At 33.1% G+C, this 72,089-nt stretch overlaps 6 protein-coding genes and 1 long non-coding RNA gene across 10 annotated transcripts in view; 6 read left to right on the plus strand and 1 right to left on the minus strand.

Annotated features, from left to right (window-relative positions):
• Positions 1-8,304: 8,304 nt before the first annotated feature.
• On the plus strand, positions 8,305-9,280 carry LOC108341663 (oil body-associated protein 2A). Of its 4 annotated transcripts, none has more exons than XM_052879370.1 (4): positions 8,305-8,490; positions 8,613-8,695; positions 8,787-8,887; positions 9,029-9,280. In XM_052879370.1, the coding sequence occupies exons 1-4, from the start codon at positions 8,445-8,447 to the stop codon at positions 9,114-9,116; spliced, it is 318 nt and encodes a 105-aa protein (XP_052735330.1). In that variant the 5' UTR covers positions 8,305-8,444; the 3' UTR covers positions 9,117-9,280. The 4 variants fall into 4 exon arrangements, 2 of the variants coding, with proteins under 2 accessions (XP_052735330.1, XP_052735331.1); XR_008250042.1 differs by having other exon boundaries at positions 8,306-8,524; positions 8,787-8,901; positions 9,007-9,280; XM_052879371.1 differs by having other exon boundaries at positions 8,306-8,524.
• A 776-nt stretch (positions 9,281-10,056) lies between these two features.
• LOC108343334 (protein NRT1/ PTR FAMILY 4.6) lies at positions 10,057-16,078 on the minus strand. Its single transcript, XM_017581552.2, has 6 exons — positions 15,946-16,078; positions 15,741-15,858; positions 15,382-15,599; positions 13,442-13,885; positions 13,187-13,314; positions 10,057-12,974 (listed from the first exon to the last, which is right to left on the minus strand). Exons 1-6 carry the CDS (start codon positions 15,946-15,948, stop codon positions 12,110-12,112), a joined length of 1,776 nt encoding a protein of 591 aa, XP_017437041.1. The 5' UTR covers positions 15,949-16,078; the 3' UTR covers positions 10,057-12,109.
• A 4,866-nt stretch (positions 16,079-20,944) lies between these two features.
• LOC108343473 (heat shock 70 kDa protein) lies at positions 20,945-23,019 on the plus strand. Its single transcript, XM_017581789.2, has one exon. It carries the CDS (start codon positions 21,051-21,053, stop codon positions 22,857-22,859), a length of 1,809 nt encoding a protein of 602 aa, XP_017437278.1. The 5' UTR covers positions 20,945-21,050; the 3' UTR covers positions 22,860-23,019.
• A 6,559-nt stretch (positions 23,020-29,578) lies between these two features.
• LOC108343597 (heat shock 70 kDa protein) lies at positions 29,579-32,843 on the plus strand. The gene has a single exon (XM_017581971.2). It carries the CDS (start codon positions 30,325-30,327, stop codon positions 32,704-32,706), a length of 2,382 nt encoding a protein of 793 aa, XP_017437460.1. The 5' UTR covers positions 29,579-30,324; the 3' UTR covers positions 32,707-32,843.
• Positions 32,844-33,612: 769 nt separating this feature from the next.
• Positions 33,613-35,845, plus strand: LOC128197323 (uncharacterized). Its single transcript, XR_008249715.1, has 3 exons — positions 33,613-33,679; positions 33,793-33,876; positions 35,659-35,845. It is a non-coding gene; the product is annotated as an uncharacterized LOC128197323 (long non-coding RNA).
• Positions 35,846-48,539: 12,694 nt separating this feature from the next.
• Positions 48,540-50,822, plus strand: LOC108342292 (dynamin-related protein 4C). The gene is made up of 2 exons (XM_017580049.2): positions 48,540-50,292; positions 50,383-50,822. The coding sequence occupies exons 1-2, from the start codon at positions 48,634-48,636 to the stop codon at positions 50,632-50,634; spliced, it is 1,911 nt and encodes a 636-aa protein (XP_017435538.1). The 5' UTR covers positions 48,540-48,633; the 3' UTR covers positions 50,635-50,822.
• A 20,543-nt stretch (positions 50,823-71,365) lies between these two features.
• LOC108341664 (dynamin-related protein 4C) overlaps positions 71,366-72,089 on the plus strand; it is a 2,049-nt gene continuing 1,325 nt past the window's right edge. The window contains exon 1 of the mRNA XM_017579319.2: positions 71,366-72,089. This exon is cut by the window's right edge and continues 1,325 nt beyond it. Coding sequence (XP_017434808.2) covers positions 71,366-72,089 — 724 coding nt within the window.

Here is a 72,089-nt window from a genome sequence, read left to right on the forward strand (position 1 = left end):
GAGACCAAATGAGGTTGGCAAGCAGGATATAGAGGGCACGTTCAAGGTGCCACTGTCTTAGTGACTGGAAATTATGCAGGTAACGCTTGCGGACGCGACGACTACGGCACCGACCGTGCCATCTGCTGCGTCGTCCGGTCCAACTTTTGCGCTGTCCTTCGCCACCACAGCATCAGACGCCGATTCGGTATTCTCCCCCAGCGGCCATCACTCCGTTGCGCCCAGCCTCTACGAAAGTCATAGCAGTCGCCGGTGGTGGTTCGGTTTCTCGAACTACGACGGTAGCGGAGTGATCTTCGTCACGATAGCCAAGATGTTGCTTCTGAACTCCTTGGAATTCCCCGTGGTGGCCTATGTCTCCTAAAGAGAGCCGCGAGCGGCGATGGAGTTTAGCTCGCTAAGCGCGTCGAGGCACATATCCTGGGATGTGTACCAGTACGAGTTTATTGGAAGAATTGTCGAACGGGTTTCTAGGGTGATTAATCTTGCTCCTTTACATGTTACAGATTGCCCAGCTGGCCTACGGACACAAATGCTAGCATCAAAGAAGATGCCTACGAGGCGTTCATCGAAACTACAGGGGTCACAGTAATCACGATTAATGACTTTAGCTCTTTTGCAGGCCACAAAGTGTTAGACATTGATGTCTCTGACACATCTTAATATGGGTTTCCCCATTCTGTTCATCCAATCGACAGCAGAACGATTTTCTTGTCTGGCCGTTTCGCCTTATAACTTTAACTAGCTTAATTTTATTACTTTGGACATAAAATCAGATTTTTTATTGTCACTTGTCTCTTGTTATGCTGATTAGTGGAATCTGGAACTGATAAAACCTAGAGCACGGAACTCGAGGACTTGGCATCATGTTATCTCTTCCACTGTCCTTGGATTTCAGGCAAAGGTTGGAGCATATAATCATTCCCCGTGGAGTTATGCTGTTACTGAGGCAGCGTTGCGTAAGTGATTATGTATCTAATGAGCCTTTGGTGAAGTTTCCACAACGACTATAATTATCGCCAGGTTTGAAGATGCATATAATTTTCTCACCGTTCGAAATTCTAGTGTTGTTTTTCTTCGGTGTAGATAATAGGACCTTGTATACAAACTACTTGGCCAACTTTGAGCAACCGATCGACAGGGAGCATTTTTCAACTGGGTGAGGCATATTTCTGTTGTGAACTCTCACCTTGGTCTTAGGGCACGCTTCTAGAGAACTCCTAAGACCTAAACCGAGCGGGTGAGGCAGATTTCTTTTGTGAACTCTCACCTTGGTCTTAGGACACGCTTCTAGAGAGCTCCTAAGACCTAAATCGAGCGGGTGAGGCAAATTTCTTTTGTGAACTCTCACCTTGGTCTTAGGGCACGCTTCTAGAGAGCTCCTAAGACCTAAACCGAGCGGGTGAGGCAGATTTCTTTTGTGAACTCTCACCTTGGTCTTAGGGCACGCTTCTAGAGAGCTCCTAAGACCTAAACCGAGCGGGTGAGGCAGATTTCTTTTGTGAACTCTCACCTTGGTCTTAGGGCACGCTCCTAGTGAACTCCTAAGACCTAAATCAAGCGGCAAAACAAGATCTTTCACGAACTCTCGCCTTGGTCTGGGAACACTTCAAAGGAACTCCCGCTCGGACGATAAAGAACGCATACTAGTACGAATTGAAACTCAGGTAAAAATCCTCCATCGATCGATATAACTTTATAAACCCAACGCAACATCAAAATTTTTGCTAGGGCTTGGGAGACTTATGTTACTATGGGCTCATAGCCGACCGAACGGTAAAAGTGCAGAAGAGTCAGCCCGACCGATGATACCTCTCAGGTCAGTGAACCGATCGGTAAAAAGAGCCGTTAAGGTAATCAATAGTAATAATTGTCATAGAGTTAATGAAAATAATTGTCATTTATTTACAATTAATATTTTCATTCATTGGTAGTTAATGAGTCAGATCTAACGGTAAGCTCATTAGAATTTAAAATATATTTCTGGTAAAGAAGACAGGTAACTTGAACTTGAACTGAAATTTAGAGCTCTGATAACTAAATCTTGATTACAAGATTATTACGCGAAGTCACTGACTTGAGCGTCGGAGTGTCTTTTGCAGGCACCCTCCCCCGCGGCTTGGACAAGGAGAAGAGAGAAGACAACACAATTGGACATCGGAGCAGATAACTCTGAATGTTTTGGATTAGGATTCTAAATCCTACCGAAACACCAAGCAATCTTAGAAGCCACAGAAGGTGTTGAGAATGTCCACATCATTGATTTTGACATCATGGAGGGAATCCAGTAGCCACCCTTGATGGTTGATCTTGCAATGAGGAAAAACAGTACTACTTCCCTTAGAGTATCAGCGATCATAGTGGACCAGAGAGGTGCTGCTTCTGCTGAATAAACAGGAAGAAGGCTGAAAGAGTTTGCAGCTTCTATAAACTTTCCATTTACGTTTGATCAAATGATGATGGAAAGAGAAGAAGATATTGAAGGAATTGAAGTTGGTGAAACAGTGATAGTGAACTGTATGATAGACCAATGGATGCCTAATAGGAGCTTCTCACTGGTGAAAACGTTTTTGGATGGTGTGACGAAACTGTGGTCGAGGCTTGTGGTTTCGGTGGAAGAAGAACTGTTTAATTTTTCAAGGCTGAAATCTATGTCCTTTGTGGAGTTCTTCTGTGAGGCTTTGCATCACTACAGTGCAGTTTGTGATTCACTTGGTAGTAGTGTGTGGGGTAGTCACAAGATGGCGTCGAGGCTGATAGAGAAAGAGATTTTGGGGCTCAGAATATTGGATAGTGTGAGGCAGTTTCCTTGTGAGAGAAATGAGAGAGGTTTGGGAAGAAGGGTTTTATTCATTAAAAGGGTTTAAATGTGTTCCTATGAGTACTTGTAATATTTCACAGGCTAAGTTCTTGGTGAGCCTCTTTGGTGGAGGGTATTGGGTCCAATTCGAGAAGGGTAGGTTGGCCTTGTGTTGGAATTCACGACCTTTGACTGTGGCTTCAATATGGGTCTCGTTGTTCGTCTTCTCTTGTGGGATTCATTTAGTTTCTTCTCAGTGGTGGAGTCACCTTCTGTGGAAGATGCAAAAGCAGAGTCTCCTGTAGGGTCTGGGAGAGGGAGAGAAGCCGGAGACGGAGGAAGAGGAAGAGAAGTCGGGAAAGATTCACTCTGTTAGAAAAAGAAAAATAACGTGACATACATTGTTAGCCACATCAGCTTTTTTTAATGCTGTTAGTGTAGGAAGATCAAAAAATTAAGGTTTCTTAAAAAAAAGGACTAAAATGTACCTTACTTTAAAAGAGGGATTAAAAACAAATTCGCTTGATAGTTTAGGGACTAAAATCATATTTAACCCAATTTTATTATTATAATTATATAAATATATTTCACTTACTATAATATAATAATTTAATGTTATAATTATTAATATTATTTATATTATGAATCATATATTTAATAGAAATAGAAAAATAGTTATATTTAAATTTCAATTATTATTAGTCTAATATTTTTTTGTTTTGTTTAATGAGATTTCATTATAATTTATAAAAAGAAAATATAGAGATATTTTAAATATTTTCAAACTTAAGTATTTTTAAAATATTTTAAAAATAATTTTAACTTTATTAATTTTGTTTCGTTAAATGTATATAAAATTAATATATTTTTTTATCAGTAAAAGTTTTATTAATCTGAATTTAAGATCTCATTTATTTCAATACCTTTAAATTTTTTACTAATGTAATTAACTCGTGTCATTTTTTTAGTACGGTTAAAATAAGTTACTCGATCTAATTCATTTTCGTTTATCACGAATTAATTATTTAGTTTGACTTACTTGTTAAGAAGCTCAAAAAATTTAAATTCAATTTAACCTATTACGGATTTTTAGTTAACGGATTTTTAGTTAAATAAATTGATTCGCCAATTCCCTTAATTATAAATTTTTTTTTCAATTTAAAAAAAAAAAGTAACAAAAAGTAAGGTACAAGTGTAAACAATGATCCGTCCCCATGAAGAAGAAGGCCTAGTAAAACTGTAGAAATAAAGATAGAACAGTAGTTTCTTTCCTGTCTGAAAAGTCGATTTGAAATACTTTTGCTTTATTGAGATTCCAAGTTGATGCAATAAAGATATAATGCTCATTATCATACTAACCCTGATAATCTGATGAGACTGTGGTAGAATAATCAAAATATATAGGAATCTTCCTGATTATGCAGCTATATAATAAGAAGTAAGAGAATGACCATATCTCCCTCCACCAGGATGTTCAGGTAATAGAACAACGTTTTTCTTAATTTTATTTATTTCTTAACTTCGTTATCCTTACAAGTTACAATCACTATTAGTCACCAATCCAATTACTTTTAACACGTTAAACATACAATGTCTCAAAGCCAAAAATTTCATATATTAAAACAATTCACTAAATTATTATAAATTAGCACCAATTAAGAATGCTAAAATCACAAACCAGTCCATGCAGCTACACACCCAGCAAGTGCACTAAGAGTGAAATCGCTCACAAATCTAGTTTTCCATGAATGAAGAATAATGTTTCCGTTTCAACTACTGAAATAGAACTATTTACTTATCTAACATTTTTTATGCTACTGCTCTAGTCTTAAACTTGATTTTTGCATGTATATTTTCTTGATTGCAATGTTTTTGTTTTATTTCATTATTAAAAAATTATGTGAGTTGATAAATCAATCTGACTTATTATAGATTCAATCTAGATAAGTCGAATTTTTAGTGAATCAAATTTAAAATTAATTTGTATTAAAATTTTAATTTTTTTTAATCTAATCTGATCCGAATCTGTAATGAGTTAGGTTAACTTACAAATTTTAACTTGTTTTAATAACACTAATTCTTCATCTCGTTAAATATGTTTTTAGTCTTTGAATTTTGTAACAAAATTAGAAACTTTGATATTTTTTGTTTTTAAACTTTAAAAATGAATTAATATAATCATTCAACCTAATTACATTAAATTTTGTTGATCTATTAAATGTATTTTCCAACATATATTAAAGCTGGAACGCCTCAAACAAACAAGTAAACAATTCAATTAATTAGATTAAAATGACAATATAAATTAATATTTTAAAATTTAATAACCAAAATATATCAAAATTTTGAATATAAATAAAAAATTTTATTTTAAAATTATAGACTAAAAATATATTTATTCTTAAATCAATTCATAGTAAATCATATTTATTCTTAAATCAATTCATAGTAAATCATTTTTTAATATATAAATATGTTGCATATCATAACTCCCAATCCAAGATAAAAAATATTTGCATACATCATATTCCTTGCAGCAAAATCCTCCGAAACAAGAAATGGCAAAAGCTTCAGTTCATCAATTGGCATTCTTTATGTTTCTATTTCTGGTTGCATCTGGTATTTCCCTACCTTCTTCCGTGGCACTTGTTTGAATGCACACCTTATTTTCAAACTGCAGAGATCAATATATATTTTTCTTGGGTATTCCTTTATTTTTATTTTTATTTTTATTTTATTTACAGGTTTTATGCAACAAGCTTTTGCTGTTAAGCACAGCCCAAATTGCTCTACGGTGTGTCTTGTGGGATATTGCCTTTGCAACTGCGATTCTACAACAATGGATGTACAACACAACGTTAGCAAACCCTTCTAGTCCATGCTTGGTTTGGCTTACAAGGGAAATTATGCATAATACTTTATAAACTAATAATATTAATAACTTTTTGTGTTCAATTTCCTCATGCCTCCTTCTTTCTGTCATGTTTCAATTATACATGTTTGTTTGTTTATAAAAAATAAAAAGAAAACGCACATTCAAAAACACCAAGTGCGTATATAATTACATTATCGCATTAAAAACCTTTTAAACAAGGTTTAATATCTATTTTGGTTCCTCGATTTGTGTTCAAAGTTAAGTTCACAAATATCCTATATTTTGCAAAAACAGTTTAAATTGATCCTTTTTGCTTACGGCGTTAAAAGACTAACGACAAAGTTACTCTGCTGGCTAAAATTAAATGACATGTCCAATTAGTTGGCAAGCTCAACCAATAAGAGACTGCCACGTGACAGTCCCTTTTCCACTCAAAAGCTTTATCACACTTCTTCATCTTCTTCAATCACTGTAGTCATCGTCACCGTTAACCAATCACACTGTAATTTAGTTGTCAAGAAACAAAAAATTAAAGTGAGGGAGAAAAACCTTCAGAGGGTAAAGACCAACTTTGAGTTCATGAGATTGTTGTTCTTTGGTTTCTTTATTGCTTGAATCAAGTGTCGACACTAATTGAGAAGAAGAATATAAAGTTTGATGAGCATTTTCGGGGTTATTGGCACTGTTGTTCTCTGATTCCTTCTTCTCTGTTGTGAAATCCATAATCGCATGCTGCTTCCCAAACCCTAATCCCCTTTTCCCAAACCCTATTCCCCTTTTCCCAAACTCTAATCCCTAATCGGACGCTGCTTCAAACATAATTTATTTATGTTTATTCAATTTTGTTTGACTGGAATAAAAAACCTCACTATCTTCCAATCCTAGTGTCTCACCCTTGCTGTAAACCAACATCGCCACCGCCCCGTGCGCCTCCGCTCTCTCCACTACTGCACCGCGCCCCATCTCTCCGCCCTTCCACACAATTTTTATTTGCAGCTCCTGGCTTATTGGAGAAAAAGGTTCTCAACATTTTCGGTTAGTGATATGTAGAGACCCTACAGTTTACCGACTTCCGGTGTTCTAAACTATTTCATAAATATTTTGGTCAAGAATATATGAATGAAGTTGTATTTGGTAATCTTTTAGTGCTATCAGCATTAGGTTTTATCCATGTTTTCATGGATGTTGCAACTTTGAATTGTTTAAAGATAGGGCATAAATTTAACCTTAGTATATTTTAAAACAAAAATTTGGAATTTGATTTGTTCCGACAAGGTGAGGGTGTAGGGTGAGGGTGTGGAGGTAGGAAGAAATGGTGGAGTTTGAGGAAGTGGAGAGAAAAAGTTTTTCCACTGGAGAGAAGAGGAGGAGAAGGAAGGTGTAGAAGAGTAAGAGAAATGTAGAGCGAAGAAACCGAGAATGCCACGTAATGAATAAACTGTACAACTCATTCAGGTTTCGTCAGGTAAGCAACTTTGCTATTAATTTTCTAAACCCTGAACAAAAAAGACTAACGTGAATCGTTTTTGCAAAATATAGGACGATTGTAAACTTTAAAAAAAACAACTTTAAATACACCATACAAACTGGAGAAACAAAATAGGTATTAAATCTTTAAACAATTATTGAAGAAGCAAAAGTTAATGAAGTAATGCTAAATTTGTAAAGTTTACGCACTGACTTTTAATTCATATTTAATAAAGTAATGATAAACTTACATTGAATATTGAAAATAAAGACTTTGTCTTTAACAAAAATTTGGTGAATTCCATAAACTCTTAACTTATAATTTGTTAAAAATTAAAAAATTAGCTTTTTAGATTAAAAATGTTTTACTAATAAACTTTTATATATATATATATATATATATATATATATATATATATATATATATATATATATATATATATATATATATATATATATATATATATATATATATATATATATATATATATATATCAGCAATTATCTAATTTGTATGCAAGTTTATTACATCAATTTTAAATGTTATTTAATACTCAAACAAATAAAAGTATATAAATAATGTGATCTCCATACAGGCTAATTTAATCCAAGATTTGATCATGACGGACAAAAATAATCAATAACCATAAAATAAATATTATCTTTGGTATTTTTCACATTAAATTAGTATAATTATGGAGACTATAATTGATTACAAATTAGAATATATTTTAAAGTTAAATAAAGATATTTTACATTTAATTCATTCATTAGTGAAAAGTGTGTTTAACTATATCACTAAGTTGATTGTAAAAAAATTTAAGATAAAAAGGTGCATGGAAAACTTGAATTTTCTGTCATTTTTTCAAGTCATATGTATGACATCTAAGGTTAAAGAGTCAGGTAATTATATGAACGTAAATATGACCATTTTATGGGACAGGTAACATAAAAATCATGTTTTTTTATTGCACTTATGATACATGAATGACGAACTAAGTGATGGTTTGTCGTTGTAGGTGTCCTTCCATCTATCTATTTGTCTCATTTATTGTGATAGACGTTTCACTACAATCAGCCACGTTAACATCGCTGCATGTCCGCGTGGAACCAAAGCCTCAGCCCACGTTCACCATCTTCGGCTTATATATACGAGTCAGGAGGAGGGTAAGATATTCCACACGCTCTAGAGAGAGACTGATCAGTTGCAAGAGTTAATGACCTCCACGGACAGGTCACCGGAACCGACTCCGGCGAAGGGTCCAGAACTAACTCCGGGAAAGGCGATGGAGTTGGCAGCACATGATCGATAAGGGTGCGATGATGATACTGGAGCCCATAAAGACGCGTGTTCTTTCTCAAAACTCAATATCTGATTCTTGGTCTTCTTGTTTTTTCTCTCTTTTTGTTTCAAATTTCTCAAAAACTTAATATCTGATTTGTTTAATGTTTTGGTTGTGTGCTTGATAGGTGTGGAGTATATTGTTTCTGATGATATCTTTGAAACTATGCCACCGGAGGAACAGAAACTTTGGCATTCTCATGCTTATGAGGTTTTTATTCTGATCTTTTGCTTTGCCTGTCGTGTTTTTTTTTATTCTATTTGGAATTGAAAATTTCTGAATGATGATTTGGATCGTGCAGGTCAAATCGGGTCTCTGGGTGAACCCCAGAGTTCCAGAGCTTATTGGGAAACCGGAACTCGAAAACCTAGCCAAAACTTACGGCAAATTCTGGTGTACGTGGTAGGCTGACAGAGGTGAAAATTTATTTCAAAGACCTTTAGTTTAAATTTAAGTAAACCGATCCAATTTCTGATTGACCCCATCGATTAGTCTAAAAGTAATGGTGTGATCTTGGTTAGTTGGTGAAAATTATAAATGCAGGGGACAGGCTTCCTATGGGTGCACCTGCGCTGATGATGTCTCCACAAGCAGTAAGTCCTGGTTTGGTGAGGGCAGAGCTGGTGCATGAGAGGGATGCCAAGTATTTCCTCAGAGAGCCTGAAAAGCTCAAGGGTGGAGATTCCTGATCCAGAGATGACCAATTTCTTGATTCTTTCTTGTTCTTTTTTTTGGGCAATTAATTTTTGTTGTTCTTTTTTTGGGCAATTAATTTTTGTTGTTCTTTCTTGATTTTTTTTGGGTTTTGGGTTTTGGGTTTTGGGTTTTGGGTTTTGGGTTTTGGGTTTTGGGTTTTGGGTTTTGGGTTTTGGGTTTTGGGTTTTGGGTTTTGGGTTTTGGGTTTTGGGTTTTGGGTTTTGGGTTTTGGGTTTTGGGTTTTGGGTTTTGGGTTTTGGGTTTTGGGTTTTGGGTTTTGGGTTTTGGGTTTTGGGTTTTGGGTTTTGGGTTTTGGGTTTTGGGTTTTGGGTTTTGGGTTTTGGGTTTTGGGTTTTGGGTTTTGGGTTTTGGGTTTTGGGTTTTGGGTTTTGGGTTTTGGGTTTTGGGTTTTGGGTTTTGGGTTTTGGGTTTTGGGTTTTGGGTTTTGGGTTTTGGGTTTTGGGTTTTGGGTTTTGGGTTTTGGGTTTTGGGTTTTGGGTTTTGGGTTTTGGGTTTTGGGTTTTGGGTTTTGGGTTTTGGGTTTTGGGTTTTGGGTTTTGGGTTTTGGGTTTTGGGTTTTGGGTTTTGGGTTTTGGGTTTTGGGTTTTGGGTTTTGGGTTTTGGGTTTTGGGTTTTGGGTTTTGGGTTTTGGGTTTTGGGTTTTGGGTTTTGGGTTTTGGGTTTTGGGTTTTGGGTTTTGGGTTTTGGGTTTTGGGTTTTGGGTTTTGGGTTTTGGGTTTTGGGTTTTGGGTTTTGGGTTTTGGGTTTTGGGTTTTGGGTTTTGGGTTTTGGGTTTTGGGTTTTGGGTTTATTTTCAGTTAATAATATTGAAAATTTTTTGAAATGTGAATATTATGAATTTATTTTAATTAAACTAATTTTAATAATTTAATACTTATTTGTCAGGATGGCTTGTGACGATTTCTCCCAGTGAACCATTTCTCATTTAGGTCTCTCTAACCTTGAACGTACAAACTCCTTATCCCACACAAATTAATTTATTTGTATTCATATTAAGTTATTTTTCAAAAATATTATTATTTTTACTTTTAAATTATTTAATTATTTTTACTTTTAAATTATTTAATTATTTTTACTTTTAAATTATTTAATTATTTTTACTTTTAATTCTTATTTAAGTGACAAGAAATCACTTTACGTATCACTTTATTTCTTTGTTTATTTTTATTTTAAATATAAATGTAATTTTTCACTTAATGTCCTTGAAGTTTTGAAATATATTGTACATTTTTTAAATTCTTCTGCCTCTTAAGTAAGTCCTCAATTATAGTAGGAGTTGATGATAATTGTATGCTTTATCAAAAAGTTAATAAAAATTATTACTCCTTTGATATGGATTTTGTGGATCAAAAAGTTAATAAAAATTATTACTCCTTTGATATGGATTTTGTGGATTAGATCTCAATTATAGTAGGACTGGATGATACTAGGACTGGATGATACTGCTTTATCAAAAAGTTAGTAAAAATTATTATTCCTTTTTTATATGGAATTTGTGGATTAGAGAAATTTGATTTAGTTAGATGTTATGTCATCAAATATAACATCGTGCTCAAGAAATTGTTGTATGATAGTTTTGTGCTTTTATGTGTTCTTGGGATGGATATAATGTTGAATTTTTTTTAATTTGTTCTTTTTATTGTTATGCAGTCATGAAAATGATAGAAAGAAATTTGTTTTCATTATTTTTTAGTTATTCAAACAGGTGAACATTTCCTCAATTGCAATTGTTTTTTAAGATATATTCACTATAATTACTCATGTTTAAAATCATGAAAAAATGTCATTTTTACTTTTTAATTTTGTATATTAGAAGCAAATTACTACTATAAGAAGCAAATTACTATATTAGAATGAGCGCTTCAAGGAATTGCACAAGAATTATTGTATCTTCACAAAGTAACATACTTCAGTAACATACTTCTTGATTTGTGAACATGAATCCAATAATTTTAGACTTTGGAATGACTATAATTATCCAACAAGACTCCGTATCAAATAGAACAGAATTCTTGGAACATAGTGAATTTACTAAACTTTGTTACATTTTTATATCAATGTGTTAAATTTTACTAAATTTTGGTGCATTTTTGTTTGAAATAGTTAGTTAATGGACAGAAAAACACTAGCTTTTCATGATGCTGAATACCCAACAAATCTAATTGGACATGTATGAACAATAAATTATGGTAAATTGACTTTTAGCATATGACATTATGTGTCTAATTTTTAAGTGAATTACAGGTATGGCATCATTCCATAGTGAATTCACAATCCTAACTGGCATGTTCTGTTTCAAAATTAATAATAGATGTCATTTTATGTAATGTTTGGGACTTCTAGTAAATTACAAGTGAGGAATGACAACACCAAATCATAATAGAGAAATTGAGCCAACAACCTGCTTAGTCAAACATTGGGGAAGTGTAAATCGCCAAACTTAGTCCAAGTTGAATTGACATAGCTGCGAGGTCCATAACTCAGTCAAAGTTGTGTCAATCTAATATATTTTACTTTCAGTTATGCAAGCGTACTTTGTTTGAAGCAGTTATTGTAACCATATATTTGTTGGTTTGTCAAATAATTATATTTTAGTATCTTGTAAATATGAGTCTCCAAGTTTAGAAACTCATTATCAATGTATTGACTTTTCAGATCAGATAAATATCTCTCTCAAATTTTTCTGCAAATTGTGCAATTATGTCAGCCATGAGGTAAGATTTAAAGAAAGAAAAGAAGCCGTGAAAAAGCAAACTAGAAATAGAAATCAACTCTGCCTAAAGGCATGGGGAAGTAATTTCATATCACCTTTCAAATTATGAAGAAAAGAAACGAGTGGTTCTCTCTTGTATACCATAAAACTTGTATTACAGTTGCGGCACCTCTATACATAGTTACTTATTTGAATTAATTGCCAGCAGGGACTGAAGGGCCTTGAGACCTGTACTTGTACCTCATTGAAACTACCAAATAGATAAAGAAGTTGATCAGACTCACTATGGAAAGGAACAAGTAGAACAAATTTAGATGGTTTCTATTAATATTATTCCCCGCTAACCAGCCTCCACTCCTAGTGATATGTTTGGTGGCTCCATTCACACTTTTTACCACGATGGTACTTGCAAAATAACCAAGTGCCATAGAGGTCCAAAGGAAGCAGGTTGATGTAGACTTAAGCCCTTTTGGTGCCTCTGAATAGAAAAACTGAAGCAGCCCCACATAAGTAAACATGTCAGCTATGCCAAATATAAAGTACTGAAAAGAGAGCCAAAATGTGCTTATTGGCAATGGTGGCATGAGTATTGGCACAGCATCAAGCATGTTGTGGTCTCTGGCCACTCTTTTCCTTTTCACCTCTACAATTGAAGCCACAGCCATTGAAATGCAAGAGAGTACAAGACCAACTCCTATGCGCTGCAAGTGAGTAACCCCAGTAGGAACGCCAGTGACTTTTCGCATAACAGGCACAAAAATGCGGTCATAGATAGGAACAATGATGATTAGAAAACAAATTGGGATGATTGGGAGGGATGCAGGTGGGATTTGAAAATTCTTAGTGAAAGTGGTGTCCATGGTGTAGCCTTGTTGGATTGAAAAAGTTTGCAGCTGAGCTAGACAAAGGGTCATTATAATGGTGCAGCCGAATATGGGGATCATGCTAACAACAATTTTGGCATTTTCTACTTGGGTTACCCTACAAAGTTTCCATGGGCTTGGTGGTTTCTCAGATTCCACATCATGTTTTACTTGAATGGCTGCTCTGTCTAAGAACCTGTGAGAAGGTCGAACATCAGTTTAGAACCAAAATAAATTGAAATTGGAGTGATATTCCATGAACTTTTAGCAGATATACACTTTATATTTGCAAAAGATCAATCTAACACCTTTTAAACCAACCTATCACTTTTACTACCGAGTTATTATAAGTAATGAGTTGTGACCAAGTGACATGCAATTATGTTAGACTCAAGAGAGGAATTGAACCTGAGAATGTTTCTATGAGGTAGAAACTCTATTTCCTCAGCAGCTTCCTTGTCCTGTTTAATCTCATATAGTTTTGCTGGATCTTCAGGAAGAAGAAGATTCCTATTGCGGATTGCTGCAACGTAAACCTGGAAAATGCATGAGCATATGTTAAAACAAACAGCTTGGTCAATGCAATACTAAAACTTCAAACTATTTAAATCGTTTAAAATTCAAGTCTCTTTAACAAGAAATGAAGCATGGATTACGTGATACCTGTATGATCTGAACGAAATCATTTGTTCCTTGACGAAGACGAAATCTGTAAAGTGGCAATCCAGCTGCAAAGATAAGGATACCCAAAAGTATGGCTATGGTGCCAATACCAAAGCCCGAAGCCCAGCCCTTGTGGAGTTGCATCCATACGATGAAGGTTAAGCTGACTGCACCACCCAAACAAACAGCCAACAAGAGAGTGTTAAAGAAGGTGGACATTTCCCCTGCTTCTTCGGGATCCGTTTCATCAAACTGGTCTGCACCATGTGATGGCACGGAAGCTTTCACTCCCGCACTTCCAAAAGCCAACAGGTATAGGCCAATGTACAGAAGAGCTTCTTGGCCACCACTGGGTGTTTTGCAGTGAGCAGTTCTATCGTAGATGTTACAAGAGGGTGGCTTAAGGCTGGAATAGTGTGCTTGCGCTGTAAGCAATGCAAGTCCCTACAACCTCATCATAAATGCATATTATAACAATAGTCATAGATTTCTCAGTTACAAACCTATCTTCAACAGTAGAAATTATCATCTATTAATTAACGTTGGGTTTCTGAATTTGGATTCATGGTGAATGTCGTCAACATGGAATTTGGATTGCAAAAGATCAATCTAACAGAACTATCTCCGTTCTATATCTATTTAAGATATTTCACCGAAATTAACTTTTATCGTATATTTTAACACAACATAACATAGTTTTCGTGGAAAAAAACTGCAAGAAAAGAATGGGTGGATAAAGGTTTAAAAGAATGGTGAAAATAGCATAGGCCCATATGAAACCCAACCTTTACATCGAATACTTGAAGAGTTTCTTTCAGATTTTATATTTGCATTTTCGTAAATGTTTGAGATAAGTGTATAACAACAATATGTTTGCCTAAATAATTTAAATCATTTAGATAATCTTTTAAAATAATTATTTCAAAAATTAACAAAAAAACTTATATTAAAGACCAGGAAAATTAATTTCCAAGAAGAATCAAATTATTCTAAGGGTAATTTTAATCTTCATTTTTTAATTCAATTATTGAAAGTCAGTTATGCATTACCATCATTAGATTAAAAGAAAATGAAATGTAAAAAAGTAAGGAATAACTCTCTACTCTTGAAAGACTCGATTCATACTCTTGTTAACGTATTTAAATAAAATATTTTTAATTGATTTCAAAATATTGTTGCATATCACAATGTACTTATACTATATTTTGGTAATATGATTAGATAAATCCTTATTTTAAATTTTAAATAATTAGAAAGTTGGTTTGATTAAAATGGCTTAGTAAAAGATGAATACTTTAATGTCCATTGGCAATTATATTTGGGTGATTTAGTCGATGAAGTTGACTTTATCTATACTAGCCTATCATTATCACGAGTCCTTAAAATTACTAATGTTCTTTTTATTATTATTATTTTAGTGTGCTTAATCCAGTAGTATGTATACAGATCACTTTGATTTTTATTTTAGAGGAAATAAATTTGAACCGATTGAAATAAGTTTAAGTTGGATTTAAAGAAAAAAATGAACTAAACTAACGAGACAAGAAAAATTGGCTGACTGAATATATTATTAAAATGTGCATAAAATATATGAAAAGTTGAAAATCGCATAAAAATATATAAACTCATCTTTAAAAGTTTATATAAAAATATTGAATCCATAATTTCTGTTGAAGTAAATTTTCTAAGGGTGGACAAATTTATCAAATTTTATCACTTTATAATTAAAGTTTGTTTCCTTGCAAATAATATGAATATGATGATATTCACATATATGAATTTGGTTGAGTCGGTTCAATTTATTGAATGATTCGTCAATTCAGCGATGAACGATGGAAATTTATTAGAGAAGGTTGATAAAGGATAAATTGTGTTTGATGAATAAGTGGAAGTGTTGTTGTTGTGAATAGAAATAGGTAGATGTTGAATTAGGAGCTTACGATAAACTCGAAGATGCCAGAAACTAAAACAGATGTGTATCTGCCAATCCATGTGTCAGCAAGGATTGCGACTGGAATAGCGAGTATGTAACCGGTTCCCATGTAGTTGGTCAGCATGTTAGCCGAATCTGGTACACTATAATGCATCATCCCACTGAAGTACGGCACCGAGTTCACTGCCAGAGAAAATGTTCCCAAATTCTCGAAACCAAGCATAGCTGCACCCAAATTCAAATAACTTCATCTCACTGCGCCATTCTTACACACAAAATGAATAAGTAAACCCTTTTTTTGCTTCAGTACTGTAATGACATAATGCACCTTAACTTTACTGAGTTATTAATACCACTATTCATTACCTAATATCAGCACAGCAGCTCTCATCCCCCCATATTTTAATTTATCAGCTCTTCTTCCTTTCCAATCCACTTTATTTTCATCAACCAGCTTTTCGATATCAACAGCCTCCAACTTTTCCTGCATGATCAAAAATGAAAAAAAGAAAAGAAAAGATAACTATAGAGCCGAGATGCAGAGGTACGAGAACACAGAAAAAATAGGTACCATGGTTCTGCAGAGAACTTTTTAGTGAGCGGTTCTGTAGAAAGAGCAGAGCTGGTGAAGAAGATATGGAATGGTGGTTGGAAGATCAGTCTCTCTCTCTATATATATATACACTCAATTCTATTAATACAAATAAAACAAAATAAAAGTTTCTTAGTGTATCGAAGATAAATGAAGACAGGTGACTCCTATAGTGCTCCACCTCAAGATACGTAAAGAAGTTTTTCTAGGACTTCTGCCAGCTGGATACTTAACACTTATAAAACTATATTTTTGCTTTAGAATATAAAATACTTCAAGAAAAATTAAATAAAAGATAAAACTATTAATTTTTTTCTGTGTTGAATAGGCGTGGTTTACATGTAACATTTTTCAATTAAAAATGTCCAGATACCATACTTTCAAAAAACTTAAACGAAATAAAAATATGATAAATGATGTTGTAATAACACAGTTGTAACAGTGACTTGTTTATCATTATTCACGCTAGGAAAAATATTTTTTAAGACCAAACAAAAAATAATCATGTGGCAATTGATAAAATTATCATAAAAAAAAATTATATTTATATAAAAAAAATTGTGAAAGATAATATTAAATAGGTGTAAAACTATTTTAGATGTCAAAATATCGTTGCTTTCAAAATAAAAATAAATATGTACAAAAGTTAACACTATATATCTTTCAAAACTGTGGATAAGCAGTCCTCTAATGTTCACATATTATTATCTTCTTTCAACAGTTTCCAAATTGCGTGGCTGTAAGGTAGCTCTGCCCACCTTTTTAACTTTTCTTGGCTTATAATTTAAAATATAGTAAACAAATTAATACATAATACAAGTATTATCTCAAAAATTTGAATAGATTTGTGATATGATATAAAAAGACAAAGATTGGCTTAAAGAAAATAATAGAGAAATATGTTATAAAAAAGTAAAAAATATTTAAGATTTGATGATGAGGGATGACTGATAAACCTATTTATTCAGACAGAATTGAGTGTCTTTGATTGGCAGCAACATGCTTTGAAGACAAAATTCGCCGATTTTAGAAGTGGAAATTTCGAGGTTTACGGTGTACTTAACTCGCAACAAAGAATCAAAAGGGCGGGTCTTAGGTCGTTATATCCAAAGAATACTAAATAATATCTTACCAATAGTAAGTAATAAATAACTATAACTGATAAATGGACTAGTTCACAACAAATGAGATACATTTTTTTAATTAAAAAACTATATGATATGGAATATACATCGGAATATTATTATATTATTTTTCCAATTATAATATAATTTTGAGTGATAATATACGAGTGCCTTGACAGACATATCATAAAACATAGTTAATATATAATGTTATGTCGATCCCATTTAGATGGTTTCTAAAAAATTTGTAATGGAAAACAATCTGTAGCCTCTTTGGAATATGCTGATATATGAGGTATTGGGCTATTAGCCTTTAAACATTAATTTCCATTTCGGCTGCGTAAGCTTACCTAATTCTCACACTGTTTAGCTAAGGAATGAAATTAGGACGAACAGAAATAAGAGAATATAAGAAATATATATCATTTTTTTTAAATTAAAAATTGTATATTTACTTTACTATATGTGTAGAAGAATAAATGAATTATGTATGAAGACTCTCTTTTTTTCTCGTTATAGTAAATGTCTTAAATTGGCAAGGTAAAATGGAAGAGGAGTAATAAAAGAAGATGGACCACTTCGAACACGGTGTTCAGGTCTTACACAGCTGCAGAAATGTTGAGAATTGAATACGATAGCACAAGCTTATAAATGAGATAAAAAGAAGTTATCCCAAACTAAGATATTCAAAACTGTAATATTTGTAACTATGTACTGTAATATGAATTTGTTTTCAAAATTTTGGGAGTGTATGGAGAAAATGTGGTGGTACATTATGAAAGAGTCACATTTACTCTCGTTTCTTTTAGTTTAGGTCGTGGGTCCTCCATGGAATTTTTTTTTAAAAAAAAAGGCTAGTTGCATCAAAGAACCAGTTTTCTTCTTTTTCTCTACGGATAAGCATAAATAATTAATTGAAAAATAAATAAATAAGAGTTAATTTAAATTAAAATGATTTTAGTATTCCGTATGATAATTTCAAAACAGCGTATTAAATTGTTAAAATTTTCTATTTTTAATTTTTAAAGGATTGTTATATTACTTTTTGTCTTTATTCATTTACTCAATAATATCTTATTAGTTTAATGTCTTAATAGGTTCCTATTTATCTCGAATTTCAAATAGGTCCCTTTATTTTTTGACATCTTATTAGTTTAATGCTGGCAGTGTAGTTTTTTATTACGTGGCATTAAAAATGTGATTGAATTATATTTTTTTAATTTTTGAATTAAAAAATAAAGCATACAGAGTGGAAACTGATGTTTAAATAAGGGCAAAGTTGAAAATTAAACCTAAAATTAAGTGTTACCACATCACCACTTTGACACATCATCATCTTCTTTAACAATCTGAAATCCTAATTCCCAAACCAAACCCTAGGGCGTCGTCAGCCACCGTCGCACCACCTTGTCGTCGCACCATCGCATCAGGCCAACACCCATCTTCCACGCGCAAGCATCTTGATCGTCTTCATCACGCCATCAACGGCGCCGCAAGGCCACCAACTATCAAAGCATATTCTCCTTCAAGCGTCAGCTATGCCGCGCCACAACCATCAATCCCATCTGCAGCCGCGAAAGACTACCATCGCACCGCCACCTTCTTCTTTGTCCTCACCATCTTCCTCGCGTCCCTGCAGTTTGCACCATCACGAAACCTCACGCTGCGATTAATGCTGTCATCGCAGATTGCGTTTCTTCCACAGAACAATCCCAAATCGTCGTTGAACCTCCACTGCAAGCCTCTTCGCCAAAGCGTCGCTGCCTTCGTTCTCATCCAAACTCCATGGACGCCGCACCTCCGTCATCAATCTCGCACAACCATGGAAGCTTGCTCCTTCGCACAACCTGCAAACAGAGAACCCAGAATTGCACTACCCAGAAAAACCCCTAAATCGGGCTACAATAGAAATTTTTTTGCCAATTCCTGCAGTCCACACCACGAACAGAAAATTTTTTGTTTTCTCCCACGAACCCTAAAGCTTAACTTTCCCCAGTTTCATTTAGATTTGGATTTCAATTGCAAAGAAGATCTAACATTTAATTTTAGATTTAATTTCCAACTTTGCCCTTACTTAAACATCAGTTTCCACTCTGTATGCTTTATTTTTAAATTCAAAAATTAAAAAAATATAATTCTTAATATCACGCAATAAAAAACTACACTGCCAACATACCCTTCTTAACGGCGTCATTTCAATTTGACGGAAACCTATTTAATTCAATTTTACAAAAATAAACACTCAATTGAGACGCCGAAAAAGAAGAAGACCTATTTAAGATTTTGGACGAAAATAAAAACTTATTGAGACATTAAACCTATCTAATTTGAATGGGTAAATAGTTATACAATATCGTTCAAAACAGTTATACAACTATCGTTTAAAACCTAATCATAACTAATTTAACTAATTTAAAGAAGAAGTCGTTCAAAACAGTTATAGAAGAAGAAGATCTTTATTTTCTTAAAAACTTTAATAACTTTTAAAAAATAACTTTTAAAAAAAATATCTCAATTAAGTATTATTATTTATAAAAAAAATTGTCTGCTATTATGATACGTGATACTATTTTTAAAAACAAAGATAATCTTAAACTTTTTTACTAATTAAGTTTTTTTAATATGAAATAATAACGATCAATTATACTTAGACAAGGCAAACAAAATAGATACTAAAACTTATATTAAGATAAAAATCAAAATTTAAAGTAAGAATCAATTCCAATTCTGAGTTATAGTTAAAAGATAAAAATATATATTTAATTTTATTTTAATATCTTTAAAGACATGCTTTTCTTGTCTAAAGTATTTATATCAATATCTAATTTTATTTTTACAACCACATTACCTAAAATTCAGAGTAGTGGTATAAAATAATTTTATTATAACTATCTCGTTAACACTTTTCTATTTATTTTTGCATCATTTAATACCATTTATCACATTTACATTTTTTTTCTAATTTAAAATTAAAAGTTAGATATTGATGAATGACTTTTTCTTGCTTTTAATTAAGTAGCCAATGAAACGAATCCCTTCGGGGAGAAGGCGTCAGATGCGTCAACTCAGTAACATTAGCGAATCGGGAATATGAGATCCTTTTCCAACAGCTAGTCTATTTAACCCATACACTACTCACACAAATGTATTTCCGTACCTAATATATTCACATCTTCAAATTTAATTTAATTTAATTAATTATTACTGCAGCACAGAACCAATGACCCGTGATTCCCCTACCGTTTTTACGGTCGAGTCATTATTAAGGATTAGTTTGAACCCAAGGATAAAATGGTAAAAAATAAAAGAAAAGAAACAATAGTAGAAAAAAAAATGAGGTTTTCTGAGTTTAGAAAAAATATGAAAGAAATAATAAATAATTTATTAATAATTTAATTGCTGTAATAAATTAAAAAATATAAAATTATACATAAAGCCTTAATAAAAATATATTAAAAATTATCCAATAAATCATCAATATTGAAATAATTTATTTTTGTTTTTTAATATAGAAATATATGTGAAAAAAATATTAAATTAAATTTCACTGATTTTTTTAATGTTTTTATGTTTGTTAGTCATTTTGTTATGATATATTTAATCACTATTTATTATTTTAGAATAAAAAATATTTTATTATATTTTATTTAACTCTTGTCCATTAACTTCCTTGTTTAATTGAATATATGATTCTTATTTATAAGTAAAAATTAATAAAATTAAAATATTTATAATAGGTGGCTTTTTTGCTTCAGAAGTTTCAACTTTCTTCATGCTTTTTTTCCACACACCTGCCCTTAAGTACGGAAAAAGTGTTTCTAAAACCATAACTTTATTTTTTATGCCTTTAAATAGAGTGAGTGTTTCACTTCTCCTTCATCGACCACTGCATTCCTCCTCTGTTCGCTTCAATTCCCCTGCTCGTCCCTCTCACAAATTGAAAATAAGTTCTTCTTTTCCATGGCAACCAGAAAAGACAAAGCCATAGGCATTGACTTGGGAACCACCTATAGCTGCGTGGCAGTGTGGCAACACAACCGCGTCGAGGTGATTCCCAACGACCAAGGCAACCGCACCACCCCTTCCTATGTTGCCTTCAACGACACTCAAAGGTTGTTGGGTGATGCTGCCATGAACCAGCGTTGCATGAATCCGCAAAACACTGTCTTCGACACCAAACGTTTGATCGGACGCAGATTCTCCGAGCAGTCCGTTCAGCAAGACATGAAGCTCTGGCCCTTCAAGGTTGTCCCTGGTTCCAGGGACAAGCCCATGATTTCTGTCACATACAGGGATGAAGAGAAGAACCTTGCAGCAGAAGAAATATCTTCCATGGTGCTGTTTAAGATGAAGGAGGTTGCCGAAGCCTATCTGGGTCACGCGGTGAATCATGCGGTGATCACTGTCCCTGCTTATTTCAGCAACGCGCAGAGACAAGCCACTAAGGATGCTGGGAAAATCGCGGGTTTGAACGTGTTGAGGATCATCAACGAGCCAACCGCAGCAGCTATAGCATACGGGTTAGACAAGAAAGGATGGAGAGAGGGTGAGCAGAACGTGCTTGTGTTTGATCTCGGCGGTGGTACTTTTGACGTTTCATTGGTGACAATTGATGAAGGGATGTTTAAGGTTAAGGCCACGGTGGGAGATACTCATTTGGGTGGTGTGGATTTTGATAACAATTTGGTGGACTATCTTGTGAGCATCTTCAAGAGAAGGTACAAAAAGGATATTGCTGAAAACCCCAAATCTCTTGGAAGGTTGAGGTTAGCGTGCGAGAAGGCCAAGAGGATACTCTCTTCGAGCTCTCAAACAACGATAGAGCTTGATTCTTTATGTGGAGGGGTTGATCTACATGCAATTCTAACAAGGGCGTTGTTCGAGGAATTGAACAAGGAGTTGTTTATGAAGTGTATGGAGACAGTGGAGAAGTGCCTTGTTGAGGCAAGGGTTGACAAAAGCAGAGTCCACGAGTTAGTTCTCGTAGGTGGGTCTACTAGAATTCCAAAAGTACAACAACTTCTGAAGGACATGTTCAGCGTAAATGGCAAAGTTAAAGAGCTTTGCAAAAGCATTAACCCTGATGAGGCAGTGGCGTACGGTGCGGCGGTGCAGGCCGCAATTTTGGGAGGCGAAGGGGACAAGAAGATTGAGGACTTATTGTTACTCGATGTTATGCCTCTTAGTCTTGGAATTGAAACCGGTGGTGGTGACATGTCGGTGTTGATTCCGAAGAACACCATGATCCCCACCAAGAAAGAGAGCGTTTTCTCCACGTTTTCTGATAATCAAACGAGCGTTCTGATTAAAGTTTACGAGGGGGAGGAAGCTAAGACAGAGGATAACTTCCTTCTTGGGAAGTTTGAGCTATCTGGGTTCGCTCCATCGCCCAGGGGGGGTCCACAGATAAATGTTGGGTTTGACGTGGATGTTGATGGCATTGTGGAGGTCACTGCTAAGGATAGGAGCACGGGGTTGAAAAAAAAGATCACGATCACTAACAAGCATGGGAGGTTGAGTTCAGAAGAGATGAGGAGGATGGTGAGAGAAGCAGAGAGGTATAAGGCAGAGGATGAGGAAGCAAAGAAGAAAGTGAAGGCGAAGAACTTGCTGGAGAATTATGCTTTTGAAATGAGGGATCGAGTGAAGAATCTCGAGAAGGTGGTGGGGGCGACCATAGAATGGCTCGACACAAACTCTTTGGCTGAAGCCGATGAGTTTGAGTACAAGATGAAGGAGTTGGAAGAAAGGGTTTTGAAGTTTATGTAATGGTTCTTCTTGGTTTAACCATTTTACTATTGATCGAGTCCGAAGCCATGTAAAATAGTTCTAGCTTTGTTAACTCGATCTAGCAGTTTGTCTAAAATCTAGTTTATGCTTTTAAATTAGTAATTTGTATGGATCAAATGAATGGAATGTTGTTTGTTAATTATTGTCCTTTTGCGATGGTTCTTACGGAATGCGCTGCTCATAATCCATAATTCATTGTTTCACTTTTTTCATAAGCATATGTGGTCATGGCATGTTGCTAAGCTGAGGTCATTAACTATTTCTCATAATACACAAAATGTAAATTTTTGAATTTTTTTAATAAAGAAGAAAACAAACAAAAAAGTATGTAAGAAAATAAAAAAGTATGTAAGAATAATGTCAATGAAAATTATAGGATAATTATAGTTTCATACTCCAAACCTAGTTATAAATCCCGAACCAGTAGTAAATCAAGTTAGATTGATGTTAAGATAAATATACATTTCATTTGGATTGATTTGATTTGACTTTATTTATAAAGTTGTATGGTTTAATTTTTATTTATGAGATTCGTATATTAATATTTACTATGATAAAAAATTAAATTTAAGTTAGATTTATGAAATTATGCTGTATATATAATATAATTTTACTTTTTTAATATATAATGGTCTAGCGGATCAATCAATTATCCAATAATAATCACTGACCAATTAACCTAATTTCTCAGCTAATCCGTGCTCCAAAGTGTAGTTTAGTAACACTCATGAGTCAGTTTGAATAAAAGGGGAATAAAATAATTTAGATTTGTGGAAAATAGGGCTTTAAAATTAATTTTGACTAAATATATTTTTTTATTACTTCGAATAGGAAAACCTAACGTTCCAGTTAAGTTAATAAAAAATCTTTAACATGCTCTCATGGCTCTTGTTGATGTCAAATAGGGATGTGTATGATCGAAGATGTTTGGATTAAAGTAAAATCTCAGTCATGTAAAAACAAAACAAAAAGAAATGTCCTTTTCTTGAATCAGTGAAATTTTTTGGTTGTACATCCAATCGATAAAATATTAACTCCTTAGCTAACAAGTAGACAAAGTGGAAAACGGAACCTAAATTTCTAACCTCTTTTCAGTTGTAATACACTAGTAGGCTTGTACTTCACTGGTTGTATTTTAGCGAGGACTTTGACGTGAGAAATGCTTTAATTCGAACAAAACTTTTTACACAAAAAGTGGAACAATTTGTACAGGACAAAAAAACCAAGATATCTTTTAGGAAAATTATTAAAAAAATCCAAAATTAGTATGCAATGTATTTTTTATTTTACTATTTTAGTTTAGAATTCGATAAAATTTAATAACTACAATATTAAACGAGTATTTTATGTTAATGAAAAATAGTGGACAAAGACATTTTGTTGCTTAAAATTATTTTTTTAATTAATATAGAATGTGTATATGTAGTTTTTTGTTTGTTCAAACAACCAGTAGAAATTTATTTACTTTTATTCTTATTTATAGGACCAAAGTAATTTCTTTTACTTCTATATATATAATAATTCATGAATAAGTTTCACATATATTTTATTATTTACTTATATACAGTAATATACTATTGTTATAAATACATAAAACATGAGTAAATAAAGTAGGTTCACATAGATAAATATACTTATTAACTAACAAAAATTTCAGAAAAATAAATTTATTCCATGGTAATTTTAATTTGAAATAATATAAAAAAATCAAAGTTAATTAATAGAATTTACAAGGACAAACCTAATTTTATAAATTGATTTTGTAACAATATATTTAAACTTTACCTTATTTACAGTATATTTAAACTTCACCTTATTAACGGTATATAGTAAGGATGAGTTTTGAAAGAGGACAAATTTATGTAACTGGTAAAAAATTTATTGTTTTCTTAACTTCCGTAATTAAGTCTCTAAATACGAGATTTGGACTTTATTTAGTTATGTCATCATACACTTCGTATTGTGTCAAATATTTTTCTCCTTACTTTTATATTTTCTAAAACTTGGAAGAGATGGAGTACGTGAATTTGAAGGAATTTGATAGTAAATTTTTTGTTGTTATTTTTAAAGGATCCTGATATTTTAACAACAAATTTTAACAATTTTTTGACAATGGGCCACATGTCATTGCTTTATTGGTCTGTTTGAATTTGTTTTCAGAAAAATATTTGAAACCAACCCATCATAAGCCACCACCTCAGTGTTGTCAAAAAATTGTTAAAAAAGAGTTGTTAAAAAAGACATTTCCATTTTTAAATGGATTTGAAAGTAATTGATAGTTGATTTGGAAGTAAAGTTTGTGAGAATTAGTATATGATTTGATTGATATAACAGATAAAAAACTTTTGTTTAATTGATATAAATTATAAATTACTAAAATGCCCTAGTTATTAAAGTAATATAAAATGATAATTGTTAATTTTATATTTAATTCTAAAAGTATTTATAAAGAGAAATTTTTTCTTTCAAATGTAAAAAAATGGTAATTTAGTAAATTAAAATAATAATAATTATTATTATTATTAATTTTTTTAATTAATATTATTTTTTTATTTTATTGATATTATTATTATTCTTCTTATTATTATTAATATTACTCTGGTTAATATATTTAATACTGTTATTATATTTATTATTATCATATTTATTAGTATTATTATTTTCTAATAAATCCCTCTAAATCACATCTCATGCGATGATTGAAGAAAAAAGAATCTCGCATTTCCTCGCACTTATTATCAAAGGTGAGAATTCGACTTACTGGAAACTAAATTCCCAATCTACAAACATGCCCATTTTATAAATTATTTTGTAACGGATGTATATGGAAAATTTATTTTTATAAGGCATTATTTGGAGAAAATAGTTATAAGCAATATATACGAACAACATATATTCATATACAAGTTGAAAGTTGACAACTTTTTTTTCTTCAAATAAATAATATATTTTTAAAATGAAACAAATAAACACTTCCAACCTTTAGATTTATTTACTGTTTATATGACTCGATTTATGTGGAGCCAAATTTTAATATGGAAATGGTGTTTATTTGTATTGAAAAACTATACTATAATAATTGTTCACGAAAAATCACTATTCACATGTTAGAATTTGTCTATCCGATGATTGAATTTGAAGTAGAAATAATTGAATTCGTGAAAAATTATTCATATGAATAATTTTGGAGGAGTTTATTTTTGTACTTAAAAAAAAGGTTTGAAAAAAAAAAGCCCAAGAGTAAACAAATGAGAGTATGAGGTGCTTAGGTTGTAATAAAAAGAAAATAATATGAAAAAGTAGATGGATTTTGTAAATATAAAACACATCAAACAATTAAGAAAAAAGAAAAAATATATAACAAAAAAAAACACGAAAATAAAGATTAAAAGAATAATATATATATATATATAAAAAATTAACCTAATAAATTATGAAAACTTTAATAATTTAAACAAAATGAAAACAATATAAGTATTAGATGAATATATATATATATATATATATATATATATATATATATATATATATATATATATATATATATATATATATATATATATATATATATATATATATATATATATATATATATATATATATATATGGGATTTGCTAACATGCGTATGTCTGTTTTTTAGTTGGTATATTTTAGCAATGTGTACCGAGTTTTACTAGACAAAAATACCCTTATATAACATGATTATAAGTTTTAAGGTTAAGCTCATTTTAATAATTTTCATTCCCAAAACAAAAAAAGAAACCCCCAAACCCTTGTTCACCAAAAAAAACACAAAAAAAACAGAAACACTGGTTGTTGAACAATCTTACAAAAATTGATTTTATAATGAGTTTTCATTTTATAATTTTTGTCTTATCTAATTTTATCCAATTTTCACAAGCATAAAGGAATTGGTAATTGATCTGGAAAAAAAATCAGAAATACTCGCTTTTAAACAATTTCTTACAAAAAATGATTTTATAATGAGTTTTCATTTTATGATTTTTGTCTTATCTAATTTTATCTAATTTTCACAAGCATAATGAAATCCGAAGGAATTGGTTGGCCTGGAGGGTTTTTTTAGAAATGATGATTCAACCTATGCAGATGATGAAATTAGAGAGGTTAATGAAGATGGTGAAATTGAAGAGATCTTGAATGAACCTTTGTCTCAAGGTGAATATTTCAATGCTCAACTCTTTACAAAGGCAAATTGTTTAAAGACAAGTGTTACTGATTTTCAACTGGGACTACAATAACGATGACAGAGAAAAGGTTGGAGTGTGAGAGATGAAAGAGAAAGGGTTAAGAGGAATGAGAGGGGTGAGCAAGAGTTTGGGGTTTTTGTTTTTTTTAGTTTTGAGAATGAAAATTATTAAAATACCCTTAACCTTAAAACTTAGAATTCATGATATGTAAAGGTATTTTTGTCTACTAAAACCCGGTACCAACTGAAAAACAGACATACGCACATTAACAAACCCATATATATATATATATATATATATATATATATATATATATATATATATATATATATATATATATATATATATATTCTTCATATCAATTTAAAAAACTAAATATTATTCATACCTATACTTATATCTAGTTATTATTAAATTTTTTTAATAAAGATACTCACTTGAGTTCGAAATTCGGAGTTCGGACAATATAGATATATTATATCAAATTATTACCATTTGAATTGTATTCGTACAAGAGAGTGAAATCTAAAAGAAAAAGTATAATATTTGATAACAATATTATTATTTATAATATTTTATTACAATATAATTATTCATAGTATTATTTTTAAAGTTATTTAAAAAACGAAGTATGAAATCTATAATAAGTTAAAACATAAATTTTAATTATTAAATTTATATTAAAGAAAAATTTTAAATACTTAAAAATATTATTAAGGAAAAAAAATTGAAATATTACATACAAGGAAAATTTTTCTAGACAATAATTGAAAAACAATTAGAACATTTACTACGATAACCCATTTTTGTCATATGTAACATCTAAAGTTAGTAAATTTATACAAGTAACTGAATTATTATAAGTTAGATATTAAACAATAAATAACTACCATAAACATACTATACGTATTTGTTGTCCACCATGAAACCATGATATATTTTTCAAAAATTATAAACTAATGAAAAATCTATACAATACAAAACTATATACCTATATAACAAATGTATTTTAACCAACCATTAATAGATTCACTATTTCTTAACCCACATACTCGCATTCTCTTCAATTTAAATATAACATGCAATCATTACAACACAGATAAATAACAAACCAACACATAATACAAGGTAAGCTAGTGTACATTTAAATCATGTTACTTATAAAATTTAACATTAATCCATACTAACCATTCATTCTTTCAACATTTCACACATTATATTGAATCATTAATAGCATAAAGAATATCATACATCAAAGACATTCATGTCTCTTCCATACACATATATACATATGATACGAGATTTTCATAGGACTTAATGTATCGAGTATAATATAAGATCATGCATTTGTCATACTCACTCCTATCTCTCAAGGGTTATGACTATATCATAATAGAGTCACATCCCCTGCCAAGGAACATATATAATATTTGATTCTTTTACCAAATATATAGATGATGACCTCCTTCAATTCTCACACTAAATATCTTTCTTTACATGAATCTAATACTTAGTACAATCATGATAGTCTCACTTTAACTTTGACTTTAATACACTAAACATAGTAACATTCCTACCATAGGAATGACCACCCTCTCATCATTTCATATCATTCATATCAAATCACAATGCAAACTATAAACAATATAAAACATATTCAAACATTGAGGAATGAATATTCTTGTTAGGTGAAAACATATATGGCTCAATAAGTGTCTAATGGAATAAGACTCGTCCAGTGACCATATCACTTACCTAACGAGAATATAACTTTAATGCTCTCTGACTTAGCACTCATTCAACGACTTACAAGCTCATCCAACAAGACTCACTCACCTAGTAAGACAAGCACACACCTTGCTCTCGAGTTTTTTACATTTTCCTTTAGCTATGTTTTTACTTGCTCAACAAGTTTATCTATTGACACCACTTATAACAAGCTCCCCCAAAGAGGAATAACTTACCTAAAGAGGAATAACTTACCTAGAGAGGAATAACTCACCCAGAGAACAATAACTCACCCAACTAGTAAAAGTATTAGAGCTCTCTGTGATGCAGATTTTGCACTTTTGCTTAGCGAGTTATATGCTCGCCTAACGAGTTTGCATAATTTTACAAAACAAATCCAAATTGGCTATGCTGTAAATCAACATTTATGCATTTTACTTATTTTTCAGTTAAAAATAATCTTTTGATACTTTTATCAAAACCTCAAAACAAAATCACACAAACAATCATACATGTTATAAATACGGAAAACTCATATTACGTATAATCAATTCAAATATCAAGCATCTAAAAATATTATTTTAAATAATTCTTTACACAACAATTTATAACATTATACAATCACACATATTACAACTCATAATATAGTCATAAATTTAAATTTAAAATTAACCACTACACTTTTAGGTATTTTCTAGGTTTTTATACAAATTTTTACTCATTTTTAACAAATTAACAATATAATTTAGATTAAATTTCTTATTTTTTTCCCTTTTCCGAATCAATTAAAATTACTTCCATTTTTTTTATTTGTCTTTCCCTTAAACCAATTCCATTTTCCCGTAATTTATTAATATATCTACTCTTTTTGTGAGATATATGAATAATAATAATAAAATGTGAAAAAAAAGTTAGCAAAACATCTTTAAAACACTTTATAAGACTAATATTTAATCTCTTAACGAATAGACCATATTCACCCAAAGATAACGAAATAAATCGATGAAAATATTTTTGTTAAAGGTTTAATTATAAATTCCCCTTTTAAAGTTACAAATTTATTTTCTCTAAAATTGTATACTAACTTTTTTCTTTATATATTATTATTTTTTATTTTAGTTCATATCATTGTAATATTTTTTTAATTCCTAGGATTAAAATGTGATAAAAATTATTAGCAAAAATAAAAAATATTTTTAAAAGTAGAAAGTAACAATAATTTTAATCGTAGATATGAATTACCAATTTAATCTTTCATAGATAAAATAAGCCTTTATCGTATAGCCATTGCCTCTGATTCTAAAAGGGCCCTTCTCTTTTTCGGAAACCTCCTTCTCTCTAGCACAGTTTTCCTAAAATTGCTTTCCAAGCAGGTTCCCAAATTCTGAAATCAAGGGTTTTTGAAATTCAATTATCACATTCTTATACCTATACCTACACACTTGGCGTTCAATTAATCTCCTTTCTGTGTTTACCTACTCTGTTCTCTCAACTGCTAAGCTTTGCCATGGCTACCAAAAAAGTCAAACCCATTGGCATTGACTTGGGCACATCCTACAGCTGCGTAGCAGTGTGGCAAGACAGCCGTGTCCAAGTCATTTCCAACGACCAAGGCAACCGCACTACCCCTTCCTACGTTGCCTTCACCGACACTCAGAGGTTGTTGGGCGATGATGCCATGAATCAGCGATTCAAGAACCCTCACAACACTGTCTTCGATGCCAAACGTTTGATCGGTCGCAGATTCTCCGACATGTCTGTTCAGCAAGACATGAAGCTCTGGCCCTTTAAGGTTGTCCCTGGGACCAGAGACAAACCAATGATTGCGATCACCTACAAAGGCGAAGAGAAGCACCTTGCAGCAGAAGAGATATCTTCCATGGTGCTGTTTAAGATGAAGGAGGTCGCGGAATCCTATTTGGATCACGCAGTAAGGGATGCAGTTATCACTGTCCCTGCTTACTTCAGCAACGCGCAGAGACAAGCCACAAAGGATGCTGGGAAAATCGCTGGTTTGAATGTGTTGAGGATCATCAACGAGCCAACCGCAGCTGCCATTGCTTATGGATTGGACAGGAAAGGATTCAGAGAGGGTGATCAGAACGTCCTTGTGTTTGATCTCGGAGGTGGAACATTTGATGTTTCCTTGGTGACAATTGATGAAGGGATGTTTAAGGTTAAGGCCACGGTGGGAGATACTCATTTGGGTGGTGTGGATTTTGATAACAAATTGGTGAACCATCTTGTGAATGTGTTTAGAGAGAAATACGGGAAGGATATCAGTGGGAACGCGAAATCTTTGGTAAGATTAAGGTCAGCATGCGAGAAAGCTAAGAGGATTCTGTCTTCGACTTCCCAGACCATTATAGAGCTTGATTCTTTATATGAAGGGATTGATCTATATGCCTCTGTTACGAGGGCCTTGTTCGAGGAACTGAACAAAGACTTGTTCATTAAGTGTAAGGAGACAGTGGAAAAGTGCCTGGTTGAGGCCAAGGTTGACAAGAGCCAAGTTCATGAGATCGTTCTTGTCGGTGGGTCCACTAGAATTCCAAAGGTACAGCAACTTCTGAAGGACATGTTCAGCGTCAACGGTAAAATCAAAGAGCTTTGCAAAAGCATCAACCCTGACGAGGCCGTGGCGTACGGTGCTGCAGTTCAGGCAGCAATTTTGAGCGGTGAAGGAGATAAAAAGGTGGAGGAGTTGTTGTTATTGGACGTGATGCCAATTAGTCTCGGAATTGAGGGTGCTGGTGGTGCCATGTTAGTGTTGATCCCCAAGAACACCGTGATCCCCACCAAGAAGGAGAGGGTTTGTTCGACCTGGTACGACAATCAGAAAAGCGTCACGGTCAAAGTGTTTGAGGGAGAACGAGGCATGGTAAAAGACAACTTCTTTCTCGGCAAGTTTGTCCTCCATGGGTTCGAGCCATCGCTAAAGGGAGTCCCACAAATCAACGTTAGCTTTGACGTGGACGCAGATGGCATTGTGGAGGTGACGGCGGAAGATAAAGCCACGGGTCTAAAGAAGAAGATAGTGATCAATAACAGGCAAGGAAGGTTGAACCCGGAAGAGATCAGAAAGATGGTGAGGGATTCACAGAAGTATAGGGCAGAGGATGAGGTGGGGAAGAGGAAGATGAAGGCAAAGAACGCACTTGAGAATTTCGCTTATGAAATGAGGGAGAGAGCGAGAAGGATCGAAGGGGCAGTGGAAGAAACCATAGAGTGGCTAGAGAATAACCAATTAGCAGAGACAGAGGAGTTTGAGTACAAGAAGCAGGAGTTAGGAAGGTATCTAAAAGATTATCCCAATCCGAATAATACCTCAAATTCTGAGGTTAAGGTTCCTATATGGTGTACGTGGAGATGTCCACCCAGTGGGTGGGTTTGTCTGAACACGGATGGGTCGGTGTTTGAGAACCGTCGAACAGGGTGTAGCAGAGGTGCGTGCGGGGGTCTAGTTCGAGATTCCGCAGGATGTTTTCTAGGTGGTTTCGGTGTTAATTTGGGGCCCACATCAGTGACTTCAGCGGAGTTGTGGGGGGTTGTTCACGGTCTGAAGTTAGCGTGGGATCTTGGTTGTAAGAAGGTGAAGGTGGATATTGATTCGAGCCATGCTCTTGGTCTGGTTAGGCACTGTCCAGTGGGTAACGACCCAGCGTTTGCGGTGGTTCAGGAGATCAATGAGCTTGTACGGAAGGATTGGTTGGTGGAGTTCTCCCACGTGTTTAGAGAATCTAATCGTGCGGCTGATCGCTTGGCGCACTTGGGACACTCCCACTCTTTGGAATCGGGTGGGAAGCGATTTTCGGACCCTCCATCTGCCATTGTTGATATTCTTCGAGATGACTTGGCAGGTCTTGCAAAGCAACGTGGCGTTCCGTAGTGTGGTTTATCTGTATTTACTCATCCATGATTGTAAGTTTTTTTTTTTTTTAACTTTTCTTCTTTTATGATGTGGCCACTGTGCTTGTAATTATTTGTCCATTAACTATAAATTAAGCATATAATTATGAGTACAGATATACCAGATCACACTCAACAAAACTTTCTCAAAAATATAAATTTGGTCAAAATTTCTATAAATGTTATTTTAAATAAAAATATATAATTTAGATAATTCAAAATATGTTTTAGCTCGACCTATTTAAAACATAAAATGCCATTATTAATAAGTATTGTTTTATTTAATTTATTATAAAGGATTAAAATTTTATTTTATATTAGTGACTTGTACCTCGCTTAGATTTTAATTGATCTATTTCAGCACGTAATATTGTTGAATAAATTTTTGTAAAGTACGATGTTTTCATAAAGTAGATCGGTTCAGGAAAATATTTATTATAAAAGACTTTCTTATTCTAGGAAGAGTTTTAAAAATTTGTTGAGAGGATAAGTAAAAGCATAAAGAGTTATTTAATTATTGATATTTTTTTATTGAAATTAAAGGTAATAGAAATAGGTCAATCCGGTTTACTTAAGTAGAGTCTAATATTGGTTTGTCAAAAATAAGTGGGATTATATCAGAATCATTAAAAACGCATCCAAAAACCCTCTGAACGGACGTCAGGTGTCAAACGAAGGAGATTTGTAAATCAGATAGTGGAATGCAGGTGTCGGCAGATGAGTGGACGTTCGTTTTAAACAAAACTGAGTTTTTGAAAGTTTACGTCACACTCTCTGCATGCATCTTCTTCTCCAAAAACTCTGAAATTCTCATTTCTCATTCTCTCTAAAAGCTCTCCTTTCTCTCTACCAAATCTCACATTTCTTTCCTTCGATCACCGTTTAGGCACCGTAGAAGCACTTACGGCGTCAAGAGCTTCCGTTTGAACCGATCAGTTTCAGATTCTATGCTGGTAAGTTCATCTCTCTCAGCCGGATGGTTTTCTGTACATGCAAACTCAGGTTTCAGTTGCATGAGGTTCTTAATCCCTTTTTGAACACCTTTCTGGTTTTTCATTTTGGTCAGTTCCGTACCTCAAGAGCATAGTCTTTTAAGAGATTGGTGGTGAGCTATTCTGTTCAAACTGTGAACGTTCGTTCACTTTATAAGGTAAGGGAAGCTTATTTAATTTAATTTGCATACTGTTGTGTTGCATGAACGTTCGTTGATTTAATGATTGGAAAGGAAGTATGATTGTGCTATGTTTTGATGTATGAAGTGTATGGAATTTCTATGATATGGATTGGATGAAGTATGAAAATGAACTATGATATTCATATATGAAAGTATGAATATATATATATATATATGTTGAGAAATTTAATTGAGATAAATGATTATGGTATGAAATTTCTACATGAAAGAGTAATTCGTCACCGAATGGTCATCGACCGTTTGGTATTTCATATTAAATTTGGTTAGACTTGGATTCTTTTATTTGGGAAAAATCCTAGTTGAGGATGATCGTCTTCGTTCGAAAATACTGTGCATGAACGATCGTTCTTAATGGTGCTTGGTCTTAAACCAAGCGATTGTCTGAATGGTGATTGGTCTTAAACCAAGTGAACGTCTGAATGGTGCTGGGTCATAAACCAAGCGATCGTCTGAATGGTGCTTGGTCTTAAACCAAGTGATCGTCTGAATGGTGCTTGGTCTTAAACCAAGCGATTGTCTGAATGGTGCTTGGTCTTAAACCAAGTGATCATCTGAATGGTGCTTGGTCTTAAACCAAGTGATCGTCTGAATGGTGTTTGGTCTTAAACCAAGTGATCGTCTGAATGGTGCTTGGTCTTAAACCAAGCGATCGTCTAAATGGTGCTTAGTCTTACACCAAGTGATCGTCCCGGATGATGCTCGGTCGTACACCAAACGATCGTTCTCATTCCTTTTATAATATATCTTGATGAAAATAGAATTCGTCCAACTTCAATAGAATTTTCATTTTCCGTGTTCGGTCATTGACTGGCATTGGTTTTATTGATGCTAAACTCAAATAAGCTAAGTATTCATAAGCGTTCAGTTTCTTCATGTGAATTCTTCTAAGTATTATTCTTTGAAGTGTCTATAGTTATTGATTCCGGCCTAGAACCTTAGTAATTAACATGGTCTTTTTCAGTGTTCAGTTGGAACTCGCAAAAGTCAGTTCGTCTAATGGGCTTATCTTTTAAGTAACGATCGTTCGTTCTAGTCGTTCATGTTTTATATGATCGAACTCGGTTTCTTTCTTAAATCGTTAGTAATCCTCTCGGTCTTAATCTATTTTGGAATTGGAGACCTCACTGTCTCTTCCCAAGTGTCCATCCTCGTTCTGAGTAGGATTGAACGTTCGGTATTTAGTGTTCTTAATAATCTTTGAACTAAGATGAAATTGAGATGATTGTAATGAAAGATGAAGAGAATATGATGTGAATAAAATGTATTGGTTTATTGACGAGCGTTCCGGGGAGGAACGACTCATGATTGAATATGGAGATTTGTAATGTATGAATGTGGGCATGCTAAGCTGGCTGTTCATCCTGATGTTTCGTGAGTATTCATCCTCACGTAGAGGAGGGTAGGTCATGTGTGGAAACGGCAGGAGGTCCTAGTCCTTAGGGGTACTTTGGACAGATAGGGCTAACCTCGGGTGGCAGCTGTTGAGGGCATCCCAGTTACTACATCACCCGAGTGCAAGAATGCTTGTAGCTACACAGATTTCATACAGTCCGGACAGTCAGTCTAGTATTAAACTTTGTATGAACGAACTATGGATTTATCTTGTTTGGTTGATTGTGTGAAATATATGTTTATACATGAATTAAATTATATAAGCTTACCTTGTATTTCCTATCTTGTCATGTTTTGTACGTCCGTCTTTGTCATTGCAATGATCATCCATGTGGATGTGAGCAGAAGGAGACATATTGCTGGAAGAGATGCGGGAAGAGGAAAATCTGGTCGAGGTTGAAGTGAAGACCGAACAATAGGACGTTCGGTTAGTACTTTAGTTTGTATAGTAAGGTGGTCGTTCGATCACCCTTCCTTTTGTTTAGAACGACCGTTCGGTAGTTCTTTTGTAAACCGATCAGTCGGGAGTGTACCTTGGACAAAATTTTAAATTCTATTAATGTATCTTCAGGTCGTTCAGCCATAACAGTATACTATGTTTAGTGTAAGACTGATCTGAGTTATTATTAATTGTAATTATTCAATTATATGATCTTAACTGTATTTTTGGGATGTTACAAATTACTTATTTATCAATTAAAAATGAGTTGAATTTTATATCGGACTGACATGCTGGTCCATCTTTTTTTGTCATCGAAAATATAATATCACATGGAAACAAATTAGAAATTTTAACTTTTTACATAAAAGCAGGCTGATGTCAAGTTGTCATATCGAAACTGTCAATAATGAAACAATAAAGGAAGAGAGATGAATAAATGACACATGAATTTAAAGTAGTACAACTTATTTATAAATGTCTGAGTATTGTAGGCATATATCTATATTACACTAGTAAATATATTTAGTTTGATGTGTCTCTCAAGCTTTACATACAGTTGCTTATATAACTAAATAGAGAACAACATCTCATTACTAAACCATGTAGAATTAAATTGAGCTCAACAATACTAACAATTATCTCACTTGGAGTCTGATTTACATTATCATCTAATGTAATTGCCTTCATCGTTAATTATTCTTTAGGGTCAGTTGAGACAATACAAAGCCTCAACATATTAACTGGATTCTTTGCATCTGAAATCTTCGACAAAGACAAGTTTCCATCATTTATAAAGTTTATGATAAAGTGATACTTCAATTCAACATGCTTGCATCTAAAATGAAAATTGGATTTTTAGCAAGATATATATAGCACTTTGACTATCATTGAATAATGGAGGGTCGTCAGATTTTAAACACAAAAAAGACATTAGATTTATTCTTAAGAAAGTTGATCCATACCTCTCTTGTAGAATCATTAATTAAGGTTACATAATTTTTGTGAATCTCCAAGGATTTAACTGGAGTTGCCCTAAAACATTTGTATGCGCCAACGTCTTACCTATTTTAGAGAAGTTAACTTTTTCTGCTTTGCAAAGATATAATGTTCATAAGGCCCAACATCAATGCTTCAAGTTAGCTTTTGAGATTATTAGTTTCATTTCTTTTTCATTCATATGTACAAGCCTTTGATGTCACAAGGAAGAACTATTGTCAACTTCTACAATAAATATCATATCGTCATTTTCAATCATGTAAAGAGATTTTGCTTCTTTTCAGAACAATAACAAAATTGTTTTCATTACTTTTCAATGTCCATATCCAAAAGTGGTGTAATGCTCCTCATCTTCCAACTATCTCATAGATATTAAGTTTATATTTTTTAGATGTGAAAGATTATACAAATAATTTAATGTGATTTAGAGCTATTCTTGGTCACAGTGTTAGAATATATTAATATGAAGTATTGCAAAGTGAGTTCAATTTATTTTTAATGAAGTCATTCTACCGTGATTAAAGTTTCTTGTAAAATTAAGAGAATATAACCATTTGTTATTGAAAATATGATTATTGTGATAATAATTACAAAGTGATGCAACAACTATCATATATATTGAATTCTGTTTAAAAAAAAACTGTCGAATTTTAATTAAGAAATTAAGGTTTTTTTATTGAACCGGACATGTACAATGGTGTCAGGCCGAAAATAATTTCCTTCAACAGGCCTAAAATAATTTCTTTCAAAAATCAGTTTTCAAATAATTTAATCTTGAATCCAACACATTAACCATTTAATATAAAATTGTACAGTTTACAAAGACTAAGAGTAAAGTATAATTAGATCTACTGAAAAATACATTAATGATATTTAATTTAGAGGTTTTATTACAAAAATATATTAAAAAAAGTTTAATTTGTCATAATTGTTAAACATGTATTGTCTTAAATGTGCTTTCAGCTTTTCAGATTTGAACAGAAAGTTTAGCAAAAAGAAGTTGAGATGAGTGGATTTTGAGCTTTCCTTGGCCAATGAGCGTTGACTCCTTAGGTAAGAAGCAGAGATTGTTTTTAATTTTATCTTTGCAATCCGTACTGCAATTTGTAGGGTCTCCTTAGCTAAGAAGTAGGTAGCAAATCGGATTCAGTTTTATCTTCAAATAATTATTAACTAATTAAATATAAGGGAATAAGGTGCTCATGATTCTAAGTATCACTTTAACCTACTCCTTGTCTTCTCATACTTCATAGTTTTGGTTGCTTAAGGCATTTTACCTTTCGTTTGAACTACATTAAGTTAGAAATGAAAAAAAAAATGAAAATAAGGTTATTTATATTCAGAAAAAGTAAATAAATTTGAATGAAAAATTTACAATAAATATGATTAAAGTTATTTTACTTTCTATTTATATTTTTATATTAATAATATCATTAATTATTTATTTTATTATAAAAAAAACTAAAGGCATAATTGATTATGATGAAATGGAACATTATGTGTTACTATAGTATAATTTACAATAACTCCTTTTCGCATGTAACATCTTTAAATTATTTTATTTTATTTTTACTCTGATTATTTATTTTATTATAATATTAAAAGCATATATTGATAAAATATTAATAGTTAATAAACAAATATATATATATATATATATATATATATATATATATATATATATATATATATATATATATATATATATATATATATATATATATAATAATCAATCATATTTTGTGAATTCATTTGTTATTATTTAAAACATAATTAATCACGTATTAATTTGGGAAATATTTTCAATATTGCAAAAGGTTTAACGTTTAAAACATTTTATTTTTCATATTGTTTAATATTTTATCACTGAATTTTCTCAATAATGCTTCTGTCTTATGCCATAAGCATATGGGATGTAGAAAGAAGAATAATCATATAAGAAATCAAATTTATTCTTAAGATAGTAGACCTATAATTTTTTTAAATCATCATGTTATATAATACTGTGAACTATCAAGGTTAGAGTTGGTTTTCAAACATATGTATGCACTAATTATAGTATTTCAACTTTAGATGTCTTACCTATTTTAGAGAAGTTAATTTTTTTTTTGCTTTCCAATGCTACAATGTTCACAAGTCTCAACGTCAACATGTTTCAAGTTAAATATTTTACCTTTTGAGATCCTCATTCATATGTCTAAGCCTTTAATGCCATAAGGAGAAATTTTTGTCAACTTTTGTAATGTATATCATATTGCAATCATGTAAAGAGGTCTTTGCTTCTATATCCACAAGCAACAACAAAATTGTCTTTCATTATCATCCAATGTCCATTTACAAAAGTGGTGTAATGCCCCTCGTCATCCAACTGCCATATATATATATATATATATACTAAGTTTCTCTTTAAGGTAGAAATACGTCTAACATTATTCAAAGTCCACATGCTTCTATTAGAGATTTTGATTTTATAATATCACTCGTCTCAATAATATCAAGAGATTTTCTAAACATTCTCAAACTTTTCAAAAATGTAGTTAGATTATAATTTTAAGGAACGTGTAGTATGACATCACGTACCTGAGTCCATAATTCACAAGTCAATGGAACTATCTAAACTACACAATAATGCATTTGCAATTTCATCATTCCAAATTTTTATTGGTGGTCCAGACTTTTGTTTGTGGTCTTCCTCTATACTTTGATCTGCCTCAACCTTGATTTCTGATTATTTCTTCCTTTATTTTATTCATCGAAGAACCTGAAGTCACCATGACTTCTCTTAATCGATATTTGAAACCAAATCTTTTTTTATATGTGGAAGATCAGACAAAGCTACAACCACATAACATAGTTCGGTGTACATTTGTACATCTACTTTCATACTACACTAGAAAGTATATTTACTTTGGTGCGTTTTTCAAGTTTTACAGAGAGTTGCTTATATAACTAAATAAATAACATCTCATCTCAACAATATGAGACTAAATTAAGTTTTACAGAAAGTTACTTATATAACTAAATAAATAACATCTCATCTCAACGATATGAGACAAATTTTTTTTATAAAATTAAAAGAATATAACTGTTTGTAGTTGAAAAATATGATTATTGTGATAATAATACTGGTAACTATCTCACAAAGTGATGCCACAACTATTATATACATTGAATCTGTGTTTTTTTAAAAAAACTGTCCAATTCTAATTAAGAAATTAAGGTTTTTTTCTTGAGCCGGATGTGTACATAGGTCCGGTATGTACAGGCCGAAAATAATTTCTTTCAAGAGCCAGTTTTCAAATAATTTAATCTTGAACCCAGCACATTAACCATTTAATATAAAATTGTACAGTTTATAAAGACTAAAAGTAAACCTATAATTAGATCTGCTGAAAAATAAATTCATGATATTTAATTTAGAGGTTTTATTACAAAATATATTAAAAAAATATAATTTATCATAATTGTTAAACATATATTGTCTTAAATGTGCTTTCAGCTTTTCAGATTTAAACAGAAAGTTTAGACAAAAAGAAGTTGAGAGGAGTGGATTTTGAGCTTTACTTGGCCAATGAGTGTTGACTCCTTAGGTAAGAAGCATTACATTATTTTCAATTTTATCTTTGGAATCCGTACTGAAAATTGTTGTGGTCTCCTTAGCTAATAAGTAGGTGGTCCAGCTTCGCAAATAGGATTCAGTTTTATCTTCAAATAATTAACCAATTAAATATAAGGGAATAACGTTCGCATACTTCATGGTTTTGTTTGCTTAAGGCATTTTACCTTTTGTTTGAACTAGATTAAGTTAGAAATGAAAAAAAATAAAATGAAAAAAAATAAAATGAAAAAAATAAATGAAAATAAGGTTATTTATATTCAGACAAAGTAAATAAGTTTGAATGAAAAATTTACAATAAATATGATTAAAATTATTTTACTTTCTATTTATATTTTTATATTAAAAATATCATATTAATTATTTATTTTATTATAGAAAACTAACGGCATAATTGATTTTGATGAAATGAAACATTATGTGTTATTATAGTATAATTTACAATAACTCCTTTTCCCATCTAACATCTTTAAATTATTTTATTTTATTTTATCTTTAATCATTTATTTTATTATAATATTAAAAACATATATTGATAAAATATTAATAATTAATAATTAATAAACATATATATATATATATATATATATATATTTATTTATTTATTTGTTGAATTTTCTCAATAATGCTTCTGTATTGAGTATTATATATAGAGCTGTCAAATGAGCTCCTTTAATAAGATTTGGTCCTTTGGGGCCAAAAAAATTCATAGGGCCAAAAACATTCTTCACTGAAAAGTCCATAGAGCTAAAAGTTCCTAAAGCCCTATAGGTCAGGGCCAGCCCATGGGATTTCCCTTTTACAAAATTTAACGTCCAGAAACATAATATCATCATACAAGTAATCACAAATCTTGTTTATTTTTTATCCAGCTTTCATTTTATCTTTGTTAGTAATAACTTATAACCATAATTGATTCATGTGTAATTATATTTTTTTGCCAATAAAATTAATTTTTTACTTCATAACTATTTCTATATTAATTAGTTTAATAATAATGCTTTTATACAATTATTCCTTAATTTCCAAATTTTGTTTTGATAATTTTTTCATCTTAATTATGGTTTGTAAATTTGACAGTTTAGATATATTAATATAAAATAGGTTTAAAAGTTAAAAAATTTAATTTAATTTGAAATTTTTTTATGGACTAACGAATTTATTTATAGATGGTAATTTATTTTGTCACTAGTTTAAATCAATATCATTCGATTAAGATTTGTGATCAAAATTACATTTTTTTTAATTGGTGTGAACATGTTAAAATTTTGACTTAATAACTTTTTAACTTTTTTTAATTTTCCAAATTTAATAAAATTAATATTTATTATTTATAAAGTTATATAATTCTTTTAGAATTTTTTTTATGAAACGTATAATTTAGTAATTTAGATCAATTTATGTATTTTTATGTATTTTCATATATTTTATATTATATTCATTTGTTTTTTTATTAGTTTCTTATTAAAAGACATTGATGTAATTTATTTATTATTATAATTATTATAAGTTTTATTTATTTTATATGTTAATAATTAAATACAATAATAATTTTAATTTTAGTGTTATAAATTATAACATTATATTTATTTAAAAGTATTGTATCTATTATTTAATTACAATCGGCTCAATTATGATAAATAATTAAATAAAAACTATCTTTGTTGGATAAAGATAAGTCTGATTTTAAAATATTAATTTAATCTAAAAGTTTAAAAAAATATGATTTTATAATCACTAGGATTACATCTAGATCTTGTATACTAACATATATGATATTTATAACATTTTTGCTTAACAAGAATTTTCACTAAAAAAGTTAGTTCTTTTATTACGTGAAATTAATTTTAAACTTCATAAAGTTTGTGGTTTAATTTTTTTAATGTATATATATCTATACAAAACATTCAACAAAAGAATTTTATATGACAAACTATAAAAAATAAAATTTTTACACCGATATTAAAAATTCATCCAACCAGTAGATTTGAATTTAAAATCTATCCATAATTAATATTTCAAATATTTATATAGATATCAGAATTCGATTATTGAAAAATCAACTGTGTTACTTTTATAATTTCTTTTTTGAAATTTTTTTCATTTTCTTTTAAATAAAAATAATAATAAAAATTTTCTTTTTTAACTTTCCAAAATAATAAAATTATATATTTAAAGTATCCTTATAATTAAAAAATTATTTTAAATAATTTTTTATAAAATCAATATTTATACATTTATATTTAATTAAAAAGATATTAAATATCATGTAAAATTTGGAAATTATTGAACTTGTAAAGTAAATAAAAGAAATAACTAAAAAAACATTAAAAGTGAATTAATTTAGTTTGGGAGCTAGCCCCATCCTAACCATATCCCAACCCACTTTATGTGGGACTTTAGGGGTTGGGGCTTTTAGAAAGCCCCCTATTAAGTAGGCTAGAAAATTGGGGTTTGATTTTAGAAGGATCAGGGTCAACCCATGGATCAGGAGCTCAAATGACACCTCTACGCTCTTCCTAACTGCCTAGGCAGTTAGGCTAACTAATATCTCTTCCTTCTCTCATACACTAATAACGGCCTAACATTACTCCCCCTCCTTCAGCAACCTTGTCCCCAAAGTTGAACTCAGGGTATTGATCCTTCATGGTTTCCACGTCTTCCCATGTAGCTCCCTCTCTCCCTCCGTCTTGCCACTCCACCAAGACTTGGTGCATTGTTTCTTCCCCCTGTTGCCTTGTTCTCTTCTCAAGAATCCTCATAAGGCCCAACTTCAAGTTAGCTTTTGAGATCATGAGTTTCATTTCTTTCTCTCTCATATGCTCAAGCCTTCGACGCCACAAGTTGGAATTATTGTCAACTTCTACAATGAATATCATATCATCATCTACAATCATGTAAAGAGATTTTGCTTCTTTCCACGAGCAACAACAAGATTGTCTTTCATTATCTTCCAATGTCCATCTCCAAAAGTGGTGTTATGCTCCTCATCATCCAACTGCCCTATAGATATTAAGTTTCTCTTTTTTGATGTAGAAAATCAGACAGAATTTAATGCAGTTCAGCGTACAAATGTCTGCATCCACACTACACTAAGAAGTATATTTATTTTGGTGTATCTTTCAAGTTTTACATAGAGTTGGTTATATAGTAAAACAAAAAAAAAAACATCTTACAATACTGAGCAATATAAGACTAAATTAAGCTTTACAATACTGACATAAACGAACTGTCTTTCGAGCTGTTTTAGATCTTAATCAAGATGTATAAGATCTTGATCGAACTTTATCAAATCTTGGTCGAAGACACTATGTTAATTCAAATTTTTTTAATGAAATGAGACCACTATATTAGCAAGTTTGATTGATTCAAATCTTGGATTGAAAATATTATCCCAATTTTTTTTTTCGGACTGCTAAACTAACTTGACTTCTTTCTTCTATCTCTAATTAAAATTTCTTATAAAATTAAGAAAATATAACCATTTGTTGTTGAAAATATGATTACTGTGATGATAATTACAAAGTGACGCAACAAATATTATATAATATATATTGAATTCTATTAAAAAAAAATCTGTCGAATTTTAATTAAGAAATTAAGGTTTTTTTCTTGAACCGGACATGTGTCAGGCCGAAAATAATTTCCTTCAACAGGCCGAAAATAATTTCTTTTCAAGAACCAGTTTTCAAATAATTTAATCTTGAATCCAACGCATTAACCATTTAATATAAAATTGTACAGTTTATAAAGACTAAGCGTGTGAGGAATTGGGAGGGAGTGAGTAGATGAATTTGAGGGGATTTGAGAGTGAATTAATTGTTATTTGTTTGAGTAGATTTGGAGGTAAATGATAATGAATTTGGAAGTAAAGTTTGTGAGAATTAGTGTAGAATTTGATTGATGTGACAGATAAAAAAATTTGTTTAATTGATAAAAATTGAAGATTACCAAAATACCCTTAGTAATAAAAGTAATATAAAATTGTAATTGTTAATATTATATATAATTGTAAAAATTATTATAAGAAGAGAAAAAATAAAAATTAATTTTTAACATGAAAAAAAATTGTATTATTATTATTTTTATTATGTTTATTATTTTATTTTTCTACAACTATTTATGAAACGTATGATTAAGTCACTATGAAATAAAATGAAAACCAAAATAGAAAATGACTCTGACTTTATCCCATATATGAATGAATGATATTTAAGCAGTGTTGAAAAATACCCTAATTTATAAAGTATGACTTAATTAACAAAATGTTTTTTTTATAAAGATTTTACGTTTATATATATATAAAAAATTAATTTGATAGAAGTGGTTACTTTTACATCACTTGCTTACTTGTAGCTCCCGCTAGAGACATTCATAAGTTGTGATTGGGTGAATATCAGCTGAATCCATGAAAACAGGAAAAATATGGGGTAACATGGACATTTGATCATGAATCATTTCAAATCCGCACATATCATCAAAAATTGAAAAATTCACTTATCTCGCTTTTCTTCGCTTTCGATCGCTCGCTAATCATTTTAAACGAACATGAAATCAATTTAAAATTCGTCCTCAGAAATACATGTTGAAAACGAACACAGCCTAATAGTAAACGTATAATTAGATCTATTGAAAAATAAATTCATGATATTTAGTTTAGAGGTTTTATTACTGAATATATTAAAAAAAGTTTAATTTATCATAATTGTTAAACATATATTGTCTTAAATGTGCTTTCAGCTTTTCAGATTTGAACAGAAAGTTTAGACAAAAAGAAGTTGAGAGGAGCTTTCCTTGGCCAATGAGTGTTGACTCCTTAGGTAAGAAGCAGACATTATTTTTAATTTTATCTTTGCAATCCGTACTGCAATTTGTAGGGTCTCCTTAGCTAAGAAGTAGGTAAGGCTTCGCAAATCGGATTCAGCTTTATCTTCAAATAATTAACCAATTAAATTCAAGGGAATAAGGTGCTCATGATTCTAAGTATAACTTTGACCTACTCCTTGTCTCCTCATACTTCATGGTTTTGGTTACTTAAGGCATTTTACCTTTTGTTTGAACTATATTAAGTTAGAAATGAAAAAAAAAATGAAAATAAGATTATATATATAATATTCAGAAAAAGTAAATAAATTTGAATGAAAATTTTACAATAAATATGATTAAAATTAGTTTACTTTCTATTTATATTTTTATATTAATAATATCATATTTTATTTTATTATAAAGAAAACTAAAGACATAATTGATTATGATGAAATGGAACATTATGTGATTTTTTGGACATATATTTTGGACATATATTTAATTAATTTTAATTACTAATTTTTATTACAAGATTATGACGCAAAGTCACTGACTTGAGCGTTAGAATACCTTTGACAGATACTCTCCTGTACAGTTTGAACACGAAGAAAAGACTAAACAACGCAATTTTGATGACGGAGAATTTTCAAACAATTTTGAGTAAGAGATCTCAACCCAACCCGAAACAAAAACTTTTATGCACAACTATTATATACCTTGAATATCTGTTTTTTAAAAAAACTGTCGAATTTTAATTAAGAAATAAGAAATTAAGGTTTTTTTCTTGAACCTGACGTGTACATAGGTCGGGTATGTACAGTCCGAAAATAATTTCTTTCAAGAACCAGCTTTCAAATAATTTAATCTTGAATCCAGCGCATTAACTATTTAATATAAAATTGTTCAGTTTATAAAGACTAAAAGTAAACTTTAGATCTACGGAAAAATAAATTCAAGATATTTAATTTAGAGGTTTTATTACAAAATATATTAAAAAAGGTTTAATTTATCATAATTGTTAAACATATAAATGTGCTTCCAGGTTTTCAGATTTAAACAGAAAGTTTAGACAAAAAGAAGTTGATAAGAGTGGATTTTGAGCTTTACTTGGCCAATGATTGTTGACTCCTTAGTTAAGAAGCATTACATTATTTTTAATTTTATCTTTGGAATCCGTACTGCAAATTGTTGTGGTCTCCTTAGCTAAGAAGTAGGTGGTACAGTTTCAAATCGGATTCAGTTTTATCTTCAAATAATTAACCAATTAAATATAAGGGAATAATGCGCATACTTCATAGTTTTGTTTGCTTAAGGCATTTTACATTTTGTTTGAACTAGATTAAGTTAGAAATGAAAAAGAAATGAAAATAAGGTTATTTATATTCAGAAAAAGTAAATAAATTTGAATGAAAAATTTACAATAAATATGATTAAAATTATTTTACTTTCTATTTATATTTTTATATTAATAATATCATATTAATTATTTATTTTATTATAGAAAACTAACGGCATAATTGATTATGATGAAATGAAACATTATGTGTTACTATAGTATAATTTACAATATCTCCTTTTCGCATGTAACATCTTTAAACTATTTTATTTTATTTTATCATTAATTATTTATTTTATTATAATATTAAAACATATATTGATAAAATATTAATAATTAATTAATATATATATATATATATATATATATATATTTATATTTTTTGGTTATGTAATATAAATGTTTTAAAAAAAATTGTGTGTAACATAATCGATTTGTTATTATTTAAAACATAATTAATTATGTATTAATTTGGGAAATCTTTTCAATATTGCAAAAAAGTTTAACGTTTAAAACATTTTATTTTTTGTATTTTTTAATATCTTATTACTTTATTTTTTGAATTTTCTCAATAATGCTTCTGTCTTGAGTATTATATGCTTGATCAAAACAGACATAAGTTTAGGTCAGGGTATCCTAAATAACATAAGCAAATAGTGTGTGGAAGAAGAAGAAAAATCGTACGAGAAATCAAATTTTCACATGCAATAACTCATATACAGTAATCCATCACAATGAAATTATCTTAATAAGTTAAGTCAAAACAATAATAACAGTGAAATTAAGATAAACATCTACTCTTTTAAAAGTAAACTTTTATTTTATTTTTATTTCTCTTTATTTAAATGATTTTATTTTATATATATATATACACTGAGAATTCGATTATCTAATTATATTTTTACTTTATGTAAAGAGTCTTGTTAAATACTAAATATATTATATAATATTAGTAAAAAATTAGATACTTAATGAGTATATATTTTAAAAAACGAAAGAAAATAGCAAGTGTCACAAAAAAGTAATAGTGAGTGACTTTTATTTTGTCATGTTGCTGAAAGGTAAAAGTAATTTACAATGTATAGTGGACACTGGGCAGTGGCAGGGGATGATAGCGTGTGATGTGAGGAACGACTGAAACTCTGGTCAGAATAGTAGGCATGCCTGTTGTGCCACCGTTCAGTCACCTCAAATTCAAATCAACATAAACACTCTTTACAAAATCTGGCAGTAATTTCACAGAGAAAGATATTCTCCTTGAAAAACATCCTCCACATTTGTTGGGATTAAGTTCAAGTCACAGTCACGGATAAGAATAAATAAATAAATATAGTAAATAAGAAACACTGTTTGAATTAAATCAATAATGATAAAAATAAAAACTAGGAAAAACTTGGTAAAGGATTTTAACTAATAAAATAAAATAAAATAAAATATTAAAAAACAATAAAATTGTTTAGATAAAAATTTAAATGGTTAGATATTTATAACTATCTTAAGTTAGATAATTTTGTTTCCTTATAAATTACACAATACTCATCAAACACTGTATTTTATATTTGTAATTTCATGATGTATTTTTTTAAAAGTATAAATTAAAGGGTTAAGTAAGTTTGTAGTTCCTAAATTATTAAGCGAATTTGTTTTTAGTCTCTCTTTTAAAGTAATGTATATTTTAGTCATTCTATTTAACAAAAACGTTAATTATTGATCCTCTCGGGAGGACTAAAAATTAAGATTTTTTTTGAAGAAGAGTAAAATCTATCTTACTTTAAAAAAGAGACTAAAAACAAATTCTAATATAATTTAGAGACTATATTTAGCCCTAAATTAAAAGAGAAATAAATATTAAATTAAAATAAAAAAATCACTTAAAAAGTTTAATACATAAAAAAATTATTTTGAAACATCAAATTAAAATAAGCTATTTCAGAAAGTAATAGGCTTAGTTATTATTCCGTAATGTGTTGTAGATATAATTTTGTCTTTAAGTTCGTAGTAATATTAAGCAGTATTTTTGCAGACAAATTCTACAACGAGCTTCACTCTTACCAGCATTCCTTTCCTCCTCACTCTTGCTCCCCTCAGGTTCAGTCTTTTTCCAATTCGTTACCTTACCCTCACATGGAAATGGGAACCCTTGCCTCTGTTTTGTATCATACCACACCAAAAACTGAGCCATACGAGGTTAAAAATGTTGCACCTATGGTGTCTTCTTACAATCAGTGCATACGTCCGATCCTTGACGCTCTTGAGAACCTGAGGCGCCTAAACATCACCAAAGAAGGGATACAGCTTCCAACCATAGTGGTAGTTGGTGACCAATCTTCTGGAAAGTCCAGTGTCTTAGAATCTCTGGCTGGAATCAGCTTGCCCCGTGGACAAGGTATCTGCACAAGGGTACCCTTGGTCATGAGGCTCCAAAACCACTCACATCCCAAACCAGAGTTGGAGCTGGAGTATAATGACAAACATGTGCCCACGGATGAGGCTCACGTCTCTGAAGCCATTTTTGCTGCGACAGATGAACTTGCCGGCTCTGGGAAAGGAATTTCGAACACCCCATTAACTCTTATCGTGAAGAAGAATGGCGTTCCTGATCTCACGATGATCGATCTTCCCGGCATTACGCGAGTGCCTGTTCAAGGTCAACCTTTGGATATATATGACCAGGTTGTCAATACTATTATGGAGTATATAAAGCCTGAGGAGAGCATTATTCTCAATGTTTTATCTGCCGCTGTTGATTTCTCAACTTGTGAGTCCATTAGGATGTCACAGACTGTTGACAAAACGGGAACGAGGACTCTTGCTGTTGTCACAAAAGTTGATATGTTCCCGGATGGACTGTGTGAGAAAGTAAATGCTGATGATGTGAACATCGGTCTTGGCTATGTGTGTGTAAGAAATCGCATTGGAGATGAGTCCTACGAAGAAGCTCGTGAAAAAGAAGCCAAACTATTCAAGACACACAAGCTTTTGTCCAACATTGACAAGTCCATTGTTGGTATTCCGGTTTTGGCAGAGAAGTTGGTTCAGCTTCAAGCGGCTAGTATTTCCAAAATATTGCCTGAGATTGTTAAGAAGATCAATGACAAACTTGATTCTCAGCTTTCGAAGCTGGAAAAATTTCCCAGAAAACTCACCTCCTCGGTTGATGTGATGTCTGCATTCATGGATGTCATTGGGTTGACAAGGGAGTCCCTATGCAAGATTCTTCTGAAGGGAGAATTTGACAAGTACCCTGATGACAAACAAATGCATTGCACTGCTCGCCTTGTTGAAATGCTGGATCAGTACTCTAATGATCTCCGCCAGGGTTCTGAAATTAGTGCTGAAAAGAAGTTTTTGATGGAAGAAATTAAGGTGCTAGAAGAAACCAAGCGGATTGGACTTCCAAACTTCATGCCACGCACTGTTTTTCTTACACGTTTACACAGTAAAGTTGAATCCATTTCAAGCATACCAATTAAGTTCATTGACAAGGTGTGGGACTATCTTGAGGAGGTGGGGGTAACTATCCTGAAACATCACTCAGAACATTATCACCAACTTCAGACATCTTTAAGACTTGCTTGGCAGAAGCTCATTGCTAAGATGAGGGAAAATTCTATGAAATATATGCAGGAGGTTGTAGAAATGGAGAAGCTGACCGATTACTCTTGCAATCCTGAATACACAATTGAGTATAATAAACTGATTGCCAGCCAGAATTATTTGGTGGAAAATGTTAAAGCACGTCCTTCCCTGATGATATCTATTAATAGTTTTGGGACTGTTGAGGTTAGTCATCTGACCCTGTACACAACTTTACTTCCGCAAGCTTTTGACTTGAAAGTGAGACTAACAGCATACTGGAAGATTGTGCTTCAGAGGCTTATAGACAACACTGCACTGCATTTGCAATTCAGCATTTTCAACCTTCTGAACAAGGATCTAGGATATGAGGTTTTGAAGGATATGGTGTCTCCTAGTGGAGGTGGAATAGAGAGATTGTTTGAGGAAACTCCTTCAGTTGCTGTGAAGCGTGACAATCTCAATAGGAGCATTAAGATTCTCAAGGATAGTAAGGAAGTGGTGGCTAGCATAATTGACAAAATTTCTACCTATGGTAATCAGAATTAGGAATGTCTTTTTTGATGTTTGTGACCATGTTAATGTTGCATCTAAGGTTTTAGATCAAGTGTCCCTAAAGTGGTAGATGTATGGGTTTTGTGTTGGTCTATTCTCTAGTTTTTTAGTTTTGTGTGTGGTGTCGTTTATGATTACAATGAATGTGTGATTAGGATCCCAATGAATGTGTTGACTTTTTATCCTTGTTCTTCCTAAAGTGCTGTCCAGCAAAATGACTGACTTGAACTACCAAATGTTGCATGTTTTTTGTTTGTTTTCCAAGAGTATTCACCGTCAAATGTTGGAGGAATGAATCATAAGTTGTCTTGGTACATTTAGAATCATTTCTTGCTTCTTTTTTAACCTCAGAACCAACCTTCCAAAAATGTGTCAACAAATTTCTCGCTTCACGGAGTTGATGTGGCCCAACAGGAATTATAGGTGTCTTGTTTCATGCAATTGATAATATCAACTTTATTACCGTTATTAGCATTAGATGCTAACAGGAGAGAGAGAGAGAAATGTATGCCATTTTAATTACAAAAGAAAAATAAAATAAAATAAAGCTTGAATCTAAGGGGTAAACAACTGTGATTATAGTAAACTTTAAAAAAAAGTATACGATCATGTTCTATATAGTTGGGATTTACATAACAAATATGCACATAACAAAACAAGATGGCGCGTGATTGAAAGCATTGCATCCAGAGTAAACCACTGTAATGATCTATAACAGTGAGATGATTCAATGTCCATGGACCTATTTGATGTAGGTAAGTTCTAAAGGAAGGAAAAAACATAAGTTAATTTACTGAGTTTGGAATTAATTGCAAACTCCAACTTGACTCCACTTAAAATTGTAGAAGTTTAAACTGTAAAATTATAAAATTATTAAAAAATTACAAAATAAAAGGTTTCAAAATTATAAAATTGTAAAAATAAGAATTAGATACAAATTTACAAAAAAGTTATGTTATTATTTATAGATATTGTCGATAGGTAATTTATAAAATGGTAATTTATAAATTTCATCTATAAATAATTATTTATAAATTTTATATATAGGAAATTTTGTGCGGACTAAATTTGTATGTAATTAAATAGTGAGATTATGTAATGTTATAGGATTAATTAGTTTTAATAACATTTATTTTTGTTACATTTATTAAAAATGGGTAAATATAGAATGTTGAAGTCTGATTTGATATTGGTTTATAAAAATGGGTTTGATTAGATTGGTATGTTAATTGGAAATGAGTTGAATTTTATCGTTCAATTTGATATGTTGTCGTTTGTTTTTTTTATCATTAAAAGTGTAATATTACATGAAAATGAGTTAATTTTCTTTTTTACATCAAAATGGTTGATGTCGGGTTGCTATAGGTTGATTTTGAACTGAAAATGGCTAAAATTGTCATTATCTGAACCGTTTTAGATTTTAATTGAACTGTATCAGATATTAGTTTAGCGATATCAAATCTTTGTCAAACTGTCATACTGTGTTAATATAAAGTGTTGTAGCGTGAGTTTAATTTTTTTTTTCAATGAAAACAAATTGTTGGACAATCTTATTAGTCATCAGGCTTAACGGATTAGGTTCGTTCAGACTCTCAAGTTAAAAACACTATCCTAATCCACTTTTTTTAATTAGGCTGACATCCAACTTAATAATTTTGTCATATCTTGTTTAAAAATATTACCACAGTTAATACAAATAATAATATTGTAACATTTTTAAATAAATGTTACTATAGATAATTAATTAAGTTTCCTTTTTTTTTCAATTGTAAATTTATAGAACATTTTAAAATAATAACAATAAATTTATTAATTAATCAATTTTATAATAACATTGCAACAATTAATATTAATTTAAAAATTAACATTTTAAAGTAATATTTTAATTTATTTAAAAATAAATTTAAATTAACAATCGTTTGAAAATAAGAACACATATCTAACGGTAATACATTGTTTTCAATCTAAACTTTGTTCCTCACTTCTATTTCCATCTTCTGGTAATATCATTGTATCATTATTCTGGTAATATCATTATGTGTGCTAAAATCTTTTTCATATTATATATTAAACTGGAGTTCCGTCACAGTTGTATTGTTAAAAGAATGAGAGAGTATTTAAACTAACTTGATCTCAACCCCTAAAGTATACGGATTACTGGGAACAACTTTCTTCTAAGGAAAAAGCTTTAATCAAGACTGGCATGGGTTTCATAAGCATGATTTGAGATGAATTCTTCGTTGAGACAGCCTAAGAACTTAATCACACAATCATCATCACGTTCTTCTTTCTGAATCTTAATGATTAATCCACAAGTGCATGAAACACAAGGACAAGCAAAATCAGTGCGATAAAAGAGAAATTTGTTTCCAAAGAATCTGAATATATGGGTGTAATATTGTGAAATAGTTGATTCACCTTGTTTGCAATTGTGAATGCCTTCCTGAATGCGGAACTTATCACCATGAGAAAATCTTTGGAGAAGATCACTCCAAATGTCTGAATCCATCCACATAATTGATTGTTTGATATTGCTGATCATGGAGCGAGTAAGCCATTCGATCACCATCTTGTTGCAATGCTTCTAGGCTTCATGCAGAAGATCAGTGCGCGATGGGCAGGAGAGGGTACCAAGAAGAAACTTTTCTTTGTTCTTGGTTTCAAAAGCAACAAACACATCTCGTTTCCATTGCTGATAATTGTTATCATCAAGGGTTTGTGAAACAAGATTGAGAGCAGGACTTTCTCCTGGTGAGATGATCCAATTGAGGAGTGGTCATGGAGAGATGAGAGAAGGAGAAGAACAACGGAACAAAGATTAACCTGATACCATGTGAGTGTATTGAAGAAGAGAAATGAGGTAAAGGAAATCCTTTATTAAAACAATTACATAAGAGAGGCATTGAATATATAGGTATGTTCAAGCCATTAGAAAAGCTGAACAAAACTAAAAAACAGAAGCAACAGAAAAACTGATATAACATGAAAACTAAAAGCTGAAGAAGATATTAATGATATCTCGTGAAAATGGAAGGTTATATGCATGTGCGAAGAGCACTCTTGCTTACTCTGGCGTGTCGATGATAAAAAATTTCAAGGCCTATGGTAAAGAATTTAATTAATATCATTATTAAAAAATAATAAAAATGCATCATTATTAAATTTAAAAAAAAATGGTTAAATATTTATGAACCATCGTAGATAATTGGTTTTGCTATAAATTACACAATACTTATCAAACAATATATTTCATTTTTGGATTTTCAAAACATGATGTAATTTTTTAAAATATAAATTAAAAGATAAATAAATATTAAATTAAAATAAGAAACCATTTAAAAAGTTTAATATATAAAAAAATCATTTTAAAACAACATATTAATTAACCTATTTCCCAAAGTAATAAACTTTGTTATTATCATTCTGAAAGCAGCAAAACTTTATAACACAGAAAAAGTGAGATGCAGGATGGATTGCTCAATAGAGAAAATTTTAAGTATTTACTAATAACACACGGCAGAGTTACAGAGGTTAAAACATTATAATGGAAGTTAAGGAGAGGAAACAGGGGAAGGGAAGAACTTTCAAGAAAACCAGACATACCCTTAATACAGTTACAAATTAGGATCGCGATATTCTAACAACGAAAATTTGACAAAAATTTGACAACGCCACGTGTCAACTTTTAACTGGTCGAAATTTGAATGTTATTTGTAATTAAAAATCTGATTTGGAGGGGCAGAAGTTAGGATTCCGAAAGTGCCCTCTTCATTTTCGAATTGTATGTTCTGTCCTTATCAACCTCTTCTCTCTCCATTTTAGGGATTTGAATTTCATTTGAACTTCTCTCTTCATAGCAGTGTTGTTCGTCCTCCATTGTAAGGGTTTCGTTTGTTTTCAAGATCTCTCTTTCCCGCTTCCCCTGTCACCATTGTTTTCGTTTGAATCTCTGTGGACATTGGGTTTGTTTGTTTGAGTTGTAGATTACCGTTGTCTCCTTCGGTGTCTCTGTGTCGTTCGGTGTGGATTCGGTGGAAGTTGTTACCTTTTTTGTGCAATGGGTTCGTCCGGTGACAGTGGTTGTTCGAACAAGGTATGAACTTTTTGCTGTCTCGTATTTGTATTTTGGGGAGGGGATTTTGGTGTTGCATGTGTTGGAAATATTTTTGGTGTTTTTTGGTTAATGGGTTGCGACGTACGGTGGTTATTTTGACGAAAAAACTAATTTTTTTGCAGTTGTTTGTTCGTCACTCATTGAAAACGAAACTTATTGCTTCTTTGAATGACATTTTGAGTGAGGAACAGAAGTCCATAATCTCCAAGACTCACTTTCGATGGTTTTTAGAATTACATGATAATATTAAGATTGGAAGGAATATTCTGAGCGATTTACTGATTAGATGGGATGATGACAGAGGTGGTTTTAGTTTTGGAGATAAAGTTGTTGAATTCAAGGAAATAGATGTGAGCTTAAGCCTAGGGTTGGGTTTGGTTGGTGAGCAGATTAAATTGAATGAAAACAAACTCAGTGAAAGTCATTGTCGGAAGTACTTCGGTGATGGAAAATATGAATTGGATTCGGTATATGAATTTATTTTGAAGGAACACAAAAGGTTGCCTTCAATAGATGTTTGTAGGTTGTACATTTTGGTAGCAATTAGTGAGGTACTGTTTCCTAATCGCAGCAGAACAATATTCCCAATTTTGTTTGAAATTGTTGATAGAATCAGTGATCTGGGAACTTTTTGTTGGGCTCGCATAGTGTACCATTATCTACTTAGCAGTCTGTGCAAAGCTTGTACAGCGTGGAATAGAGGAAAAGGTGCAACCACTGTTTATGTAGATGGTTGTGTATACGTGTTCCAGGTAAATTTGTTCCATGGATTGTTTGCTGTTTGTTAATTGAGATGACTAATTATGACGTATATGATGTATTTCAGGTATGATTTTGTGATCGTTTCATTCCTTCGAATGTTTGTGTACATAAATATCCAAGATTTTTGCATTGGATGAATATAAATGTGGGTGACAAGTTCATTAAACGTGCAATGGAGACGGGTGTGGTATGTAGTTTATTGTTTTATTACATTTCTTTGAATGAATGTTTGATTTAATGGTAATTGTGATGAAATTGCAGATGCTTGATGATTATGGTGCATCAAGGACAGAACATAGTGAAACATGTGTGAAAGCATCAGTTAATTCAAATGGAGAGGAATTGAATAAACAAGACAAATCAACAATCAATATGAAACTGATAAAAGGTATTAATGATGCTTTAGAGGAACAAGATGGTGTAATTGAAGAACTTGAAGAAGAGTTATCTAGATTGCAGGCTGAGCTGCTTGAAGGAAATAATAAAGATGAAGGTGGTGACAGTACACCGTGTAACCAACATGATTTTTACAATAACTTTGACTGTGAGGGAGGAGTTTACAGCCATGAAACCGTTATGAAGGAAAGAGTACGTAGAAAACGTTACAAAAGCCAAGTTTGTAGAACTCCGTACACCGGATATAGTCCGAAACTTGATTGATTAATGTAATTTCTGATTACTCCAGTATTAGGATGATGTTTACTTATGGATAGTTGTATTTGGAACAATTTTCTTTAGTATTGTTGATAAAGAAAGTGGTTGTTTCAGTTTTCAATGTTATATTAATTCCATTTGTTTTGTGGTCGTAGTGGGAAGTTGAAATTGTGGTACTTTTATGAAATGTCCAGGTATGATGAAGCTGTAATCGATTACAGGGGAGTTATAATCGATTACTAGTACACAAATCGGAATTTTTACGAAAACTATGTCCGCGGTACCCAGAAATGGGTAAATAACTCCCCAGTAGTGTTTGGTGGTGTTTTTTCAGTGTTCTCAATAGGGGCGCACCCTCTTGGTCATTGTGCAAGCTTTTGTGAACCATATTTGAAACCGTGCGAGATGTATGCGTTTGGAAGACGAAACGAAGGTGTTCCCAGGTTCAGTGTTGGTGGCAGGGAAAGCTGGGACAAATTAAGGGTGGTGTAATCGATTAAATGGGACTCGTAATCGATTAAAAGTACAATAATCTCATTTTGTACCAAAAGTATGCCTGGTCTACCCACATAAGGTTGAATAACTCCCCAGTAGTTATTTTTAGTGTTTGCCAGGGTCAGAGTTGGTGGCAGGGAACCCTTGGACAAATTAAGGCTGGTGTAATCGATTATTAAGGACTCGTAATCGATTAATACTACAACAATCTCATTCTGTACCAAAAGTTTGCCTGGTCTACCCACATAAGGTTGAATAACTCCCCAGTACTTATTTTCCGTGTTTGCCAGGGTCAGAGTTGGTGGCAGGGAAACGTTGGACAAATTAAGGTTGGTGTAATCGATTGTTAAGGACTCGTAATCGATTAATACTACAACAATCTCATTGTGTACCAAAAGTTTGCCTGGTCTACCCACATAAGGTTGAGTAACTCCCCAGTAGTTTTTTTAAGTGTTTGCTAGGGTCAGAGTTGGTGGCAGGGAAACGTTGGACAAATTAAGGTTGGTGTAATCGATTATTAAGGACTCGTAATCGATTAATACTACAACAATCTCATTCTGTACCAAAAGTTGGCCTGGTCTACCCACATAAGGTTGAGTAACTCCCCAGTAGTTTTTTTTTTGTGTTTGCCAAGGTCAGAGTTGGTGACAGGGAAACGTTGGACAAATTAAGGTTGGTGTAATCGATTATTAAGGACTCGTAATCGATTAATACTACAACAATCTCATTATGTACCAAAAGTTTGCCTGGTCTACCCACATAAGGTTGAGTAACTCCCCAGTAGTTTTTTTTTGTGTTTGTCAGGGTCAGAGTTGGTGGCAGGGAAACGTTGGACAAATTAAGGTTGGTGTAATCGATTATTAAGGACTCGTAATCGATTAATACTACAACAATCTCATTGTGTACCAAAAGTTTGCCTGGTCTACCCACATAAGGTTGAATAACTCCCCAATACTTATTTTTAGTGTTTGATAACACTAATAACGTTATCAGTGACGTAAGAAGTTGTTGCATTACTTGATAACAATAATAAAAACCACGTACATTAAGACAATGAATTAACAACATTACATCAGAGAAAAAGTTTTGAAATTAAAAGGGACATAACAAAATAGAAATAAATGTTATCTAAGCAGATGGTTGTCTCTCAAGTTGATTGCGGAATTGAATGACTTCTTCGTGAAGGAGTCCAACACGATTTTCAATTGTGTCAAATCTGTCTTCCACGAAAGTGCGGAGTTGTTGTATTTGATTGATGACTTCAGTCAATGTCTGAGAAGAGGTTGGTTGTGGATTGTGAGAGGGTTCTCCGACTTCATGTTCTTCATTACCAACTTCCACATCTTGTTCAATCCCTACTTGTTCTTGTATATTCCCAACGTCAACTTTGGGTACCCAAATTCCTTGATGAGTTTTGTGATAACCAAATGATGATAGAACTTCCAAACCAATCCTCTGTTTGTTCTGAACTTGGGTAAAAGGATCAGTTTCTGTAGGCACACCAAAGTGTTCCATGAATGTGGTTATTAGATGGGGATATGGTAGTTGGGCGTTGTCCCTGGTAGCCCTTTTCATCCTGTTTCGAATTACATGCCCCCAATTAATCTGAACAGAATTCATTAGTGCCCACAACAACATAATGTCCTCCTCTGTTGCCTGTGCAACATTGGTTGATCGAGGAACTAATATACGACAAAGTACATAATGTAGTATCCTAGTTTGAAACTTCATAGTGCCGGCCAGTATTCTACCTTGTATGTTTGAACCTGGTTTGCAGATCAATTGCCTAGCACTTACAGAATTGTATTGATCTTTCCAGTCGTCAACAACATTTCCTTCAAAAGGAGCACCAACAGAAGGGATGGAAGTTAGTTTATGAAAAAGTGAAGGTTTGATTGTGATTTTCACCTTTTTGACCTCAGTTCTTATTACTCCGAAATCGGAAACCCGCATATTGCTATAGAAAACACGGACTAATTCAGGGTAGTAGTGGCGTCTACAAGCGACAAAATCATTTAGCCCAGCTTTTGTCAAGATGTCGAAGAATTCGAATGTACCATCACCAAAAAATTCAACATCAAGATACTTCCCTTGCAGGATTGGACGCTCAAAGAAATGTGTAGAGAACCTTTCATATTGGTCGTCGTTGGAGAACAGTTCATTACTCGTAAGGGGTGGAGAGACTGGTGGGGATGGCGGTGGCGATTTGGAGGCCCCCCTGTCGAAGAAGAAGCCCTAATTTTCTTGTGAGGCCGATCTACCATTTCGGTTACTACGGTTTCCAAAGGGGGTAGGAGGTTAAATGGTATGTGGTAGAGGGTTATCAAAGGATTGAAGTAGGTTACACTTGTATTTAATATGAAATTGTGGTAGTGGGTGACAGCAGTAACTGTGAGCGCATTGTCCTGTGTAACAGAATAAATTTTGATATGAACCGTCAGGACCCAAATTAAATGTCAAAAACAGTGATGTAATCGATTACATAAATTTTGTATTCGATTACTACTGCCTTGCATGTGCTTTCTTTGATATTGAAGGTTTTACCTTTGGAGGTTATGGACATCATTCCAGTAACAGATGATGTACAACCATATCATCTGAAACCCATATATATCAACATTGTGAATTATGGAAATTGTTATGAACAACAGATAACAATTGGATAAATCCAATTGGAGGAACTTCAGATAGTTGGGAAACTTCATTGCTTTGGGTTGTATGTTCCACGCGGTGATGCAGTTCTGCAACAATACTTGTTGTGGTTTCCTGAATGCACAGAGGAACACATATTACCAACATGTAAGAAAAGTAATCAATAATACTACTGTTACAATATTTGAAGTACTCACCACTGGTTGAACAGATGTTGTTGAACAATGTTTTGTTCGAGCCGATTTTGATTTATTAGTTCTTTTTTCAACAGCTGACTTCAATCTATTAGTTCTCGGTCTGCCTTTTCGCTTAACCGCGACTGGACTTCGAACAAGTACATCAGTGCTTCCACATGTATGGTTGGATGGATTATCGGTCAAAGGGTTCTCATACCTTAGTTGTCCTTCCTCACTTATGATGTTATTTTTCAGTGATGGAGTGAAACCCATTTTTTGAGCTAAACATTCCAATTCTTTCTCCAAGTCATTAGAAGCACTTTCAGATTCACACGCAGCCTCAGCTATGTCATAGAACCGCTTACACAACGATTGATATCTTTGCATCTTCGGTTCCTGATGCACTTGACTATAAGATGCTCTAATAAGTGTGTGCTTTCTTCGAACAAGTTTGCTCCAACGACGAAGAACATATTTGGAGGGGACATTCTGTACATCTTCCTGCCCAGAACCAATAACGAATGGCGACATATGATGCCTCTAAACTCAAACAGTAGGCAAGAGCACCTTGTATCGTTTGTAACAGGATCAAATTCAACGACGTAATTTTTTGCGTCAAAATTCCCATCCGACATGTACTCTTCTTTTATTGTGTACTTGTTGAAAATACAGTCCTTGACCGTGTTCTTGATGAAACAATTCATCCTGGAGCGAAACTCCATTTGTACTTCCTCAAATTTTGCATGTGTGTACTGAACTTGAAATTGTCTCTCAATTGGTGATTGAGACCCACATGCAATATTGGTATTAAGAGAGGAGAAGTCAGCTTCAATTTCTTTTTGGGCCTTGAATTTAAGAGCATTATCGTACTGCACTACAAACTGTTGAAGTGTGGTACTGGAATTGATAAATCCATCAAAGAAAGCATTCATTCCCTCACTTCTTTGAGTTGTGGACATACCAGCCCAAAAATGATTCTTCAAGTAACAAGGGACCCATTTTTGTCTCTCTTCATACAGATTACATAGCCATTCATTATTTTGTAAGGTATATGTGATAAGTAGTCGATTCCAGCCATTTTCGAAGTCTGCTGCATTACCAGAGTCATAGACAAGCGATTTTATATCACACTTGATCCCAACATAATTGTTATACCCTTGAAATTTTTCAGGAACCTTTTTCATGATGTGCCACAAACACCACCTATGCTTTGTTTTAGGGAAGACATCTTGAATTGCATTAGCCATCGCCTTACATTGGTCGGTTACAATACTGGAAGGCGCCTTGTTTCCCATGCATCTTAGCCAACATTTGAATAACCATACAAATGACAAAGTGTCCTTAGATGAGAGCAATCCACAACCAAGTAGAATGGATTGTCCATGATGGTTAACTCCTACAAATGGAGCAAATGACATGTCATACTTGTTTGTCAAGTAGGTGGTGTCAAAAGAGACGACATCACCAAATTCTTCACATGCAGCTCGGCTACGAGGATCTGCCCAAAATACACTAGTAATTCTATTATATTCATCCATTTCTATCTCGTAGAAGAATTCATTATTGAGCTGTCTCATTTTTGAAAAGTGATGTAGCAATGCTTGTCCATCACCCTCCTTACACAGTGACCGTCTACGTTGACCAATGAAGTTCCTTGCATCCCACTCCACAAATTCCATGTTTTCATATCCACCAGCTTCACTAACCATGCTAAGGAAACTCTTATTAATACGTACACCGACATCATCATTCACCCCCAAAGTGTGTTTGGCATGCATGTTCAATTGTCTATTAGAACAGATTAGATTGGAGGTTTGTGGACACAGGGCATGACTGTGCTCTACAACGACAGTCCTTACAAACCATTTCCCTTCTTTTCGTGCAATGGTTATTCCAGCAGGACATTGATTAGTCTGACTAGGCAGAGTTTTCACCTCTGGACGAAGGGTGGAAACATATTTACCTTCCCTAGAACAAACCAATCTGAGGTAGTACAATTCGTTGTTGTCATCCTTTTTAGAAGTTCTGGTTCGGACTCCAAAACCACATCTTCTCCCGTAATTGGAATAAAATTTCTTTGCTTCGTCCATTGTGTCAAAACACATGTTTAAAGTAGGAACCAACTCTATACAATTGTCATCATCGTCAATGGTTTGTCCAAGCACATTGACGTTGTTGGGATAAGTGGCCATCAAAATAATTTATTCCCTGCAAACATTGGTTAATGAATACAAATGAAAATAATAAAGCAGTTTTGTTACAATATATAAACAAACTTATTACAGTACAGACATGACTAACAGTGTTAATGAAGTGTCTGTTGTTGTTTAATTTAAGTCAGACGTGTTATGTACATGGTTATGTAAGAAAGACGACCAATAACGAGGGTTTCCCCTACTGAAAAGGACGAATGAAGAAATATTTAAAGGACGTTATAACCATGTATACTTACAGACAAGGTGTTCGTCGAAATTTACTCCTTCTTTAATGATCTTTATCTGCTTCTTACCAAACTGGAAACATTGCCTTTAATGTGTAGTTTAACAAAGTTCGAACAAAGACAAATGAAAGTGGACTTCCAAATGGGGAAGAAAAAGCACCAGTAATGCACATGGTAGGGATTAAGGTACGATCATTTAATGCAAAGTACAAGATGGAGCAGAAGTTATGCACAAGGTAAGAATTATAGTGTTTAAGGAAGGAGCATTTAATGCATTGTCATAGACTAAGTAATAGGTGGCAAGACATGGAGTGTTGCAGTCACATCCCATTTCCCCACATTAAATGCAACTCTGATTACTTAAGATAAAAGATTTCCAAATGCATGGGAGAGCGGGAAAAGGTATACACCACACTGCTTCATTATGACGCTTCAACGTCCCAACAACATTAAATGATAATGAATAAATGTTGTTGAATAAATTCATGAAATTAATAAAAATTCACAAACAAAATCGATTACAGAATTGGGGAGCAACTAAGTCATAACAGGGGACCAGCCAAGCACTTTCGGTACATTTCAATCGTAAGCGATTACAGGGTCACTGTAATCGATTACATAACCCCAATACTGCCTTCACACCCCTGTCTTAGCCAGTTCCTTCATGCAGTCATCAAAAGACAATGTTCGGCCCACCCCATAAGTGGGGAGCTATTCATTCATAACAGGTGACCAGCCAAGCACTTTCGGTACATATCAGTCGTAAGCGATTACAGGGTCACTGTAATCGATTACATAACCCCAATACTGCCTTCCCACCCCTGCCTTAGCCAGTTCCTAGTCCTGTCCCATTCCCTTATCACTACATCCAGACGTACACGTTTCCAAGAAAAACAGCAACTCATTAATGCTGTGTCAAGGAACCCAAAGTACTTAGGTGCAGCCCATAAGTGGGGAGCAATTCATTCATAACAGGGGACCAGCCAAGCACTTTCGGTACATTTCAATCGTAAGCGATTACAGGGTCACTGTAATCGATTACATAACCCCAATACTGCCTTCCCACCCCTGCCTTAGCCAGTTCCTTCATGCAGTCATCAAAAGACAATGTTCGGCCCACCCCATAAGTGGGGAGCTATTCCTTCATAACAGGTGACCAGCCAAGCACTTTCGGTACATTTCAGTCGTAAGCGATTACAGGGTCACTGTAATCGATTACATAACCCCAATATTGCCTTCCCACCCCTGCCTTAGCCAGTTCCTTCATGCAGTCATCAAAAGACAATGTTCGGGCCACCCTAATCCTGTCCCATTCCCTTATGACTACATCCACAGGTAGACGTTTCCAATAAAAACAGCAACCAGGTCATGCTGTGTCAAGGAACACAAAGTACTTAGATGCAGCCCATAAGTGGGGAGCAATACATTCATAACAGGGGACCAGCCAAGTACTTTCGGTACATTTCAATCGTAAGCGATTACAGCGTCACTGTAATCGATTACAGAAGGCCAATACTGCCTTCCCACCCCTGCCTTCCCATTGCCTTATAACTACAGCCAGAGGTACAAGTTGCCAAAAAAACCACCTACCACCTCATGCTGTCTCAATGAAATGGAACACATTAATCCGACCTACTAAATGGGGAGTTGTTCAATAAAAATAGGGGACCAGCGATGAACTTACGGTAATGAATAAACTCAGTCCAACTAAAAACAAACACAACCAAAATGAATATTACGAATAGTTCACCTGTATTCATTATTACTCCAACAAGTTCACATCTACATAAATCCAAGTAATACACTTCCAATAGTATAATTGTCTACAATGTATATTCTTTTACTAGTCAAGAAGAATGTAAACAAAGGACACATTTCTAATGCTACAGTAATCCAAAATGTTGCAGCGTCTTCAATCTTCGCACGTTGTCCTCGTCCAGGATCCAGTCACATACATACTTTTTCCTAAACGCAGCCAACTCTTCCTGAAATTAACATATTGGAATTCATAACCATTGTCAAGGGTCTAATAATGTATTATTGACAAATTCATAATTTAACATACATTTGTATAATCAGGCATGCTTTTCCCATCATATTTCTCCTCTCCATCCCAAATTTCAATAGCTTTCATCATGATTACACCACAATCGTATCTGTTCAAATTAAAAAACACATGCATTAATTTTGTCAATGTAATCTCAGGCATGCTTTTGAACACATTGGTAAAATAAAATTACGTGTTTGGTTGGACTGGGATGTTGGCTTTCTGAACTAACAAAGGACACTTAGATTCTTCAAGTTTATCCGTCAACAAACCCCAAAAGCGTTGAATATTTTGAGCCTGTAGGGTTACAATAAAGAAAACACTGACTTTAAACAAAGTACGATTTCAGCACTCATTTTCCAAACAAATTTTTAATCAAGGTAAACCTTACAATGCTTCTATCAATCCGACAACGTCCTTTGATACCATTGGCAAGTGAGTCTATGACATAAAACTGAAAAGTGCAGACCTTCAGTGCATAACACCACCAATGACCATCACTTACAATTGGGATGAACACCTACAGATTGTTTGGAAGATGTCAAAATAGTAACCCACATTAAAAACCAACTATCTCCTTACAAAGTACATCTTACTCACCCAATCAGCAGACAATAAGGCCTGAAGTCGAACCAGATCGTATCGAAAATATGGCTGGTAGTCAAGAAGTTGCCACACATGTTGATTCACTGGTCGTTTCCTATAGTCGTGCAGGACATGGGTCTTCAATTTCACATTAAAACATCATTAAACAACCATGTCAATGTTAAATTCTAGCTTACCAAAAAACAACAACATCTACTTAAACCATTTACCCCAAACATAGGACTGAATACAATCCTCTTTATCACTCTAGTCAACCTTTTTTCAAAGTACATGAACATTGTTGCTGCAAAAATTAAAGCCTACACAACAATTAAGAAGTTGAACATCAAATTTATGAACTTTCTAAATAGAATGACAGCAGTAATTAAAGTCAACTGTATAATTACCATGTTGTCTACACATTGCCTTGGCCCTAAAGAGCTACATTCACTTGTGCTCAACAGTTGATACATAATTTCAGAGACGTACCTGAAAAAACATCATTAAATCAGCTACCAATAACATTGACCACAAATTCAACTACCGATAACAACAACTTATAAAAAATTATTATTGACAAACCTCCGTGGAATGTCTCTTCGCGTAACTGCGTGGTACAACATATCCAAATCCACCACTGTTTTTGGATCACCAACAAAAGAACACAAAGGCAGTACATTCAAGGGTTCTACATCCACTTCTCCTTCACCATCATCAACACCATCGCCAACGTCAATGACAACTATTGGATGATCACCGGCTACTCCTTCTTCTTGTACAACCATTGTAGAAGCTGGTTCTTCATCTGCAGGTTCTTCATTTTCTTCATCTCCAGCTTCTTCATTTTCTTCATGTCCAGGTTCTTCATTTTCTTCATATACATGTGCACCTCCTTCATTACCCTCACCTTCAACATGACCAACACCTTCAGGACCTGAACAAAATGCTTGTACAACGACATCTCCTTCGCCATGATGAACACCATCGCCAATGTCAATCAAAAGTTCTGCATGGTGAAGGGGTACTCGTTCTTCTTCTTCAACAGTTGTAGAAGCAGGTTTGTCATCTGCAGCTTGTTCATCTTCTTCATCTGCAGGTTCTTCATCTTTTTGATCTGGAGGTTGTTCATGAAATGAAGGAGATTGTTCCACCTTTCGATACTTTAGACGATCACCAAGTACCTTCCTAACAGCCGCAATTTCATCTGTGACTTTTCTTATCCTGGCGTTGTTTGTTCTCAGTTTTTCCAAAGTGGCTAATAACCAATTTTCATCATATTCATTTTCAGTTGGTTTTTCTTCACGCTTGGAACCTTCACACCTCAATCCCTCATCCAAATTGAAAGCACGACGTATGATGGGATTTAAACAATCATTCTCACTGAGGTACCAATCAAATTGTACCTTTGACAATGACAATAAATATACAACAATCACATAAGAACAGCAAAAATTATAAAAAATAACAACATAAGTTCATAACAAAGTTACTTACCTCCGCAGTCCTAAACATAACATCTATTTTTTTTGTTGTATAATTTAACGAAGAAAATCGCCTAACGCGCGGAAATTCCTTGGCAGAACAATCATCATGCAAACCAAGCCGTTCATACGCCCAAAGCTATAGTTGAAACAATCAAACTAATCACAACAGTTATTACTATGGATTGACTTAATACAACAAACAACCAATATAAATCATACCTGCAAAACAACAGCATTCCCACTTATGCTCAATGAATCAGCAATCCATCCAGAAAGTAGTTTCTTATTACATCTATTTAGACTATCTACAAGATATTTATGTACAGCACTACTCCAATCATAACTAGACAAACTGTCTAAGTCATCTAAGACTAAACAAGGCATGTTCGACACATATCTTGCCTTCCTAGGAAAAAAGAACACCACAAAACAAACTAATACATACAAGCGACACACCACATCTACCTCACTATCATCATTACCTACAAGCACATTGAACATATCTATGAGGTCTTTCAATTTCGTACATTTTGAATTAAAGGATTCACCAACTTTACCCACAACTAATTCATCAAAAGGAACTTCCAAACCCCCTACTCCTAACCCTAAAGTCATGAACACATCATGCACATTGAAAGGCACCAGATGTTGGCTAACTCTAAACGATTGATGGTGGGGAACCCATCGACGAACCATCTTTTTCAACAATTTTAGGTTCACCTCTAAAGGATCTACAATTTCTAAACACCACTTAAACGGAGTTTGTAAAATGCGCATCTTATGTGTCGCTGCCAGTAACGAGTTCATGTTGGCAATGTACGATGTATGTATCCAAGCTCGAAGGCGCCACTATAAAACAGTTTCCAAATCATAACAATCAATTCACTTCACAAAAACAACAAAGAAAGCATTCATGTTTACGGTCTACTTACATTGTTATTAGAGGATTCCATTTTGAACTCTAATAATAGTGTCTGTAAAATATTCACCTACAATAGCAAAGGCTGATAAACTTACTATTACTCAAACTCATTCGAAAACGGAAGTAGCCATACGATGGAGTCACCAATCCTGAACTCAGCCATCAAACATACCATACACAATCTAACTCACAATAAAAAAGGGAAAACCAAACAACCACATACATAAATTTCGAAAGCGAAAAAGGGCATACAAAATACCTTCCCATTAACAGTGAACACAACCAACTTTGTACATTACTGCCACACCCAAAAAACCACTCCTTTCGACAAAATCTGACAACGCTTGCCCGTTCAATACACTTCCAACCAACACTTCAATGGCCGACGGAGACAAACCACTTCAATGCCGGACTTCAATAGTTGCAAAGACGATTGCCAAGGAATCACTTTCGCCGGTTTTCCTAAAGACCGTCTTTTTTGCCCTGCCCAGACTTTAGAATGGTCGACGCACACTTTTGGGAAACTGAGTCTTCTCTCTTAGGCGCCAACTGCACGAAACTGCTTCTTCCGAAACTGCCCTCCAAATCACATTTTCTCCTTTTCAAATTCTCAATTAAAACGGCAAATCAGAGAACGCCACGTGTCGTTGTTAATTCGTTGTCAAATTGGCGTTGTCGAAGAAACCTTTTCCTATATATAAAGGAAAACGTTTCTTTAACAACAATATTTTGCCAACTTTTTGACAACGCCACGTGGCATTGTTTTATTGGTTGGTTTTAAAAGGCTTTTCTAAAATGGTGGAATTTGTTTAGAAGGGTAATTTTAGAATGAATTTGGATAGAAACTCCTTTTAACAGTTTATTTTTTCAGATTCACTTGCAGTTTAGTTTTCTCAACTCTCTCTCCACCATTGAAGCTTCCATCTCTCTCCACCATTGAAGCATCCATCTCTCTCCACCGTTTGGGTTCTCTTCGTTCCTTGCTTTTCTTCACTCTTTGTCCACCATTGAAATGTTGTTTCTCTCTCCCCTTTGAGTTTGAGTTCGACTTTTCTTACTTCGTTTCTTGGGTCATTTGTTCACTGTCGAGGATTTTGTCTCTCTCTTTATCCATTTCCCCATTTTTTGATGCTGTGACTGTGGACTCGTTGGCGGTATATATCCCTCGTCTTGGAATTTTGTTGATTTTGGCATGCATTGTTGTTGGCAACATTTTCGTGGTTATGTAAGTCTTTGGCTTTTGTCTCCCATTGTGGTTGGCGGTATTTCTCCCAAGGTTTGCGTTTTTTCGCACACACCGTAGAGGTTGGTATCACCAAGGTTTGGGCTTTTTCGCACACACCATTGATTCATTACCAAACTTCACATTAGAAGTTGTAGAAACCATCAATCATGACCAACAAGGGTCCTTCATTCATAAAATCTTAAAAACACTCATAACAAACAAAAAACAATCATGGGGAGCGCGGTTGTCACACCTGGGTAGCACAGATCAGCTTTCAGTACAAAACTACAAATTTAACCTGGTAATCGATTACAACCTTTCTGTAAGCGATTACAAGTGCATGTCTCCAGTGTGTATGGTGCAGGACCTAACCTGCGTTGCTAAGACCACCCAGGATGGGTCTTCCCTACACAGAAGACTTACCAAACTTCACACTACAAGTTGTGAAAACCATCAACCATGACCAACAAGGGTCCTCCATTGACAATATCTTAAAAAGACACTCACAACAAACAAAAAACAATCACGGGGAGCGCAATTGTCACATTTGGGTAGCGCAGATCAAATTTCAGTACAAAACTGCAATTTTAACCTGGTAATCGATTACAACTTCGCTGTAAGCGATTACAAGTGCATGTGTCCAGTGTGTATGGTGTAGGAACATGTTAGCTCATTGAATTGTTGAGAAAAAAATGTTATTTAGGTGCTTTCATGTAAGTTAGATGAGTTCCATAAGCAGTTTTGGCCAATTTCTGCCCTAGTAATAGATTACAGGGGTCTTGTAATCGATTACCAGAGGAAAAAGGGTATTTTATACAGAAACTTCAACTATACTCCCCAGCTAGATGAACAATGCTCCCCAACTCTGTTTTTCTGACCTTTGCTACTTTTTTTGTTCTTAACTTTCTCTACATAACTTCAAATGACTTGATTCTTGTTTTGTTGGAATCTAGACTTAAAGAACTTTCCAATAAAACAAGAATCAACTCATTTGGAGTTTGGTGGAGAAAGTTATGAGCAAAACAACCAGCAAAGGTCAAAGGTGGTAGAAATATATAAAACGTTAACTTTAAAGAATTAACTGCACCTACTCAGGTGTCCAAAAATTATAACGTAGTAGTCATTGGAAAGATGTTTGAGTCTACTTTCTAATAAAAAAAGAATAACATCATTTGGAGGTCTGTGGAAAAAGTTATGATTAAAATAGTCAGCAAAGGTCAAAGTTGATAGCAATGGTTATGTACCTCACCTCAATTGGAGAAAACCACCTAAATGGACATTTTTATTTTGAAGAAATCAATGACCTAACCCATTATTGGTGCAGGGAGCTCACCGAATAACATTGAACTCACTCACCCATCTCAAAAAAGGAAAAATTCAACAAAAATATAGAATGGGGAGCAGTGTTCATCTAGTTGGGGAGTACAGTTGAAGTTTCTGTAAAAATTACCATTTTTCCTCTGGTAATCGATTACAGGGGTCTTGTAATCGATTACCAGAGGAAAAAGGGTAATTTGTACACAAACTTCAACTGTACTCCCCAAGTAGATGAACATTGCTCCCCAACTCTGCTTTTTTGACCTTTGCTACTTGTTTTGTTCTTAACATTCTTCACCAAAATCCAAATGACTTGATTCTTGTTTTGTTGGAATCTAGACTCAAAGAGCTTTCCAAAAAAACAAGAATCAACTCATTTGGAGTTCGGTGGAGAAAGTTATGAGCAAAACAACCAGAAAAGGTAAGAGGTGGTAGAAATATATAAAACGTTAACTTTAAGGAATTAACTGCACCTACTTAGATGTCCAAAAATTATAAATTAGTAGTCATTGGAAAGATTTTTTAGTCTACTTTCTAATAAAAAAAGAATCACATCATTTGGAGGTTTGTGGAAAAAGTTATGATTAAAATAGTCAGCAAAGGTCAAAGTTGACAGCAATGGTTATGTACCTCACCTCAATTGGAGAAAACCACCTAAATGGACATTTTTATTTTGAAGAAATCAATGACCTAACCCATTATTGGTGCAGGGAGCTCACCGAATAACATTGAACTCACTCACCCATCTCAAAAAAGGAAAAATTCAACAAAAATATAGAATGGGGAGCAGTGTTCATCTAGTTGGGGAGTACAGTTGAAGTTTCTGTAAAAATTACCCTTTTTCCTCTGGTAATCAATTACAGGGGTCTTGTAATTGATTACCAGAGGAAAAAGGGTAATTTGTACACAAACTTCAACTGTACTCCCCAGGTAGATGAACACTGCTCCCCAAAGTCGTTTTTGTTGTTTCATGAAATGTCATTACGTTTTTTTTATTAATGTATGTGCTTTTTAATATTGTTATAATTTTTCATTACTCAATACCCTTCATTATTTCATTTATATTTGTTTAATATTGAAGTATTCCAACTTGAAGTGTTCCTTTAATGATCCATCCATAAAACCTTCAAAAGACAGTCATAACGAATCCAAAATATTCTTGGGGAGTGCTTAAGCCACGTATGGGTAGCACTCTTTAACTTTCGGTACAAAAGGAGATTTTTCTATTGGTAAGCGATTACCAGCTCCCTGTAATCGATTACAACAACATCAGTTCTTTGTCAATGGTGCAGGAACTCACTTCTCAACCCAGAAACACCTTAACTTGGTCTTTCAATGATGACGAACAAACAACTGCATAAATGGAGGAGGGAGAACACTGCTATGAAGAGAGAAGTTGAAATGAAATTCAAATCCCTAAAATGGAGAGAGAAGACAGTGATAAGGAGAGAAGATAGAGTTCGAAAACGAAGAGGGCACTTTCGGAATTCAAACTTCAACCCATTCCAAATCAGATTTTAAATTTAAAAAACATTCAAATTCAACCAATTAAAACTTGACATGTGGCGTTGTCAAATTTTTGTCAAATTGACGTTATTAGAATATCGCGATCCATATATAAAACACACATTGCAGTTACTAACGGGTAAATGTTTCCCTTATCTTTGATCAATAACTTCCAAGTTTTGCGCTTCTCTCGCTTACTGCGCCTCGATTCAATCGTTACCACATTCCCTAATATGTTGTTAATACAATTAACTACAAGGATCTCCACTCTTACCAACACCACATTCCTCCTGACTCTTGCTCCACTCAGTCTCGTTCCAATTCGTTACCTTACCCTCACTTGGAAATGGCAGAAGGAACCCTCGCCTCTGTTTTCGATCATTCTACACCAAAAACTGAGCTATACGACGTTAAAAATGTTGCACCTATGGTGTCTTCTTACAATCAGCGCATACGTCCGATCCTTGATGCTCTTGAGAACCTGAGGCGCCTAAACATCACCAAAGAAGGGATACAGCTTCCAGCCATAGTAGTAGTTGGTGACCAATCTTCTGGAAAGTCCAGTGTCTTAGAATCTCTGGCTGGAATCAACTTGCCCCGTGGACAAGGTATCTGCACAAGGGTACCCTTGGTCATGAGGCTCCAAAACCACTCACATCCCAAACCAGAGTTGGAGCTGGAGTATAATGACAAACATGTGCCCACGGATGAGGCTCACGTCTCTGAAGCCATTTGTGCTGCGACAGATGAACTTGCCGGCTATGGGAAAGGAATTTCGAACACCCCATTAACTCTTATCGTGAAGAAGAATGGTGTTCCTGATCTCACCATGATCGATCTTCCCGGCATTACGCGAGTGCCTGTTCAAGGTCAACCTTTGGATATATATGACCAGGTTGTGAATACTATTATGGAGTATATAAAGCCTGAGGAGAGCATTATTCTCAATGTTTTATCTGCCGCTGTTGATTTCTCAACTTGTGAGTCCATTAGGATGTCACAGACTGTTGACAAAACGGGAGCGAGGACTCTTGCTGTTGTCACAAAAGTTGATAAATCCCCGGAGGGAC

Source organism: Vigna angularis, chromosome 6 (genome assembly GCF_016808095.1).
Source record: "Vigna angularis cultivar LongXiaoDou No.4 chromosome 6, ASM1680809v1, whole genome shotgun sequence".
Lineage (NCBI taxonomy): Eukaryota > Viridiplantae > Streptophyta > Magnoliopsida > Fabales > Fabaceae > Vigna > Vigna angularis.

Coding starts and splice junctions, on each gene's coding strand:
- LOC108341663 (XM_052879370.1), top strand. CDS start 8,445: ATGATCGATAAGGGTGCGATGATGATACTGGAGCCCATAAAGACGC. Junction 8,491..8,612: donor ACTGGAGCCCATAAAGACGC/GTGTTCTTTCTC, acceptor TGTGCTTGATAG/GTGTGGAGTATATTGTTTCT. Junction 8,696..8,786: donor GGCATTCTCATGCTTATGAG/GTTTTTATTCTG, acceptor TGGATCGTGCAG/GTCAAATCGGGTCTCTGGGT.
- LOC108343334 (XM_017581552.2), bottom strand. Junction 15,600..15,740: donor AGCTGCTGTGCTGATATTAG/GTAATGAATAGT, acceptor ATTTGGGTGCAG/CTATGCTTGGTTTCGAGAAT. Junction 13,886..15,381: donor CTGGCATCTTCGAGTTTATC/GTAAGCTCCTAA, acceptor ATGAGGTTGTAG/GGACTTGCATTGCTTACAGC.
- LOC108343473 (XM_017581789.2), top strand. CDS start 21,051: ATGGCAACCAGAAAAGACAAAGCCATAGGCATTGACTTGGGAACCACC.
- LOC108343597 (XM_017581971.2), top strand. CDS start 30,325: ATGGCTACCAAAAAAGTCAAACCCATTGGCATTGACTTGGGCACATCC.
- LOC108342292 (XM_017580049.2), top strand. CDS start 48,634: ATGGAAATGGGAACCCTTGCCTCTGTTTTGTATCATACCACACCAAAA. Junction 50,293..50,382: donor ATAGTTTTGGGACTGTTGAG/GTTAGTCATCTG, acceptor ATTGTGCTTCAG/AGGCTTATAGACAACACTGC.